At 41.8% G+C, this 71,384-nt stretch overlaps 5 protein-coding genes across 7 annotated transcripts in view; 4 read left to right on the top strand and 1 right to left on the bottom strand.

Moving 5' to 3' along the window:
* Positions 1-7,086, top strand: part of LOC311119994 (signal transducer and activator of transcription 1-alpha/beta-like) — a 21,543-nt gene extending 14,457 nt beyond the window's left edge. The window contains exons 15-24 of one of the 2 annotated variants that reach the window (XM_084194628.1): positions 343-441; positions 634-769; positions 888-943; positions 1,059-1,150; positions 4,882-5,021; positions 5,112-5,300; positions 5,622-5,697; positions 5,847-5,967; positions 6,147-6,185; positions 6,574-7,086. In XM_084194628.1, the coding sequence (XP_084050754.1) occupies positions 343-441; positions 634-769; positions 888-943; positions 1,059-1,150; positions 4,882-5,021; positions 5,112-5,300; positions 5,622-5,697; positions 5,847-5,967; positions 6,147-6,185; positions 6,574-6,609 (984 nt within the window). In that variant the 3' untranslated portion in view covers positions 6,610-7,086. The remainder of the gene's footprint in view (positions 1-342; positions 442-633; positions 770-887; positions 944-1,058; positions 1,151-4,881; positions 5,022-5,111; positions 5,301-5,621; positions 5,698-5,846; positions 5,968-6,146; positions 6,186-6,573) is intronic. The other variant, XM_084194629.1, reaches the window with a different exon arrangement.
* Positions 7,087-16,602: 9,516 nt separating this feature from the next.
* LOC311119999 (formimidoyltransferase-cyclodeaminase-like) lies at positions 16,603-22,702 on the bottom strand. The gene is made up of 13 exons (XM_084194634.1): positions 22,515-22,702; positions 21,936-22,119; positions 21,613-21,741; positions 21,349-21,437; positions 20,370-20,549; positions 20,023-20,160; positions 19,660-19,853; positions 19,336-19,465; positions 19,030-19,191; positions 18,016-18,059; positions 17,359-17,497; positions 17,006-17,101; positions 16,603-16,812 (listed from the first exon to the last, which is right to left on the bottom strand). The coding sequence occupies exons 1-13, from the start codon at positions 22,566-22,568 to the stop codon at positions 16,729-16,731; spliced, it is 1,623 nt and encodes a 540-aa protein (XP_084050760.1). The 5' UTR covers positions 22,569-22,702; the 3' UTR covers positions 16,603-16,728.
* A 5,994-nt stretch (positions 22,703-28,696) lies between these two features.
* Positions 28,697-31,882, top strand: LOC311119997 (CCR4-NOT transcription complex subunit 9). 2 transcript variants are annotated; one of them, XM_084194633.1, is made up of 8 exons: positions 28,697-28,854; positions 29,323-29,502; positions 29,649-29,764; positions 29,865-29,974; positions 30,159-30,268; positions 30,429-30,527; positions 30,623-30,714; positions 30,956-31,882. In XM_084194633.1, the coding sequence occupies exons 1-8, from the start codon at positions 28,837-28,839 to the stop codon at positions 31,122-31,124; spliced, it is 894 nt and encodes a 297-aa protein (XP_084050759.1). In that variant the 5' UTR covers positions 28,697-28,836; the 3' UTR covers positions 31,125-31,882. The 2 variants fall into 2 exon arrangements, with proteins under 2 accessions (XP_084050759.1, XP_084050758.1); XM_084194632.1 differs by having other exon boundaries at positions 28,704-28,854; positions 29,293-29,502; positions 30,956-31,708.
* Positions 31,883-38,575: 6,693 nt separating this feature from the next.
* LOC311119996 (1-phosphatidylinositol 4,5-bisphosphate phosphodiesterase delta-4-like) lies at positions 38,576-49,555 on the top strand (the record flags this gene model as incomplete). The annotated part of the gene is made up of 15 exons (XM_084194631.1): positions 38,576-38,672; positions 40,432-40,590; positions 41,459-41,687; positions 41,937-42,066; positions 42,288-42,522; positions 42,765-42,966; positions 43,169-43,313; positions 44,041-44,193; positions 45,573-45,746; positions 47,882-48,038; positions 48,336-48,452; positions 48,603-48,781; positions 48,926-49,058; positions 49,197-49,346; positions 49,464-49,555. 15 exons carry the CDS (start codon positions 38,576-38,578, stop codon positions 49,553-49,555), a joined length of 2,352 nt encoding a protein of 783 aa, XP_084050757.1.
* Positions 49,556-51,040: 1,485 nt separating this feature from the next.
* Positions 51,041-70,929, top strand: LOC311119995 (ribosome biogenesis protein SLX9 homolog). The gene is made up of 6 exons (XM_084194630.1): positions 51,041-51,398; positions 51,682-51,802; positions 61,287-61,355; positions 64,963-65,131; positions 69,767-69,835; positions 70,216-70,929. The coding sequence occupies exons 1-6, from the start codon at positions 51,201-51,203 to the stop codon at positions 70,343-70,345; spliced, it is 756 nt and encodes a 251-aa protein (XP_084050756.1). The 5' UTR covers positions 51,041-51,200; the 3' UTR covers positions 70,346-70,929.
* Positions 70,930-71,384: the final 455 nt, after the last annotated feature.

The following is a 71,384-nucleotide window of genomic DNA, read 5'->3' as shown; positions in this document are numbered from 1 at the left end:
AGCAGCGACGTGGATTGATCCTCGCAGTCAATGACATCCCCTCAGCAGCCAGCATATTGAATGATGCGGGCAAGGTTCAAACACAGCTAGCGAGCATTTGCGAACAAAATTCATATCAGAAAACCGCAGCATAGCAAGAAACAGCTAGTTACAGCAGCAGTGTCAATACAGCAAAAGAAGCAAACTCATACTAGCAATCACAGCTGAGACGGGCACTCAGCTTCCCTATCTAAACTGGCTTCACTTTATACTAGGTCTACACTCCCATTTTCATGAGGTCCAACAGCACTCTGGCCTTATTTAATTTGACCTTGATTTTCTCCGGACTCTGGTCCTTCTTAGACCATCTCCCTGCCAATCGTGGTCATCTCCAACGTCAGCCAGCTGCCCAGTGGCTGGGCCTCCATCCTGTGGTACAACATGCTGACCAGCGAGCCAAAGGTAGAGTACAGTACATTCATTCAATTTAACCTTTATTTATACATGTTATTTGCATTGAAATCAAATCTCATTGCAAGAGAGACCTGTTCAGAAGGCCCATGCATTAGCCAGTCTAAATCAGATAAAAAATTGACAGTACACAAACGCACTGCTCTCTTTTTCTGTCTCGCTCGTTACCCTGGTCTGTCCCAGAACCTGAAGTTCTTCCTGAGCCCTCCTGCAGCATCCTGGGGTCAGCTTTCTGAGGTGATGAGCTGGCAGTTCTCCTCTGTCACCAAGAGGGGACTCAATGATGAGCAGCTAGGTATGCTGGCTGACAAACTACTGGGTGAGTCACGATGGGGGATTTGTCTTTTATGTTACCATACTTTTAATAACGTTGTTGGTTGATTTACAAACTCCCTATACTTGGATGATGAGGTGAACCTAGATACATTTTCTAACAGGCCAGAAAGCACAGAGGAATCCTGAGGGCCTTATCCCCTGGACCAAGTTCTGTAAGGTAGGTCATGACTACAATATACAGAATACAACATCTTTACAGTTCACAAACACAACAATATAGAAGGATACCTAGTAATCCATCTAGACATCTGAAGACACATTGTCTACTGTAGAGTATCAGTGAGAAGAGCTTTCCCTTCTGGCTGTGGATCGAAGCTATCCTGGACCTCATCAAGAGACATCTGCTGTCCCTGTGGAACGATGGGTGAGTTATTTCATTTTCAGTGGGTTGAACATTATCATTATCAGAGAGTTAGCAGTATGGTATCTATAGCTTGCCACAACAGACTTCATTCTGTTAGTTTCTCAGCACAAAAGCAAACAACTACACTGTTACGCTCTAATTAGCTGAGGAACGCTCAATTCAGTTCTCTTATATCGAGGCAGAGTTGAGTTTTGATAACTAGTCGAGGGATTTGATGGCAACAACATTGAGTCACCATCAGTCGATTCTTGTAAAAATTGAAAAATCGGTGTTTGTATTCGATAAAAGTTTGTGTTAAAAGTATGAATTTCAGCACCCCGCTGAAGGACCGTTGTTGTATAGGACAAACATAGGTACATGTAAGCTGATGAAGAATCGACTGATGGTGACACAATGTTGTTGCTAGCAAATCCCGAGACCAGTTATGAAAACTCAACTCCGCCTCGATATGAGAGAACGGAGTTGAGCGTTCCTCTTGCTAGTTCTAATGGACTACCAGGGACCACAGATGGCTGAATCAGCTACAGTGCATTCGGAAAGTATTCAGACCCCTTCCCTTTTTCCACATTTTGTTACGGTACAGCCTTATTCTAAAATGGATTAAATAAATACAAATCCTAATCAATCACAATACCCCATAATGACAAAGCGAAAACTTTGTTAAAAATGAAAAACAGAAATACCTTATTTACATAAACTACCAGTCAAAAGTTTGGACACACCTACTCATTCAAGGGTTTTTGTTTATTTTTACTATGTTTTACATTGTAGAATATTAGTGAAGACATCAAAACTATGAAATAATACATATGGAATCATGTAGTAAACAAAAAAGTCTTAAACAAATCAAAGTATATTTGAGAATCTTCAAATAGCCACCCTTTGCCTTGATGACAGCTTTGCACACTCTTGGCATTCTCTCACCCAGCTTCACTTGGAATGCTTTTCCAACAGTCTTGAAGGAGTTCCCACATATGCTGAGCACTTGTTGGCTGCTTTTCCTTCACTCTGCGGTCCAACTCATCCCAAACCATCTCAATTTGGTTGAGGTCGGGGGACTGTGGAGGCCAGGTTATCTGATGCAGCACTCCATCACTCTCCTTGGTAAAATAACCCTTACACAGCCTGGAGGTGGTTTGGGTCATTGTCCTGTTGAAAAACAAATGATAGTCCCACTAAGCCCAAACCAGATGGGATGGCGTATCGCTGTAGAATGCTGTGGTTGCCATGCTGGTTAAGTGAGACGCAATGTCACCAGCAAAGCACCCCCACACCATAACACCACCTCCTCCATGCTTTATGGTGGGAAATACACATGCGGAGATCATCCGTTCACCCACACTGCGTCTCACAAAGACACGGCGGTTGGAACCCAAAATCTCAAATTTGGAATCCAGACCAAACGACAAATTTCCACCGGTCTAATGTTCATTGCTCGTGTTTCTTGGCCCAAGCAGGTCTCTTCTTGTTATTGGTGTCCTTTAGTAGTGGTTTCTTTGCAGCAATTCGACCATGAAGGCCTGATTCACACAGTCCCCTCTGAACAGTTGATGTTGAGATGTGTCTGTTATTTGAACTCTGTGAAGCATTTATTTGGGCTGCAATTTCTGAGGCTGGTAACTCTTAACTTATCCTCTGCAGCAGAGTTAACTCTGGGTCTTCCATTCCTGTCGCGGTCCTCACGAGAGCCAGTTTCATCATAGCGCTTCATGGTTTTTGCGACTGCACATTAAGAAACTTTCAAATTTCTTGAAATGTTCCGTATTGACTGACCTTCATGTCTTAAAGTAATGATGGACTGTTGTTTCTCTTTGCTTATTTGAGCTGTTCTTGCCATAATATGGACTTAGCCCTATTTGGTAAAATACCATCTTCTGTATATCCCCTACCTTGTCACAACAGAACTGATTGGCTCATACGCATTAAGAAGGAAAGAAATTCCACAAATTAACTTTTAAGAAGGCACACCTGTTAATTGAAATGCATTCCAGGTGACTACCTCATGAAGCTGGTTGAGAGAATGCCAGGAGTGTGCAAAGCTGTCATCAAGGCAAAGGGTGGCTACTTTGAAGAATCTCAAATATAAAATATATATTGATTTGTTTAACACTTTTTTGGTTACTACATGATTCCATATGTGTTATTTCATAGTTTTGATGTCTTCATTATTATTCTACAATGTAGAAAATAGTTAAAAATAAAGGAAAAACCTGGAATGAGTAGGTGTGTCCAAATTTTTGACTGGTACTGTAAGTATTCAGACCCTTTGCTATGAGACTCGAAATTGAGCTCCGGTGTATCCTGTTTCCATTGATCATCCTTGAGATGTTTCTACAACTTGATTGGAGTCCACCTGTGGTAAATTCAATTGATTGGACATGATTTGGAAAGGCATACACTTGTCTATATAAGTTCCCACACTTGAAAGTGCATGTCAGAGCAAAACCAAGCCATGAGGTCGAAGGAATTGTCCGTAGAGCTCCGAGACAGGATTGTGTCGAAGCACAGATTTGGGGAACGGTACCCAAACATTTCTGCAGCATTGAAGGTCCCCAAGAACACAGTGGCTTCCATCATTCTTAAATGGAAGAAGTTTGGAACCACCAAGACTCTTCCTAGAGCTGGCCGTCCGGCTCGGGAGAGAAGGGCCTTGGTCAGGGAGGTGACCAAGAACCTGATGGTCACTCTGACAGAGCTCCAGAGTTGCTCTGTGGAAATGGGAGAACCTTCCAGAAGGACAACCATCTCTGCAGCTCTCCCCCAATCAGGCCTTTATGGTAGAGTGGCCAGACGGAAGCCACTCCTCAGTAAAAGGCACATGACAGCCCACTTGAAGTTTGCCAAAGGCACCTAAAGACACAGACCATGAGAAACAAGGTTCTCTGGTCTGATGAAACCAAGATTGAACTCTTTGGCCTGAATGCCAAGCGTGACATCTGGAGGAAACCTGGCACCATCCCTACGGTGAAGCATGGTGGTGGCAACATCATCCTGTGGGGATGTTTTTCAGCGGCAGGGACTGGGAGACTAGTCAGGATCGAGGGAAAGATGAACAGAGCAAGGTACAGAGAGATTATTGATGAAAACCTGCTCCAGAGCGCTCAGGACCTCAGACTGGGGCAAAGGTTCACCTTCCAACAGGACAATGACCCTAAGCACACAGCCAAGACAACGCAGGAGTGGCTTCGAGACAAGTCTCTGAATGACCTTGAGTGGCCCAGCCAGAGCCCGGACTTGAACCTGATCAAACATCCCCGGAGAGATCTGAAAATAGCTGTGCAGCGACGCTCCCCATCCAACCTGACAGAGCTTGAGAGGATCTGCAGAGAAGAATGGGAGAAACTCCCCAAGTACAGGTGTACCAAGCTTGTAGCGTCATACCCAAGAAGACTCGATGGTGTAATCGCTGCCAAAGGTGCTTCAACAAAGTACTGAGTAAACGGTCTGAATACTTATGTAAATGGGATATTTCAGTTTTTTATTTCTAATACATTTTGCAAAAATTTCAAAAAACTTGTTTTTGCTTTGTCATTATGGGGTATTGTGTGTAGATTGATGAGGGAAAAAACAATTTAATCCATTTTAGAATAAGGCTGTAACGTAACAAAATGTGGAAAAAGTTAAGGGGTCTGAATACTTTCCGAATGCACTGTACATTTACAGAATTGTTGAACAATGTGAATTTCCCCTGTCAAATATACATAATAAAGTAAAATGTTGTTTACATTTAGTTGCATTCTGGGCTTTGTGAGTAAGGAGAGGGAGAAGTCCATGCTGACTGGGAAGTGTCCAGGCACGTTCTTGCTGCGCTTCAGTGAGAGTAGCAGAGATGGAGCCATCACATTCACTTGGGTGGAACACGACCTATATGGTGAGTCTGTGAAAACACACACACCACACGCACACACAGCGGCCCTGTAGGCAATTACAATTAAAAGGTTGATGTGTGTGTGTTTCGCAGATAAGCCTGTATTCCATGCAGTGGAGCCCTACACCAAGAAGGAGCTGTCTGCTGTCTCTCTGCCTGACATCATCCGCACCTACAAGGTGATGGCAGCTGAGAACATCCCAGAGAACCCACTCCGCTTCCTCTACCCAGACATCCCCAAAGACAAGGCCTTCGGAAAGTACTACGCCAGGGCCACAGAGGGTAAGCAGCCAGCAACCTTTTTGTTTCAATCCTCTGTAAATATTATAATAAATAATATATGCCATTTAGCAGACGCTTTTATCCAATGCGACTTAGTCATACGTGTATACATTTTACGTATGGGGGGTCCCGGAATAAAGAAGCATTACTGAAATCTACTTCCATTGTCCCATCAATCATGCCCCTTGGTAGCAATTGTGTTCTTTTTGATTTACACAAAGCCCCTGTGAGGACCAGGATGTCTGTTTGGTAGACCTTTGGGGTTGTGGAGCAGTTGGGGCAGGTGGTCTTTATCTCTGGCCCACCATTTTAATTTTTCAGCATCGGAGCCCATGGATGTGGAGAGTCCCACCACAACAGGATACATGAAGACAGAACTCATATCAGTGTCAGAAGTGTAAGTCTAGAGTACACTTCATATTACTCAATATTCATTTATTTTGTAAAAGGTGAAGGTGCCATAAATACTGTATTTGTATTTGCAATAGTCTGGTTTGAGTATGATTGATGATCTGACTTAACTGTCATTTTCGCAATGTGTTTTAGTCACCCATCTAGACTGCAAGACAACATGATGCCCATGTCGCCAGACGTGTTCGGAGAGCTGAAGAGGAGTGTTGCACCAGTGCTCCAGTGTTGGAATAGTCCTAAGGATATTGATGCTGTGGTGAGTAAAACTTCCCCTCTGGTGCTCAAAAAAGTTTATTAAATTCCATTCAATTGCAGTCTGATGCCAAACACTATCTAAGAATTGATGAACAATGCAATCATTGGCGAATATGTAGCCGATATGTCATCATGACATTTCTCGTCCATTATTCTTCTTCATCATACTACTTGCCTCAGCCATCTGATCTCGGAGAGTTTTTACCTGAAGACTTTCAGGTATAGTTAATGGTGCCGTTTTCGCCGAATAAGCATGTCTTTGCTAGTAATAACAGGCTGTGGGTGACATTTCAATGACACAAAATAAACACTGGTGCTGTCAAACCGTACCTACTGTAGTAACTTATAGTAGTACGTGCAGTACAACTGTTTTGTGTTTTCAGCATGAGGCTCATGTATGCATGATTATCTGTAGTCTGCTACATTTCCTGACCAGTATGCAACATCCTCTAAAAATGCTTAAATCCCTTTAGATTGGAATGAATGTGCATGTTGCAAATTCAATGTCATCATGATGGCATTTATTTTGTCCCGCTAGTCTAACCTATGGTAGTTTTGCATCCATAAAGACATTTTGCTCATGTTGACTATTTATCATCCTCTGTAGATGTTTGAGAACATGCCTAACTTGGACAGCAACTGAGCCAACGGACATGTGGGACCTGATCATTTAGTCCAGAACATGTTTTATATTGAAGCCTATTTCATTTGTATCCTTTACTCTCCTTGAACTTCAGTAGTCATGTTGCAGAACATATAAACTTTTTTTGTACGGAGTCAGTTTGAAAGATATACAATTACAGTAGAAATATACATTATATATTACGCTCACTGGAAACAATTATATATTTTGGTGATAATGTGTATAAACATAAAACACTTAGCTAACTACTGTAACATTCATATAATGAATGAATAGGCGCTCCTAAGTCTTTCCATGTCCATATTCAACCATATACAGTCCTGTGTGGCTCACTTGCGACGCCACGGTTGTGGGTTCGATTCACAGTAAGGGAAAAAAAGGTCTGAAAATGTATGCACTCACTACTTGTAAGTCACTCTGGATAAGACCATCTGCTAAATGACCCCAAAAAAAGAATAAAATGAGATATTATCCATCTTTTGAAGTTATTTATTTATTGTTTGATCATTGAAATAAACATATCTCCATTGCCTGCAACACACAGCTGAAGCAGATATACTTGAATGAAAACAAACAAACTGATGACATCAGTATACACCTGTGGTACATTCAAAATAATTAGTTAATGTTGAAGTTGACCTGCAACTACACAGATGAACAATAAACACTCATACATACGAGGCTTCTTGTGCAACAGAGACTGGGGATACAAAGTCAAATCACTTGAGATGAGTTATTCAATAACAATATCATAGTCATTCATCAAATCACAAGTATGTTGCATGAGTACTTTTAGTACAATAGTGTAGGGCTTGAGATTTTGAATGCAATGCCCTCTGTCATTACCAGATTTGTAGTTGCTGTCCCTCCCATAGTCAATGACACAAACACAGACACACAAACAGACGAGTTCTCACCAAAACAACCTGACTTTTCAAGTATATGCTTATACGTTTATTTTACACTTTTTTTAAAGTGCTCCGTTAGTTATGTGTTGGATAGTCTTAGTGTTATGCTTTCATATAGGCCTATAATGACAACTATTTTATCTCTACCCAAAATAGACTTTTGGGTGAGTATGGCAAGATTTAAAGTCCATCATTGTGGAGTTGTTACGAACGAAAAACATTCATTAAAGTGTAATGCACTGTCTATAACTGTAGATAAAATCAGTGTAAAACCATATACATCCCCCTTGGCGTTTTTCCTATTTTGTTGCATTATAACCTGTAATTTAAATGGATTTTCATTTGGATTTCATATAATGGACATACACAAAATACTCAAAATTGGTGAAGTGAAATTAAAAATATAACTTGTTTAAAAAAATTCAAAAAAATAAATAAAGGATAAGTGGTGCGTGCATATGTATTCACCCCCTTTGCTATGAAGCCCCTAAATGAGATCTGGTGCAACCAATTACCTTCAGAAGTCACATAATTAGTTAAATAAAGTCCACCTGTGTGCAATCTAAGTGTTACATGATCTGTCACCTGTTCTGAAATGCCCCAGAGTCTGCAACACCACTAAGGAAGGGGAACCACCAAGCAAGCGGCACCATGAAGACCAAGGAGCTCTCCAAACAGGTCAGGGACAAAGTTGTGGAGAAGTACATATCAGGGTTGGGTTATAAAAAAATATCTGAAGCTTTGAACATCCCACAGAGCACCATTTAAATCCATTATTTTAAAAAATGGAAAGAATATGGCACCACAACAAATCTGCCAAGAGAGGGCCACCCACCAAAACTCACAGACCAGGCAAGGAGGGCCTTAATCAGAGAGGCAACAAAAAGACCAAAGATAACATTGTTATCAAAAAAAAACATTGTAAAGTGGTTATCCCACTGGCTATAAGGTGAATGCACCTATTTGTAAGTCGCTCTGGATAAGAGCGTCTGCTAAATGACGTAAATGTATAACCCTGAAGGAGCTGCAAAGCTCCACAGCGGAAATTGGAGTATCTGTCCACTTTAAGCCGTACACTCCACAGAGCTGGGCTTTACGGAAGAGTGGCCAGAAAAAAGCCATTGCTTAAAGAAAAAAATAAGCAAACATGTTTGTTGTTCGCCAAAAGCCATGTGGGAGACTCCCCAAACATATGGAAGAATGTACTCTGGTCAGATGAGACTAAACTTGACCTTTTTGGCCATCAAGGAAAATGCTATGTCTGGCGCAAAGAACACCATCCCCACAGTGAAGCATGGTGGTGGCAGCATCATGCTGTGGAGATGTTTTTCATCGGCAGGGACTGGGAAACTGGTCAGATTTGATGGAATGATGGATTGCGCTAAATACAGGGTAATTCTTGAGGGAACCCTGTTTCAGTCTTCCAGAGATTTGAGACTGGGACAGAGGTTCACCTTCCAGCAGGACAATGACCCTAAGCATACTGTTAAAGCAACACTCGAGTGGTTTAAGGGGAAACATTTAAATGTCTTGGAATGGCCTAGTCAAAGCCCAGACCTCAATCCAATTGTGAATCTGTGGTATGACTTAAAGATTGCTGTACACCAGCAGAAGCCATCCAACTTGAAGGAGCTGGAGCAGTTTTGCCTTGAAGAATGGGCAACAATCCCAGTGGCTAGATGTGCCAAGCTTATAGAGACATACCCCAAGAGACTTGCAGCTGTAATTGCTGCAAAAGGTGGCTCTACAAAGTATTGACTTTGGGGGAGTGAATAGTTATGCACGATCAAGTTTTCTTTTTTTTTGTCTTATTTGTTGTTTGTTTCACAATAAAAAGTATTTTGCATCTTCAAAGTGGTAGGCATGTTGTGCAAATCAAATTATACAAACCCCCGAAAAATCCATTTTAATTCCAGGTTGTAAGGCAACAAAATAGGAAAAACGCCAAGGGGGATGAATACATTTGCAAGGCACTGTAGCTGACATAAGTAAACTTGTGTGACAAGACATGATAGTAATGCCATTGACACTGCTGTATCCATGAAGTGATAAATCAATGTTTCGAATGTTTGTTTTGCCCTTGAACTTTGGTAGTCAGAATGCAGTTCATTCGGAAAGTATTCAGACCCCTTGACATTTTCCACATTTTGTTACGTTACAGCCTTATTCTAAAATTGATTTAAATTGTTTTTTTTCCCCCCTCATCAATCTATACACAATACCCCATAATGACAAAGCAAAAACAGGTTTTTAGAAATTTTTGTCAATGTATACAAAAAATGTAAATGAAATATCACATTTACATAAGTACTCAAACCCTTTACTTAGTAGTTTGTTAAAGCACCTTTGGCAGCGATTACAGCCTCGAGTCTTCTTCGGTATGACGCTACAAGCTTGGCACACCTGTATTTGGGGAGTTTTTCCCATTCTTCTCAAGCTCTGTCAGGTTGTATGGGAAGCGTCGCTACACAACTATTTTCAGATCTTTCCAGAGATGTTTGATCGGGTTCAAGTCCGGGCTCTGCCTGGGCCACTCAGGGACATTCAGAGACTTGTCCCAAAGCCATGTCTGCGTTGTCTTGGTTGTGTGCTTAGGGTCATTGTCCTGTTGGAAGGTGAACCTTCGCCCCAGTCTGAGGTCTTGAGCGCTCTGGAGCAGGTTTTCATCAAGGATCTCTCTGTACTTTGCTCCTTTAATCTTTCCCTCGATTCTGACTACTCTCCCAGTCCCTGCTGCTGAAAAACATCCCCACAGCATGATGCTGCCACCACCATGCTTCACTGTAGGGATGGTACCAGGTTTCCTCCAGACGTGACGCTTGGCATTCAGGCCAAAGAGTTCAATCTTGGTTTCATCAGAACAGAGAATCTTGTTTCTCATGGTCTGAGAGTCCTTTAGGTGCCTTTTGGCAAACTCCAAGTGGGCTGTCATGTGCTTTTACTGAGGAGTGACTTCCGTCTGGCCACTCTACCATAAAGGCAGGATTGGTGGAGTGCTGCATAGATAGTTGTCCTTCTGGAAGGCTCCCCCATCTCCACAGAGGAACTTTGGAGCACTGTCAGAGTGACCATCAGGATCTTGGTCCCTCCCTGACCAAGGCCCTTCTCCCCCTATTGCTCAGTTTGGCCGGGCGGTCAGCTCTAGGAAGGGTTCCAAACTTCTTCCATTTGAGAATGATGGAGGCCACTGTGTTCTTGGGGACCTTCAATGCTGCAGAAATGTTTTGGTACCCTTCCCCAGATCTGTGCCTCGACACAATCCTGTCTCGAAGCTCTACGGACAATTCCTTCGACCTCGTGGCTTGGTTTTTGCTCTGACATGCACTGTCAACTGTGGGACCTTATATAGATAGGTGTACCTTTTCAAAATCATGTCCAATCAATTGAATTTACCACAGGTGGACTCCAAGTTGTAGAAACATCTCAATTTCGGTCTGAATACTTGTGTAAATAATATTTTTTATTTTTTTATTTTTATTTTTTTGCAACAATTTCTAAAAACCTGTTTTCACCATGTCATTATGGGGTATTGTGTGTGGAGTGATGAGGGGAATAAATAATGTAATACATTTTAGAATAAGACTGTAACGTAACAAAATGTGGAAAAAGTCATGGGGTCTGAATACAGTGCATTCGGAAAGTTAACTTTTTTTTGTATAGAGTCAATTTGAAGCATACACAATTACTGTAGAAATATACATTATATAGTGCACTCACTTTACTGAACTGGAAACAATGAATAATTAGGTGATAATGTGTATAAACATTAAGCACTTAACTACATTGCCTTCAGAAAGTATTCACACCCCTTGACTTATATAAAATTGATTCAATTTAGATTTTGTGTCACTGGCTTACACACAATACCCCATAATGTGAAAGTGGAATTATGTTTTTAGAAATGTTTACAAATTAATAAAAAATGAAAAGCTTAAATATCTTGAGTCAATAAGCATTCAACCACTTTGTTTTGGCAAGCCTAAATAAGTTCAGGAGTAAACATTTGCATAACAAGTCGCATAATAAGTTGCATGGACTCACTCTGTGTGCAATAATAGTGTTTTACATTATTTTTTAATGACTACCTCATGTCTGTACCCCACACATACAATTATCTGTAAGGTCCCTCAGTCGAGTAGTGAATATCAAACACAGATTCAACCACAAAGACCAGGGAGGTTTTCCAATGCCTCGCAAAGAAGGGCAACCTATTGGTAGATGGGTTAAAAAAATTATGACATTGAATATACCTTTGAGCATGGTGAAGTTATTAATTACACTTTGAATGGCGTATAAATACACCCAGTCACTACAAAGATACAGACGTCCTTCCTAACTCAGTTGCCGGAGGGGAAGGAAACCGCTCAGGGATTTCATCATGAGGCCAATGGTGATTTTAAAACAGAGTTTAATGGCTGTGATAAGAGAACTGAGGATAGATCAACAGCATTGTAGTTACTCCACTATACTAATCTAAATGACAGTCAACAGAAGGAAGCCTGTACAGAATACAAATATTCTAAAACATGCAACCTGTTTGCAATAAAGTAAAACAGCAAAAAATATGGCAAATAAATTAACTTTATAACCTGAATACTAAGTGTTATGTTTGGAGCAAATCCAACACAACACATAACTGAGTACCACTCTTCATATTTTCAAGCTTGGTGGTGACTGCATCATGTTATGGGTATCCTTGTCATCGGCACAGGCAAAATCGTAGAGGAAAACCTGTTTGAGTTTGCTTTCCAACAGACACTGGGAGACAAATTCATCTTTCAGCAGGACAATAATCTAAAACACAAGGCCAAATATACAGTGGAGTTGCTTACCAAGACGGCATTGAATGTTCCTGAGTGGCCTAGTTACAGTTCAGACTTAAATTGGCTTGAAATAATTAGGTTGACCTGCACATACACAGATGAACAATATAAACACTCATACAGTGGGGGAACAAAGTATTTAGTCAGCCACCAATTGTGCAAGTTCTCCCACTTAAAAAGATGAGAGAGGCCTGTAATTTTCATCATAGGTACATGTCAACTATGACAGACAAATTGAGGAAAAAAAATCCAGAAAATCACATTGTAGGATTTTTTTATGAATTTATTTGCAAATTATGGCGGAAAATAAGTATTTGGTCACCTACAAACAAGCACTCTCACAGACCTGTAACTTCTTCTTTAAGAGGCTCCTCTGTCCTCCACTCGTTACCTGTATAAATGGCACCTGTTTGAACTTGTTATCAGTATAAAAGACACCTGTCCACAACCTCAAACAGTCACACTCCAAACTCCACTATGGCCAAGACCAAAGAGCTGTCAAAGGACACCAGAAACAAAATTGTAGACCTGCACCAGGCTGGGAAGACTGAATCTGCAATAGGTAAGCAGCTTGGTTTGAAGAAATCAACTGTGGGAGCAATTATTAGGAAATGGAAGACATACAAGACCACTGATAATCTCCCTCGATCTGGGGCTCCACGCAAGATCTCACCCCGTGGGGTCAAAATGATCACAAGATGGGTGAGCAAAAATCCCAGAACCACACGGGGGGACCTAGTGAATGACCTGCAGAGAGCTGGGACCAAAGTAACAAAGCCTACCATCAGTAACACACTACGCCGCCAGGGACTCAAATCCTGCAGTGCGAGACGTGTTCCCCTGCTTAAGCCAGTACATGTCCAGGCCCGTCTGAAGTTTGCTAGAGTGCATTTGGATGATCCAGAAGAGGATTGGGAGAATGTCAGATAAAACCAAAATATAACTTTTTGGTAAAAACTCAACTCGTTGTGTTTGGAGGACAAAGAATGCTGAGTTGTATCCAAAGAACACCATACCTACTGTGAAGCATGGGGGTGGAAACATCATGTTTTGGGGCTGTTTTTCTGCAAAGGGACCAGGACGACTGATCCGTGTAAAGGAAAGAATGAATGGGGCCATGTATCGTGAGATTTTGAGTGAAAACCTCCTTCCATCAGCAAGGGCATTGAAGATGAAACGTGCCTGGGTCTTTCAGCATGACAATGATCCCAAACACACCGCCCGGGCAACGAAGGAGTGGCTTCGTAAGAAGCATTTCAAGGTCCTGGAGTGGCCTAGCCAGTCTCCAGATCTCAACCCCATAGAAAAGCTTTGGAGGGAGTTGAAAGTCTGTGTTGCCCAGCGACAGCCCCAAAACATCACTGCTGTAGAGGAGATCTGCATGGAGGAATGGGCCAAAATACCAGCAACAGTGTGTGAAAACCTTGTGAAGACTTACAGAAAACGTTTGACCTGTGTCATTGCCAACAAAGGGTATATAACAAAGTATTGAGAAACTTTTGTTATTGACCAAATACTTATTTTCCACCATAATTTGCAAATAAATTCATTAAAAATCCTACAATGTGATTTTCTGGAATTATTTCCCTCATTTTGTCTGTCATAGTTGACGTGTACCTATAATGAAAATTACAGGCCTCTCTCATCTTTTTAAGAGGGAGAACTTGCACAATTGGTGGCTGACTAAATACTTTTTTTCCCCACTGTACATACGATGCTTCTTGTGCAACAGGGACTGGGGATACAAAGTCAGTCAAATCCAATGAAAGCAACACTAACACTTGAGATTAGTTATTCAATAGCAATATCATATTCATTAATCGAATCACAAGTAAGTTGCCTTTAATACTGGAAGCAAGAATGCCACTTGAGGGATGCACAGATCATGAGTGGTACCAATTGCTTATGCCCCTATACAACAAGCCAGAGCAGAGGTCACAATCCAAAGTGTCTGCCAATTTTGTAGTTTAAACCAAACACCATGCATCTGTATCAAACACATTTTTTGGGGGGAAATGGTTTAATTTCCTTTTTTCCTCAAACCAATAAACTCCTTCAAAATATGATTTCCTTTCATGTTTGGCCCCTAGGACAGATGCAGTTGGCGGCTTGCGACCTCACTGTTCTCTCATATCTTTGTCATTGACTGTGAGAGAATGTTTTGTCTTCTCGCCTGAATAACAGGATCACCTTGTCATTGTGGGTGTTTACCTGGGCATGAAACCTGGCCTTTGTGGCCATCAAAACAAGTCACTCAGTATTGTTTGGACTGTGGGTTATTTCAATGTTAGCTGCATGGCTACTGAGTAAATATGGGTAGCACACAATATTTTGACCATAAGATAAAGTTGTTTGTGTTGTTACCATCATTTTTGTAAATCTTCAAAGGAAAACTCAATTTGCCCAACAGTTTGCTTCAATGGATTAATATCAGTTTTACAGATTATTAAAATACAATTGGAAGCAAGTTTATACAATGGGTTTATGCACATTCCAATGTAAAAAACATGAATGATGTATAGTGTTATGGGGAAAAGGTAATTCAGAAAATCATGGCTGAATTTCACTTATAGAGAGTAAAGTGTAGTACTCTATTACTCTTCAGTGCCTCTTGTGGTGATGCCCATGGCCTCCTCCATGGCCGTGCCCATGACCATGACCACCATCGCTATCACTACCATGACGGTCTCTACGATCAGGGCTACCGTGTTTACCGCCATGATCTCCATGGCAACCGTGGTGACCACCAGGGCTGTGTCTGCCTCCGTGGTCAACACTGCCTGCCGTCTGGGGGGTAGCAACCCTCTGGAGGACCATTGTCTCGTCCCCCAGAGTGGTTGTCCTTATCCCCAGGAGGACAGCCCCCCGGTCCCCCTGGGCCACCATGGGGCTGTATCTGCTGATCTAAGTCGTACCTTGAGGGGTGACAACCCCCTAGAAGAGAGAATCAGAAATCAGTCAAAAGGAGAATTATCATTAAAACACTGCTAGGTAAAATATGTTCATAAAATGTTATACGTAGAGCAGACAAAATAATGAGGATTTTTACCTGCGCTGCTGCCAAACATTTTCAAGTTTCCAAAAATACCATTGTCAAAAATAAAACATGTTTTATTGTCACACACTGGGTAAGTGCAGTAACGTGTTGTTTTAAAGGGTCAGTCATAGTACTACAGCGCCTCTGGAGCAAATTAAGGTTAAGTGCCTTGCTCAAGGGCACATCGACTGATTTTTCACCTTGTCGGTTCGGGTATTCAAACCAGGGCCCTCTAGGCTACCTGTCGCCCTCAACAAAACACTTTAGGTTGGAGTCAGTGTACAGTACGTACATTATTAAGCCAGTTTATCTTGTTGATAGAATGCCTCAAAGAGAATTGTTGCCAATGCCAGTTAGAAGAGCACATTCATCAGAATTCACACAGAACGTCAGATTAAGTTTTATAATCACTGTTTTATCATATTAATATAAGGCTATAAAACAGATTGACCTGCCCAAAAGTTCCTTGTTCAAAATCTAAAGGTATTCCAATACATTACATGTTATCAAAAGAATAATGAATACTCATTTGAGATATGCAAATACTGAATATATGGCAGAAAACAAAAATAAATAATGCATATATTTGACAGTTTTAACATAGAATGCAGATTAAATGAAGAGTGTACACGCCTGTAACTGGTTGGTAAGCAGCTCTCGATTCTGCCCTTTGTCTTGTGTGAAGGATGTTCTCTTATTTATAGGAACTGGATAAACTACACCCTTTTATTCCCGTCATGTCATCCTGGCTATTGTACTACACAGTTGGAGCTGAGGTATGGATGGGGTTCATGTCCTGTAACCAACCTTGCATCACTTTGTCATTCGGAAGCAAATAATACTACTCTATCATCTTAACTTCATGTCGAAGTGGAAGAGAGAAGAAGAAACATTGTAGTACATTTTACATTTTAGTCATTTAGCAGACGCTCTTATCCAGAGCCACTTAGTACTATTCTATTTCATGTGATTCAGGGCGGCAGGTAGCCTAGCGGTTAAGAGGTTGGACCAGTAACCGAAAGGTTGCTGGTTTGAATCCCCGAGCTAAGTAGGTGAAAAATCTGCCGATGTGCCCTTGAGCAAGGCACTTAACCCTAATTGAGCCTGTAAGTCGCTCTGGATAAGAACACTGTGATTTCCTGGATTGGTGTAGGCTGCTGCTATACAGTACATTATGCAAGTATTTAGTGAATTCCTTACAAAGCAAAGGAGCGCCATTGAGAAGTAGTTGATAAAGTATTTATTTATGTGAACCCAGTTTATTTTGTAAAGTGTAATAGAATTGATGGTTGTGAAAGGCTGGTTTGAGGCCTAGGCAGGCAGCGGGTGATGCATTGGTAATGTGGTAACTTCACTCTTTTCTCTCTGGAGCATCCAGGACTGCATTAGCAGACTCCCTGGCCTCAGTAAGTAGAGCTGATGCTCTCTGTTGAGTCTGCAAAACACAAAACACTCATGTACAAGTGTAACTATGAAATAAGCGTATAACAATGTAATAAGTCACTGGCTCACCAAAATCTTGCCTTTTTTTGTTTTGATTCATTTTCCAGTATTGATAGATTACCTATGTTGTAACCTAGGCAGCAGGTTTGGAGTGAGAAAGACCTATAGGCTACATTGTAACTTACAGTCACTTTGAAGGACTCATCTGTGATATCCTTGAGGTTGATCACAACGTTGTAGTAGGCTCCAAACACTGCTGTTTCCAGGGCTTTAGCTGCTACCTGCAATGCCATGAAAAATAACCATATAAGGAAGATGTTTTGTAGGCTGTCTACAGTACAATACATGTCATAACTCTGGCACATCTGTCAGAAAACATTTTGCAACCATACTTAACAGTGTCCTGACGTTTTGGAATGCTGTTTTACATAATGCCAGTAGGATGGTATGTGTAGAGAAGTCCATAGACAGACAGGGACTCTGTTCATGGTTTCGGTCACTGTAAAACTGTCTCTCAGTTAGACCCCTCATACAGTACCTGGAGGTCAGACTTGCAGGCCACGTTTCCGTAGAGCACCATTTCCTGTAGACAAGGCCACAGCAGGTTGACTCGTTCAGCCAGAGACAGTGGGACCTCCACGGCCTGCTTTAGACCCTCCTGCATGGCAGCTTCCCTCCTGTGGCAGGAACAGGGGTAGGGGTAATGGTAAGGCAGGATTAGGTCGGGATAGGGGAAGAGGCAGGTTAGAAGCAAGACCAGGGTAGGGGCAGAGGCAGGATTAGGGGTGGGGATAGGTATAGGAAAGAGGAAGAGTAGAGAGATTTGGAGCATGACAAGACTACACCATGACTACAAGACTACACCTTACATACTGTAAGAACAGGTGGGCTGATGGTAAATGAACTACAGTAAACTAGTCTTTGGGAAAGCCTGCTTTACACGTGTACAGGGATAGGCCAGGTTGCTTTCCAGGTAAAATGAGGTGACGTGTGAGGACAGGTGAGGGCAGGATACAGGAGAATGTACAGTAATGAGTTTCCATAGATCTCAATCTGAAGTAAAGATTCCATAAATGGTTTGAAGCAGTTCCAACGTGCTGTGCTGTTTAGAGATGTGTGTGTGCGTAATTACACAACTACTTTAATGACATCTTGGATTTGACAGAACTGCCATATATTGTAGCATGGCAATCACCTTCTAACTTCATCTGTTGTGTTTCTTGGCATCTTCAATGCAGCCTGAAACAGAGAAAGTGAAACCATATAAAACAGGAGTAAATGATAAGACTGCATATAGTGTCAGCAAAGCCTATACAAGCCACATTTATTCTCACATCACAATTAAACACTTAATGTAATACCATCAACATTCAACAAAATTCAACAATGGTGAGAATGCAACAGCCGTTTGACAAGGGACCGGCTATAACTACTATGTTAGATGGAAGTGATTCATTGACAGGTTCATTGACAGAGTCAAAAAGATCTAGATAGTTGTACTAAACTCTTCTTTGTTCCCTGAAGGTTATATCAACTCTCCTTTTCCACTAAAAGATTACATTCTACTACATTTTCATAGCAAAGCCACAAGACAGCAAACATCAAGATCTTACCTTGGGTCGAACCTTCAACGTAAGCATTTACAAGGAACAAAAACAGCTTTTATCACTCATTCTTCACCTGAACTTTTATAATCAGAAGAAATATTCATCATATTTTGTATGACTCTCTGCTTAGCTAAAAGGCAGGGCAAGGTCGCATCAGGTAGGGTCGCATCGGGCGGCAGGTAGCCTAGCGGTTAGAGCATTGGGCCAGTATCCGAAAGGTTGCTGGTTCGAATGCACGAGCCGACAAGGTGAAAAATTAGTCTGTGCCCTTGAGCAAGGCACTTAACCCGAATTTGTTCCAGGGGCGCCGTACTACTATGGCTGACCCTGTAAAACAACACATTTCACTACACCTATGTGACAATAAAACATATTTCTTTCTTTCTTTTTTTTCCAAAGCATAAGTTTAGCTAAGTCTTTCTTTCTTAGCTTGGAATCCAATCTGAATATGCTCTGAAACGGAATAAAGTGAAACAATAGTGGAAAATATTATTTTAGGATTTCAGGCTAGTTCTTCCCTGTATAGTTCCTGCTTTCCCTAGCCCGGTTAAACCAGACTGAAGGCTTCGATCTGGTTTAACCATGCTATGTTTTCCTCTCACCATGTAGCGACTGAATGCCTTGGAGTCTGCGTCCACCATTACCAGCAGTTCATTCATGGCCTGATGGAAGGGAGGGATGAGTCTCCTCATGATACTGTCCAGGCTGTCAAACTGCCTCTTCCCATAGGTCATCTGACCCACCATGGCTCCCAGAGCAGCCCCCTGAAACGTGCACACACACAGACACACACACACACCTTTGACTCCTCCTTGTATTGTATCTACTTTATATTGGTTTATTCCTATGTGCTGGGCAATGTCATAAAGGGAATATAGTAATCTACATGATATTAAAGATGGTTGTACCATTGCAGCGACGGCAGCAGAGACTGACCCTCCTCCTGGAGCAGCGGTTCTGGCCCCCACGCTGCGGACAAACTGCTGCAGAGACAGAGACACCAGACGCTTGTCCTTGTCAGTCCTCTCCACCATGTACCTAGCGCCACAACCATAGAAATAGATTTGAATGACTAGAATGTAAAAGTCCCTTAGACCATGGAAATAGTGCACTCATTGGTACTCTCATATATATATTATATTTATATGGCCATAGCAGTCTGCTGCCTGGCTTTTAAAACCATGTCCAGCACATTCCAGAGATAGAAATAGATCCAATAGATCTGCACTCACTCTATGATTCTCTCTTTGGGGTCGAAAGGCCCAAGTGAATCAAGCCCAAGTTTACTGATGACCAGGCGGACCTTGTGCTCCTCCTCCACAATGAAGAGCCTGTCTCTCTGGATGTAGAAGTCAGCACAGTCCAACACGGCTCTCAGAGGCATGAGGCCTACAATCTGAGAGCCCACCACTGGCAGGTTCAGGTCCTGGGGAGAAGAGGAAGGAAGGAGAAGTGTCAAAGTGGCTCAACGTGTTGACATTATTCGTTGTCCTTATGTCACTGGTTCAAAACACCAGATCAGTGAGAGGGTTTAGTACAATAATGTTGTACTGTTTTCAGCTGTGGTTGTTGTTGTGGTTGTGGTAGCTCCTTGCCTTGGCAGCTCTGCAGATCTCTTCGTAAACAGTGTGGACGGGTGTCAGCTCAAAGTCCAGGATGTTGGTGGACACCTGGGTTATGTTCGCCTCTTCCAGGTACCAGCCCATTCCCTGCACGTTCTTCAGCAGACCCGGCTGCAATACAAATCAATCAAGTTACTCTCTTTGGAAGCAGACAAGGCATATGACTCAAAAGGAGGCCTTTATTAGTTCAGCATCAGTCATAAAGAAGAGGATAACAACAATGTCACACAAAGATGTGAAGGAATCTCTTCCAAAGTAGCTGTGTGTCAGTCATCTCTGACATTGAATGATCAAGATATACAGTAGCGAGCCTACCCTACCTGGTCTTTGCTTCTGCCCTGTTCCCGGATATCTAGTGCGATCCGGTGGGCTTGTTCCTTGGTGCTGAGAAGGTTTATGTTGTAGGCAACCAGGAATTTGCGAGCGCCTGTTACTGTAGCTCCCCAGGAGGGCACGAAGGTGGCAGGGCCATAGTCAGGAGCCCACTCTGTCCTCTTCAACTGAGGATAACAGACACAGCGGCATAATTTAGTGCTTCCGACCCCTCTTAAACATTGTGTGTTTGAGCTACAGACTTTGTTTTGTTTTACATTGGATTCGTCTATTTCTTCTGCATCCGCTGATGCCAACCATTAGCCTGGGGGTTAAGCTAGAGCAGTGTTTGTGAGACAAGGGCGGATCCAGAAAATGGTTATTCTCACAAAAACGTCTGTAAAGTCAGAACGGTTTGAGCTACGAACTATTATGACCCCACTATGAAAAGCTGAGACTCTCATGAACTTTGCTCTATGACGCTGACAAGCCACACAAGAGTCGTTATAAAGGTAAGAGATCTTCTACATACACAATTATTGCACATAATGTATAATACTGTAATAAGTTCACATAGTTGCTGTCACAAACACCAAACTCCACACAGTTGTCACTGACTAGATGGATATTCATTTCCCACTGAGCAAACAATCTGTACTTACAGCATTCTTATAAATAACATTTTTATCAGGTTTTTGCTTGGCGGACTTTATTTTTTATTGACATTTATTGACAGTAAAACTAATGAATGCAACTGTTTATGTCAACCTGTGTTTTGTTCCACTTGTAGCCCTGGTTGTCTTGAAAATAGAATGGTAAAACACTTCAATGTGAGGCTAGATATGAGGGCAGAGCAAGCAGATAACTGAAAGTAGTGAAAGTACTGCCTTTGATTTTTAGCTTATTTTTCGCAGATCTATGCTCTTTTACAATGATGGGAAATGTTGCCCATAGGGTATGAATACAATGAAGTTAGGTCAAACTCACTTTCTCAGACAAGGCCTCATACTCTCCTGCCCGGACAGAGGGAAGAGATCTCCTGTTCTCTTTCCTCGCTGCTTCTCCATAAAGATACACTGTGGAGAAACGACAACGTGTCTTATTCACCTTTATGTGGCTTTTTGAGAGCAATACCATATAGGAAAGAATCCACAGAATCAAGGGGCACTGCACTGAAACTGGCTTTGTCTACAGCTAAGTAAATGGCCAGTATGTAAACTATAGGTCAATAGATCAGAGAGGAAAACCTACCAGGTACATGCAGCACATCTGTTAACTGCTGGGCAAAAATGTTGGCACAGTTGACACAGTCCTCCATAGTGACATTCTGGACAGGGATGAAGGGGCACACGTCCATGGCGCCCATCCGTGGATGCTCCCCTACAACAAACAAACGACACTAAACAACTTATCAACAGTACTTAGCTACCCCTTATTTACACTTAAAGTGAGGTGGAGAGGAGTCGTGTGGTATCTTTGAACTATAGCCTTTGAACATAACTGTTTGACTAAGTCATATGAGACGGGTCAGCAGTTTCTGTCTCTCTTTTTAGCTCTCTCTCTCTATCTCCTACCTGAGTGTTTGGTCATATCAATGAGTGGGAAGGCAGTGCGTGCAGCGTTCAGTGCACCCTCCACCACAGCCTGTGGCGAGCCTACGAAGGTGTAGACTGTACGGTTGGTGGAGGATCCAGGGTCCACGTCGAGCAGACTGCATCCCTCCGTGCTGGAGATAGCCTCTGCTATGGCATCAATCACCTGGAATGGAAGCAAGTCACATTGACTCTTATAATAGGTTTCGTCCACATACAGTTGTTCAGAAAACATTTTGTTGGTATCTCGAGATCATATTCAGGATTGAGATTATACTGTAAAATTGTTTGTAATTGGTTTGTTTGTTTGCTTAGGTATTCACAGGCTCCATGAGCCCCCCTTGATTCCAGACACTGATCTCATAAAATATAGAAAAAAATGTCAAATAAAAATAATGTTCTTGGTAATCAAGATCGATGATTCAGACAGAAAGTCTTCTTACATGACCAATATAAAGCTATCATGTGTATTGTGTTAATCACACCACAGACTACTACTAACAGCTTCCTTCTGCTGTGCCAACAGGTAATCCACTTTCTGTATCTCACATGCCCACTCACCTTTTTGTTCCGGCCCTCTGAGAAGTTGGGCACACACTCCACCAGCTTAGCCATGATGCGTAATAATCACAGAGTCGGGTCGTCCGAGACAAGGAATCAGACCAATTTAAGGCAGAAGTGTATTCCCCCTTTCTCTCTGTACACACCAACCCATCCAGTCTCTCTCTGCATCCCCAAACGGGACATTTAAGCAGCGGTCTGTCCCTCTGTAACACTGGTTGAATCATTAACTTGCTCCAATGTCCTCTTATCTAGGTCAGCTGTCAGTGATTCCCAGGCTGCTCTAGTCTAATATTTACCAGGACCTGGCGCGGAAGGCGCCAGCCTCACATGCAAGCTTCACAGACACTAATCCCTGATTCCCCATAGGTTACATTTAAATACTGGAGCGCCTGATGCGAAGGGTGAAGGAATAAATTCAGTATGATCAAAGGAGGTATCCAGGCTGACAGACAGATAGCTGGTGAACTCTCCACTCTAGCTGTTACCGCTGCTTTCTCACCACAGCCATACTAAACACTTGGCTAAGTCATATTGGATGATATCTCAGGGTCAAAAAGAAGAATGATAAGTCCAATAATTATGATTGAAATGTGGAGTAGTGCACAGATCTAGACCCACTGTTGCATTATCATATTGCATTCATTGTGTATTCATCTCTTGTATTTGTGGTTTGCAGACTTTCTGAACATTTTGGTACCAGTAACACCATTTCCTAAATAGGACACATAATATGCACCATCACCAATAGGATTTCTTACATCTGAATCAAAGGGCTTCATGTTGGGTATTATTAGCTATGGCAGTAGTGGCTCCTATTATAGCCTCTGTGACCTTTGTCCCAAAGGATTAAGCAGTCTCGAACGGTCAAACATCCTCAGCAGTCAGCATTGATCTAGGTGATCAAAGCATTACTCAGCTAAGTAGCAGTCAAGCAGGAATATTCTTATTATCCATATTGACAGGTTGACTAGTTTGTTTTTATGCAAGATGTAGCCTACTACTTTGGTCTTGATCCACTGAAGATGCAACTTGATCCAGGCTTCTCAAACGTTTTCTGTGCTAGGGACTGTGTTCTAGCCAACTGTTGAAGGATTAACTGACATCAATCAATGAACACCCGTCTATGGTTGCATCACATCATCCCCCCAAAACAAACAAATACAGTCGGCTGAACTGGTTAATGAGTAATGCTACAGAGGGGATCTGGATGGACTGAGCTGCTTTTTTCGAACTGGCCAAATCTTTGAGCGCCTATTGGTGCAGTGGAATACTCCTCCTACTACCTGATCCTATTGACATACATTGGTACATGGCATTGAATTCAATGCCTATGAATAAAAACAGATAATCGTTGAAATAGAATGAAAGTCTAATTCCTTGTTTCACTCTGTGGTCAACTCAATCTTTAGTTGCTGAATGTGTAGGATGCAGATCATCAGAAAAGTTCATGTACACACATCACAATTGCGAGTATAATGAAATTGAATATTATCAAAGATTACCACTCTGATAATATCAATGTAGCAAGGTTTCTATTTAGGCATGTAGTAATGGGATTTTTTTATGGACCTCAAGCTCAAAACACACAAAAACGACAACGCAATCAAATGCCTTCATGAAATACACCAGTATAAGTAAATGAATCCACAAATACCTATATAATTATATACAGTGGGGAAAAAAAGTATTTAGTCAGCCACCAATTGTGCAAGTTCTCCCACTTAAAAAGATGAGAGAGGCCTGTAATTTTCATCATAGGTACACGTCAACTATGACAGACAAATTGAGAAAAAAAATCCAGAAAATCACATTGTAGGATTTTTTATGAATTTATTTGCGAATTATGGTGGAAAATAAGTATTTGGTCACCTACAAACAAGCAAGATTTCTGGCTCTCACAGACCTGTAACTTCTTCTTTAAGAGGCTCCTCTGTCCTCCACTTGTTACCTGTATTAATGGCACCTGTTTGAACTTGTTATCAGTATAAAAGACACCTGTTCACAACCTCAAACAGTCACACTCCAAACTCCACTATGGCGAAGACCAAAGAGCTGTCAAAGGACACCAGAAACAAAATTGTAGACCTGCACCAGGCTGGGAAGACTGAATCTGCAATAGGTAAGCAGCTTGGTTTGAAGAAATCAACTGTGGGAGCAATTATTAGGAAATGGAAGACATACAAGACCACTGATAATCTCCCTCGATCTGGGGCTCCACTCAAGATCTCACCCCGTGGGGGTCAAAATGACCACAAGAACGGTGAGCAAAAATCCCAGAACCACACGGGGGGACCTAGTGAATGACCTGCAGAGAGCTGGGACCAAAGTAACAAAGCCTACCATCAGTAACACACTACGCCGCCAGGGACTCAAATCCTGCAGTGCAAGACGTGTCCCCCTGCTTAAGCCAGTACATGTCCAGGCCCGTCTGAAGTTTGCTAGAGTGCATTTGGATGATCCAGAAGAGGTTTGGGAGAATGTCATATGAAACCAAAATAAAACTTTTTGGTAAAAACTCAACTCGTCGTGTTTGGAGGCCAAAGAATGCTGAGTTGCATCCAAAGAACACCATACCTACTGTGAAGCATGGGGGTGGAAACATCATGCTTTGGGGCTGTTTTTCTGCAAAGGGACCAGGACGACTGATCCGTGTAAAGGAAAGAATGAATGGGGCCATGTATCGTGAGATTTTGAGTGAAAACCTCCTTCCGTCAGCAAGGGCATTGAAGATGAAACGTGGCTGGGTCTTTCAGCATGACAATGATCCCAAACACACCGCCCGGGCAACGAAGGAGTGGCTTCGTACGAAGCATTTCAAGGTCCTGGAGTGGCCTAGCCAGTCTCCAGATCTCAACCCCATAGAAAATCTTTGGAGGGAGTTGAAAGTCTGTGTTTCCCAGCGACAGCCCCAAAACATCACTGCTCTAGAGGAGATCTGCATGGAGGAATGGGCCAAAATACCAGCAACAGTGTGTGACAACCTTGTGAAGACTTACAGAAAACGTTTGACCTGTGTCATTGCCAACAAAGGGTATATAACAAAGTATTGAGAAACTTTTGTTATTGACCAAATACTTATTTTCCACCATAATTTGCAAATAAATTCATTAAAAATCCTACAATGTGATTTTCTGTATTTTTTTTCCTCATTTTGTCTGTCCTAGTTGACTTGTACCTATGATGAAAATTACAGGCCTCTCTCATCTTTTTAAGTGGGAGAACTTGCACAATTGGTGGCTGACTAAATACTTTTTTTCCCCACTGTATATATACACTACCAGTCAAAAGTATAGACACACCTACTCATTCAAGGGTTTTTCTTTATTTTTACATTGTAGAATAATAGTGATGACATCAAGACTTTGAATTAACACATATGCAAATCAAAATAAATGTTATATTTGAGATTCTTCAAATAGCCACCCTTTGCCTTGATCACAGCTTTGCACACTCTTGGCATTCTCTCAACCAGCTTCATGAGGTAATCACCTGGAACACATTTCAATTAACAGGTGTGCCTTCTTAAAAGTTAATTTGTGGAATTTCTTTCCTTCTTAATGCGTTTGAGCCAATCAGTGTTATGACAAGGTAGCGGGGGTATACAGAATATAGCCCTATTTGGTAAAAGACCAAGTCCATATTATGGCAAGAACAGCTCAAATAAGCAAAAAGAAACGACAGTCCATCATTACTTTAAGACATGAAGGTCAGTCAATACGGAACATTTCAAGAACTTTGAAAGTTTCTTCAAGTGCAGTCGCAAAAACCATCAAGCGCTATGATGAAACTGGCTCTCATGAGGACCGCCACAGGAATGGAAGACCCGGAGTTACCTCTGCTGCAGAGGATAAGTTCATTAGAGTTACCAGCCTCAGAAATTGTAGCCCAAATAAACACTTCATAGAGTTCAAGTAACAGACACTACTAAAAGAACACCAATGATAAGAAGAGGCCTGCTTGAGCCAAGAAACATGAGCAATAGACATTAGATCGGTGGAAATGTGTCCATTGGTCTGGAGTCCAAATTGGAAATTTTAGGTTAAAACCGCCATGTCTTTGTGAGACACGGTGTGGGTGAACGGATGATCTCTGCATGTGTAGTTCCCACCGTAAAGCATAGAGGAGGAGGTGTTATGGTGTGGGGGTGCTTTGCTGGTGACACTGTCTGTGATTTATTTAGAATTCAAGGCACACTTAACCAGCATGGCTACCACAGCATTCTGCAGTGATACGCCATCCCATCTGGTTTGGGCTTAGTGGGACTATCATTTGTTTTTCAACAGGACAATGACCCAACACACCTCCAGGCTGTGTAAGGGCTATTTTACCAAGAAGGAGAGTGATGTAGTGCTGCATCAGATGACCTGGCTTCCACAATTCCCCGACCTCAACCCAATTGAGATGGTTTGGGATGAGACAGACGGCAGAGTGAAGGAAAAGCAGCCAACAAGTGCTCAGCATATGTGGGAACTCCTTCAAGACTGTTGGAAAAGCATTCTGGGTGAAGCTGGTTGAGAGAATGCCAAGAGTGTGCAAAGCTGTCATCAAGGGTGGCTATTTGAAGAATCTCAAATATAAAATATATTTTCATTTGTTGAACACTTTTTTGGTTACTACATGATTTCCGCCCTCCAAGACACATACAGCACCCGATGTCACAGGAAGGCCAAAAAGATCATCAAGGACATCAACCACCCGAGCCACTGCCTGTTCACCCCGCTATCATCCAGAAGGCGAGGTCAGTACAGGTGCATCAAAGCTGGGACAGAGAGAATGAAAAACAGCTTCTATCTCAAGGCCATCAGACTGTTAAATAGCCATCACTAGCACATTAGAGGCTGCTGCTGCCTATTGAAATCACTGGCCACTTTAAGAAATGGAACACTAGTCACTTTAATAATGTTTACAGTCACTTTTATAATGTTTACATATCTTGCACTACTCATCTCATATGTATATACTGCATTCTATTCTATAATATTCTACTGTATCTTAGTCCATGCCGCTCTGTCATTGCTTGTCCATGTATGTATATTTTCTTAAATTCCATTCCTTACTAGTTTTGTGTGTATTAGGTATACGTTGTGAAATTGTTAGATATTACTTGTTAGATATTACTGCGCTGTCGGAGATAGAAGCACAAGCATTTCACTACACCCGCTATAAAATCTGCTAAACACGTGTATGTGACAAATAACATTTGATTTGATTTGATTTCATAGTTTTGATGTCTTCACTATTATTCTACAATAAAAAATAAAAAAGTTAAAATAAAGAAAAACCGTAGGTGTGTCCAAACTTTTGACTGGTATGAGACAAAGGAATGTGTAGCATTCGGGAAAGTAGTGGTATGTGCTAATTGTAGGGTGCCCATGGGGCTGGGGATCAGGCAGGCGAGAGAGGCAGGTTGAGGTTTCCAGGGTAAGAGTAGTGAAGAAGTTGTCGTATGCTGAGGCAGTGAAGAAAGTAGAGGAAGAGGGGTCAAGGGGGAGGAGTGGTGAGAGTAGTAGGTATGTACCATTACAGAGGGATAGGCCAACAAGTGATATATGTTTCAGTAAGATTGGTTATTAATTGTACTGCAGGGATGGAACGTAAGTCGAAGAAAATTGAGGTTGTGGTGGCAGCTGCAGAGAGGTATTTGGGTTAGCGAGACTTAACATCAGAAGAGTTACAGGGTGTGTTAAGTGGTGATGTCCCATCCTTTGTGGTGGCAGCTGCAGAGAGGTATTTGGGTGTGCGAGACTTAACATCAGAAGAGTTACAGGGTGTGTTAAGTGGTGATGTCCCATCCTTTGTGGTGGCAGCTGCAGAGAGGTATTTGGGTGTGCGAGACTTAACATCAGAAGAGTTATAGGGTGTGTTAAGTGGTGATGTCTCATCCTTTCAGGTTGAGGGCATGAGGTAGGAATAAATTGATGTAAATAGTGGAGTAGAGTGGTGTTAATTTGTTTTTTGTTTATTGAATTATTTTTTTTTTTTTACATTTGTGAGTGTAGTGTTAGATGGTAGGGTATTTCTTTATTTTATTTTTCAAGCAAAATATGAGGGAGTTGTACTCCAGTCTAGTAGGTGGCGGAAATGCAACATATTGGATGCCAACCGCCGTTAAACCTCATCGAAGAAGAAGAAGAAGACGAAGAAGGGCAAAATTAGTTACGTCACTTTCCCAGCGTATCACGTGAGGAGGCACGTCTGAGTTGAAAGGTTAAACGCAGTTGCGCTCTCGCGAGCTCGTTCTCTGTTTTCACAACATAACATATTTTAATATTTTACGAAACGTTGTAAAATTGTCTAAAATATCCAAGTGCTGCAGAGAATGCTGGCTACAGGAGCAGTAAGTACATTAAACATGTTTCTAGCTTGCAAGCGTTAGCTAGCTAGTTTAACAATAGCTAGCATAAGGCTTTTTTTTGCTGGCATAAGGCCCTGACTTTGGCCAGTACTGTTGCTAGCTAGCTAATGCTAAACTTGTTACAGAGGTGTTTTGAACCCCTCTTGTGGCAAACTGTTTGGATAATACTTGCATTTGAATGAGCCAGCTACTAGCTATGGTAGCTAATTATTATTTGTGGGAAAGTTACTGTATCCATGAAAGTAACGTTAATTTACATATTGTTGACTTTTGTTAGCTACCGTTCGGTAGCCAGCTCACTAGCTAGCTACCTAGCTAACTCATTCATTCATAAAGGTGGCAAGAAACACATTGTTAACCCTGTTGTAACTTGCCCCCAATGGCAGTAAACGGCATAATTCAAACACAATTTCAATTTAGTTCACGATGTCCACCTCTCCTGTAAAACAGGCTGTAACCACGGCTCTGGCCCAAGTGGATAGGGAAAAGATATACCAGTGGATCAACGAGCTGTCCAGCCCTGAGACCCGCGAGAATGCCCTGCTCGAGCTCAGTAAAAAACGGGAGTCCGTGCCAGATTTGGCTCCAATGCTATGGCACTCCTGTGGCACAATAGCTGCTCTCCTGCAGGTAAGATTGTGGACATCATTCACTGGCTAGTCTCTAGCAGGATGTAGCATGGTTTTCCTCTCTGTGAGTGTGCCGCTAAACTTGATGATGGTGGGGATGATGGTGGGGATGATGATGACCCTCGTCTTACTCTCTTTCATAAATAGGAAATTGTCAACATCTACCCCTCAATAAACCCCCCAACCCTCACCGCTCACCAGTCCAACAGAGTTTGCAATGCATTAGCACTTCTGCAGTGTGTGGCCTCTCATCCAGAGACAAGGTGGGTCCCTTGATTTTCTATCAACATGATTGAATTGTACAGTGCACTTAACAAAAACAAACAGAAATGTTTAACTTATGTACTGTGTTGTCTTTTACAGATCAGCGTTTCTGGCAGCACACATTCCTCTATTCCTGTACCCCTTCTTACACACTGTCAGCAAAACACGACCCTTTGAGTACCTCCGACTCACCAGCCTAGGAGTCATAGGTAAATATAATGTATATCATTTTTGTGGTTCTATTGCTATGATGCGTTCTCTCTGTCTTTTCTTCACTCTCTCTATCTCACTCTCTGATGTTGTCATTGCCTAAGTAATGAAATGATCCAATTACTTTGATAATACAGTATGTCATGTATGTTTCTCTATAACTTGTCCCTATTTGATTGGCAGGTGCCTTGGTCAAAACAGATGAGCAGGAAGTGATCAACTTCCTGTTGACGACAGAAATCATTCCCCTGTGCCTTCGCATAATGGAGTCTGGCAGTGAGCTTTCCAAAACGGTACATATCTCCTATTCTCCATGTATCTCTATCTCTCTCTCTGTAGCTCTCTTTCTCTCTGTATCGCTCGCTCTCTGTATCGCTCTCTCTATCTCTGTGTCCTCTCTCTCTCTGCCTCTCAAAGATAAATGTATTTCAACCTTCTTTTTTTGTCCGACAGGTAGCAACTTTTATACTACAGAAAATACTCCTTGATGACACAGGGCTGGCATACATTTGCCAAACATATGAACGCTTCTCCCATGTGGCCATGATACTTGTAAGTTCAAGGTTAACCAATATTCAAAATATTATACTTTTTTAGACATTGGTTGCCTCCAAAATGATTGTTTTACACAACTGTCTCTTTTTCAGGGCAAAATGGTTCTTCAGCTGTCCAAAGAGCCCTCCGCTCGTCTTTTGAAACATGTTGTCCGCTGTTACCTACGCCTGTCAGACAACTCCAGGTATTGAAATCAACTCTTCGACCCGCTGTTGCTTGTCTCATTTAGCCTGCGTTCAATCATTCAGTGTTTTGAAGCGATTTTCCAGGAATTACTAAAAAACAATATTGGGGAAATGATGTTGGGAACTCTGAAAACAGTCGATGTGGTCATGGTCTTATCTTGATAAGATCCTGCTGATAGTGGCTTACTCACTATCATAACTAACATGACTTTGTTTTTCTCACCTCTGCCCCCACACCAGAGCCCGAGAGGCCCTCCGTCAGTGTCTACCAGACCAGCTTAAAGACACCACGTTTTCCCAGGTCCTGAAGGATGACACCACCACCAAACGCTGGCTGGCACAGCTGGTGAAGAACCTACAGGAAGGCCAAGTCACAGACCCCAGGGGCATCCCTCTGCCCACACAGTAGCTCCCCTCACCTCTCCAGCAGGGTTGCACAATTATGGTAACTTTCCCATGATTCCCAGGTTTACCAAGACTTTGCTGGATTCAGTATGGAATAATCAGAAAATCTGGGAATTTTCCAAATGGGATTTATGTAAAACCTGGGAATTTTGACAAAGTTACTGGAATTTTGCAACCTTACTTACCATGCAGCTGCACCAAGTGACACCCACCAGCAAGTACCCAGCTTCCAGAAACAGGAAAAAGCAACCAGTTTGAATGACAGACGCACTCATAAAGGGACACTTATTTTGTGAAGAAAGACTATTGAATGAAAGCCCTCTACTCAGCTGTTTTCTTACAGTATCTTTCATTCAGATCAATCTGCCTGCCCTATCTCCAGAAGTGTATGGATGCATTTTCACTTGGTCTCAAACTATTAGTTATATAATTTTTCTCAAGGACATTTTGGAGTCTTCACTTCACTAAGTGTTCTGAAATTGAAGTAGACGGCACAATAAAATGTTACACCTTGACATATGCGATACTGTTTATGTGGCATGCTTGCTCTGATGTGCAATAATAAATTGTAATAACATGTTACAAAGTAACTGCTATGTAGTTACATGGATGTGTTATTGATATACACATCTCAAATAGGCTAGTGTATGAAAATGAACTGAAATCAAGCTGCTTCTGTATTGTGTACATTACAGAGGTTGCTGCAAGGTAAACGTGTTGGTGTGCTTCACAGTGTTGACAGATAAAGGGACCCCCCATTTGAGCCTTGGCCCTGTCTATCTATGTGAAACCTGAGCTGCTGCAGTGTATTATTGATGCTGTGGAACCTGAGTAGTAGGAAACAGTCAAGAGGGGAGACTCGGTCAGAAAAATACGTTAATATTCTCAGTGCTAAACTGTAGAGGTAACTCCAGCCTCAACACAACCTTGTTCTCTGTCAATGGCAAAGCATGTGAACCTTTCTTATTGAGTAGTGCCTCGTTGCTCTTTAAACTCTCCTCTGACCCATCTTCTAACACGGCAGCAGGGGAACTGGAGAGACACATGTTTCATGGCCAAGGGCTTAGTAACTTAAGAAGGGACTGTCTCTAAGAAGCAAGGCAGGTATGGTTGGTTCAGGCCAAGTGTACAGGGCCTCGGAGTTTGGCCAGGGGAGTAAAATGATCCATAGGTTGGTGTGGACTACTCAGTCATAATCATATGAGTGCCTATTGGGGAGGCTGGCCAAAAAAAAAAAAACTGTGACCTGATGTGCCAAGTGTGAGGGTACTGCATGTTTGATGAGTACGGTGTCTCCCTTTAGGTAATTGGCCCCTGTCTGTTGATAGCTTGAAGCTTCTTTGCGTGTGTTCACTTGGGCTCATTGCATCAGGTTTAGTTGTCTTGAACAAATCTCAAACCACTTCAGTGTGTTAACATGTTTATGTTCTGTTTTAAAAGTCCTTAAACTGTATACAAAATAAGCTCAATGATGTGTGGCATACTGTATATACAGTAGAGTAATGCTGGTAACATGAGGTTAGTCGTTTCTGGAAAAGTATGACCCCAGTTGTTCAGTTTGGGGCACCTACATAATCTTTCACCTCCTTTATGGATGAATAGTGCATTTTTATTTATCAAAGGAAGACCAAAAAATGTGTTGCTGAAGCTTAAAGTAATAACACACATTTTGAACTGGGCTGTTGGCTCAGTTACTTGATCTTTGTACAGCTCATTACATTTCAAACTGTGACCATTTAGCAGTAAAGTGGACCCTTTGAATGGAAAAAAACTAAACAAAGACGAGAAGGTTGGATGAATGGAGGGAGGGATAGAGTGGAGGAGGGAAAGGGTGTGTCAGTGTGTTGGCGACTGTGTTGACTCAGTAAGGATCAGCTATCCCTGCCTGCCTCTCTCGGCGCTCTACAGCGGCATGCAGAGCCAGAGCTGACCCAGACAGACAGGGCCAGCTCCCCTCCCTGTCTCTCAAGCTACACAACCACAACAGGCACAGCACCCACCTGGACCCAGCTGAGATGCCCCTCCATCGGGTGAGTCAGTAGCTACCCTCTCTCCACCTGCTGTCCCTTCATTCTATGTCTGTCAATACATTCATTCCGCCATGTTTGCTAGCCTACTGACTACAGTATGTAGAAAATAACTTGACTGTAAGATAAGCCTCAATTAGTAACATCATTTAAATGTGTTGCAGGGTTCTTGGTGAGGATGAATTAAATTATTTGGGAGACATGGTTTTGTTTGAGTTTTTCTGAACCCAGTGAAATGATGTGGTCAGGCTAAGGGCTGTATCCACGCACTCCGCGTTGCGTCGTGCATAAGAACAGTCCTTAGCCGTGGTATATTGGCCATGCCTTATTGCTTAAATATATACATACAAAAATAATATATATATATACACACACAGTATGTTATACTTGTGTATAACTGGTGTCAGTATGAGAATAGGACAGGCAGATTTAAAGAAGGTATTAACAACAGGTGACATGAATAATGAAACTCAATTGCTAAACATACAGCAAATAGAACAGCATAGCGTAAGTGATGCTTGAGTGTTGTGATGGCGGGGTGTGTTATGAAATACAATAACACAGTTTTACAATGAAGCATTCAAATGAGATTAATCAAATGGAATTGCTTTGCATTAACTTTTTATTGCTTTTTGCTCTGGAAGTTCAAAGGCTTGAGAGGTGTGTTAATATGCAAACCAACTATATACTGCACATTGTTTAACAAACGTTCCTCATTGAGGATGCTATCAGAAGTGTTTCCATTTGTTTTTGGGTGTGACGTTGTCAGAAGTCATGAACGTGGCCCAGTGTGAGATCATTTCCTCTTGTCCCACCAGACATTATTTTAGATGGGTTTGAGTTCCACTGCAAAGGTTGATAAGCGGATTATAAACTACTTTTATACATAGTTCAAAAATCTACCTAAATTGGTTTGCTATGATGTGTGAATGGAATGCCATTCCAAACCATGGCAGAGATGAAAAAAGATGAATGTCTGCTGCCCTCAGAATTCCACCTCACAAAACAAGGAGAAGAGTACAGTTTCATAGACTGACTACTCAGTGAAAACATGATGCAGCAAAACAGAGCCGGTGCTTTCCACCCGGCTGGTACAGGCTGAATGGAGGAAGTTAGGAGGATGAGGGTTGGACAAAGAGGCTGCTGATCCTGGGCTTAAAAAGTGCTGTGCTCAGCAGCATTGGGGTGATTCTCATGAAACAAGTTTTAAACATGTCTGTAGCAAATTGAGTTACAAAACCATGATGCATCTGCAAAAATAAACTATCATTCTGAAGACTAAGATGTCTAGTTTCTTCTTATTTTAAATAAATCTAAAAAAATTGCTGAATTTTGTACATTTTCACTCCAAAATCTCATTACCGAGATGCGTCCTAATTCAATTATCAGGTCATTTTATAACATTTTACTTTAGAAAAAAACGTATTTGAATAAAACACAATATGATGCTGTAGTTTGTCCATAAATCATAACAATTGTGTACTAGTTGAAGTTTACATTAAACTATATATCATATTTATTACTCAAAAACACAGTGTCTGTTGACATGTCTCATTACGTAAAACTTTTTCAAGTTACTGTAAAAACGACAATCAGTTTTTAAATAAAGTTTTATTCACCTATGATACATCATCTACAGGAGTAGTCCTTAGATAGCAAAAGTTAAGGTAAATTATTCGCTTACATGCCTTCAGAATGAGGTTTTATTCTGAAACACCCCCTTCTAATTTCCGAAAACGGCTAAAAAGCTCAATTTGGGAAAAAGTCTGAGAACCATTACCTTACCAACATGGATGCATGAATGGACTTTAGTGATGTGGTCAATTGTTTACTGTCACCTATTATTTGCAGATTGAGCTAAGGGGCTCTCATTACCGAAACACACATTTCCCATTACCACGTAATTTTTAGGTCTGTTTCGGTAAAGAGAACCTTAATTTCGGTATAGTCAATGGGTGTGCTGTGCTGGTAACTTCATTTATTTACTAGGACCACTTCTTAAACATATCCCAAGACCGTTTTTGGTTCATATCGCACATATTTAGACATTTTCTAGGCATATTGTGTTATACTGTTTGCCCATAGGATCCCATTAAATCCAGAAATGTATCTATAATACCTTGAACCACAAATATCCACATCCTAATACACGAATATTACCTGTAAAGACCTTGGCAAAAAAAATGTGGGGTTACTTTTGAAAATACATGCATGTAATTACAGTACTTACAGTGCCTTCAGGAAGTATTCACACCCCTTGACCTTTTCAAAATGTTGTTGTGTTACAAAGTGGGTTAAATGGATTTAATTGTAATTTTTTGTCAATGATCTACACAAAATACTCTGTAACGTCAAAGTAGAAGAATAAGTATTTAACCCCCTGAGTCAATACATGTTAGAATAACCTTTGGTTGTTGATCATTGCTAGACAACCATTCAGGTCTTGACATAGATTTTAAAGTAGATTTAAGTCAAAACTGTAAATTGGCCACTCAGGAACATTCACTGCCTTCTTGGTAAGAAACTCCAGTGTAGATTTGGCCTTGTGTTTGTTTTAGGTTATTGTCCTGCTAAAAGGTGAATTCATATTTTCCTCTAGGATTTTGCCTTTGCTTAGCTCCATTCTGTTAATTTTTTTATCCTGAAAAACTCCCCCATAACATGATGCAGCCACCACTATGCTTGAAAATATGAAGAGTGGTACTCAGTAATGTGTTGTATTGGATTTGCCCCAAACATAATATTTTGTATTCAGGACAAAAAGTGAATTACTTTGCCACATTTTATGCAGTATTACTTTAGTGCCTAGTTGCAAACAGGATACATGTTTTGGAATATTTTTTATTCTGTACAGGCTTCCTTCTTTTCCCTCTGTCAATTAGGTTAGTATTGTGGAGTAACTACAATGTTGTTTATCCATCCTCAGTTTTCTCCTGTTACAGCTATTAAATTCTCGAACTGTTTTAAAGTCACCATTGGCCTCTCCGGCAACTGAGTCAGGAAGGATGCCTGTATCTTTGTAGTGACTGGGCGTATTGATACACCATCCAAAGTGGAATTAATAACTTCACCATGCTCAAAGGGATATTCAATGTCTGGTGTTTTTATTTTTACCCTTCTACCAATAGGTGCCCTTCTTTGTGAGGCAATGGAAAACCTCCCTCGTCTTTGTTGTTGTTCAACTGAGGGACCTTACAGATACAGTGACTTGAAAAAGTATTCATCCCCCTTGGCGTTTTTCCAATTTTATTGCATTACAACCTGTAATTTAAATTGATTTTTATTTGGATTTCATGTAATGGACATACACAAAATAGTCCACATTGGTGACGTGAAATGAAATAAATAACTTATTTCATAAAATTCTCAAAAATAAATAACGGAAAAGTGGTGCGTGCATATGTATTCACCCCCTTTGCTATGAAGCCCCTAAATAAGATCTGGTGCAACCAATTACCTTCAGAAGTCACATAATTAATTAAATAAAGTCCACCTGTGTGCAATCTAAGTGTCACGTGATCTGTCACATGATCTCAGTATATATATACCGGTTCTGAAAGGCCCCAGAGTCTGCAACACCACTAAGCAAGGGGCACCACCAAGCAAGCGGCACCATGAAGACCAAGGAGCCCTCTAAACAGGTCAGGGACAAAGTTGTGGAGAAGTACAGATAAGGGTTGGGTTATAAAAAAATATCTGAAACTTTGAACATCCCACGGAGCACCATTAAATACATTATTAAAAAATGGAAAGAATATGGCACCACAACAAACCTGCGAGAGGGCCATCGACCAAAACTCACGGACCAGGCAAGGAGGGCATTAATCAGAGGCAACAAAGAGACCAAAGATAACCCTGAAGGAGCTGCAAAGCTCCACAGCGGAGATTGGAGTATCTGTCCATAGGACCACTTTAAGCCGTACACTCCACAGAGCTGGGCTTTACAGAAGAGTGGCCAGAAAAAAGCCATTGCTTAAAGAAAAAAATAAGCAAACACGTTTGGTGTTCACCAAAAGGCATGTGGGAGACTCCCCAAACATATGGTACTCTGGTCAGATGAGACTAAAATTGAGCTTTTTGGCCATCAAGGAAAACGCTATGTCTGGCGCAAACCCAACACCTCTCATCACCCCGAGAACACCATCCCCACAGTGAAGCATGGTGGGGGCAGCATCATGCTGTGGGGATGTTTTTCATCGGCAGGGACTGGGAAACTGGGACAGAGGTTCACCTCCCAGCAGGACAATGACCCTAACAATACTGCTAAAGCAATACTTGAGTGGTTTAAGGGGCAATATTTAAATGTCTTGGAATGGCTTAGTCAAAGCCCAGACCTCAATCCAATTGTGAATCTGTGGTATGACTTAAAGATTGCTGTACACCAGCGGAACCCAACCAACTTGAAGGAGCTGGAGCAGTTTTGCCTTGAAGAATGGGCAAAAATCCCAGTAGCTAGATGTGCCAAGCTTATAGAGACATACCCCAAGATACTTGCAGCTGTAATTGCTGCAAAAGGTGGCTCTACAAAGTATTGACTTTGGGGGTGGTGAATTACTTTGCCACATTTTTTTTGTCTTATTTCTTGTTTGTTTCACAATAAAAAATATTTTGCATCTTCAAAGTGGTAGACATGTTGTGTAAATCAAATGATACAAACCCCCCAAAAATCCATTTCAATTCCAGGTTGTAAGGCAACAAAATAGGAAAAATGCCAAGGGAGGTGAATACTTTCGCAAGCCACTGTAATTGTATTGTCATTCAAAAATTGTGTTGAACACTATTTATTCCACACAAAGTGAGTCCATGCAAAACTGTTGCGGTAATGAGAATTGTTACATTGGTAATTGTGGAAATTGTTATAAAATGCATAATATCTGAAAAAACAAACATAATAATTATGATGAAAGTAAAGATCCCAATCAAATCACATTTTATTTGTCACATGCGCCGAATGCAACAGGTGTAGACCTTACCGTGACATTTTTACTTACAAACCCTTAACCAACAATGCAGTTTTAAGAAAATCTCAGTGATCCAAAATCCAAGAGAATCTCAATGATCTCAGGAATCCAAGAGAAAATTGTGTGAAAAATGACACTTGAGAATTTGTGGGTCAAATGTCAGTTTCGTGAGAATGACCCATAGAATTGGGGTAATTTCCATTTAAATTCAGTAAATTCAAGAGATGTAATTGAACCCAACAGGGCACACATCACATGCTGAGAGTCTAATCCAAAAACTGCTCTGGCAAAGTCAGGGAGTGATACAAAATATGTATTATTTATTTATATCAAGTCTGCTGTAGTTTGAATATGACATTCTAAGTATTGACTTCACAGCACTGTGAACTATCATTTGGTTGTAAAATATTACAACTTTGCTTTCATCCTGTCTCATCCTAGCACCTATCCTCTCTTCACACATTCTGATGACTTACCATACAATGTATTGTCAACCTTTTTGCTGGGCAGAAGATGGAAAAAGCTTAAAACAACCATCAATGGCTTCTACGGGAAGTGGCCTGCGTAAGTTTATTCTTGAGACTTAAAGTTGGATACCAAAAATATAAAATATATGCATATTGATCAAAATCAATAAATGTATCAAAACAATACCCACTGGGCCCCCACTGGTTGAATCAACGTTGTTTGAGCGTAATTTGTCAATGTATTGTGACGTGGAATCAACATGAAAATACATTTGATTTGAAAAAAGTCCTCAACCAGTACTGTTTTCATCTAATTTCAACCAGCTTTGTAAACATTGAAATTAGAGTAAACTTAAACTTAAATACATTGACTTAACCTGACTAACAGGTTGTTACATCAATCTAATTTCAACATAATCATCAGAACTGTGTATATGTTGAAATTGCGTTGAAAATTCCACATAGAAACGTAACAAATATTTTAAATTGTATATTCAATTGGGTGGTTGAAATTATGTTGAATTTTAGATTTGATTAGACATATTTTATTTGACCTTGTTTCAATGTTGTAGTAAAATAGTATGTTTGAATCATTGTCATGCTATCAACCTAAATAAAGAGGTATGTTGAAATAATATGTGAAGACAAAGTCCAACGATTCCTGCATGAACAGTGACTCCTACTGGTATATGAGGGGTAATGCATTTCAGTGATAACGAGTCTACCATCCAGATGCCTACCTCTATGTACCCTGTTTAGCTTTGGAAACAAGCTGTGTTTGTTTCAGCTGAGCTATCATATCAACACATTTTGACATTGATCAGCTTCCATATTCATTTGCGTTGACTACCTAAATAACATTAAATAGTTTAAAGTTACATTTACATCGTTTAGCACGTTTCCACTAATTTGTATTTTTACCAATCACATCAGCTCTTTTTCAGAGCTAATCTAATTGGTCAAAATACCAATTAGTGAAAACAATTATCAGAATTGGGCAGCCTGTGTAAATGCAGCCAAGTGTCCTTTGTTGGGCAAATCAGATGTCAATGTAGCCTACATGAACTCAACCTCACTCCGAATTGACTTTCACATACAGCTCGTGTTCGAAAAGTTAGAGGAGTTACTTTAAATTATTTAACGTTATTTAGGTAGTCAACGCAAATGAATATGGAAGCTGATCAATGTCAAAATGTGTTGATATGATAGCTCAGCTGAAACAAACACAACTTGTTTCCAAAGCTAAACAGGGTACATAGAGGTAGGCATCTGGATGGTAGACTCGTTATCACTGAAATGCATTACCCCTCATATACCAGTAGGAGTCACTGTTCATGCAGGAATCGTTGGACTGTGCCTTCACATTTTATTTCAATATACCTCGTTATTTAGGTTGATGGCATGACGTTGATTCAAACATACCATTTTACTATCAACATTGAAACAAGGTCAAATAAAATGTCTATCAAATATGAAATTCAACATAATTTCAACCACCCAATATATATTGAATATAGGATGAAAATGATTTTGAATGTTTCTACGTTTTCCACGTTGATTCCACGTCACAATACGTTGACAAATTACATTCAAACAACGTTGATTCAACCAGTGTGTGCCCAGTGGGTAGTGTGTATGAATCTATGGGTCTGTACGAGACTGAGATGGATGTCCTGTTCACTTAGACTGATCCCAGATCTGTACGAGTTGACAAGACCGCATAAGACAAGACAGCACAAACAGATCTGGGACCAGGCTACTGTTGACTGGTTGCCATTATGTATGTCAGGACAGGACAGTTATCTGGTCCTTGACTTTGGCCCCTGACACCGACTTTCCATAATGTGTCTGATCAGGTATCCAGGGGGATGACAACCTCCAGTCCATGATCGTTGGCACGGTGATGAGGAAGATTAAGTCTCGCACCTGGAAGAAGCAGCGCTACTTCAAGCTGCAGGAGGACTGCATGACCATCTGGTACAAGTCCAAGAAGGCTGGGAACGCCCACTCCACATGTGAGGACTGACATTTACGTGCTTAGACAACGTTTAGACAACATCACCTACTGACAGACACAAATTGTCACATTTGATACTTATTATATCACTGTCCACATCAAGACTATGTTCTGCAGCAGGCGATAAACTGAGTGTACAAAACATTAGGAACACCTTCCTAATATTGAGTTGCACCCCCTTTTCCCCTCAGAACAGCCTCAATTCGTCGGGGCATGGACTCTACAAGGTGTCGAAATCGTTCCACAGGGATGCTGGCCCATGTTGACTCCAATGCTTCCCACAGTTTTGTCAAGTTGTCTGGGTGTCCTTTGGGTGGTGGACCATTCTTGAAACACAAAGGAAACTGTTGAGTGTGAAAAACCCAGCAATGTTGCAGTTCTTGACACACTCAAACCGGTGCGCCTGGCACCTACTACCATACTCCGTTCAAAGGCTCTTAAATATTTTGTTTTGCTCATTCACCCTCTGAATGGCACACATATACAATCCATGTCTCAAGGCTTAAAAATCCTTCTTTAACCTGTCTCCTCCCCTTCATCTACACTGATTGAAGTGGATTTAACAAGTGATACCTGGTCAGTGACACCTGGACTCACCTGGTCAGTCTATGTCATGGAAAAAGCAGGTGTTCCTAATGTTTTGTACACTCATTTGAGTAATTTTGTTGTAGCAGGGGTCTAGTTTTATCATCACTGAAGTGAGTGATAATATTGGGCTATAGGGTTCACCATGTACCTAAAGACTTTACTTATTCCTTTTAGCCATGAGTGGAGCAAAGGGCCTAAAGAAAACCTAAGGAGATAGCTAAATACCTAAAGAGATACCTAAGTAGATAGTATTCAGCTTTTCTTCTACCTTTCAACAGTCTCTGTGAGTGACGTGGAGACGGTGCGTGAGGGCCACCAGTCAGAGGTTCTGCTAAGCATCGCAGACGAGTTTCCCCCGGACCGCTGCTTCACCCTGGTGTTCCGTGGTCGCCGTGGCAACCTGGACCTGGTGGCAGACTCGGCGGATGAGGCCCAGTCCTGGATCAAAGGCATGAGGAAGCTGATCGAGAACCTGGAGAACATGGGCGAGAGTGAAAAGCTTGACCAGTATCCTTTCTGACAAGCTAAACCAATCAACCAATCAATCAAAATGTATTTACAAAGCCCTGTTTATATCCACAGTTGTCACAAAATGCTTTACAGGAACCTGGCCAAATACGATACATAGTCCTAGCTAGTTTGCTTAATGAAGTTAAGAAGTGCACTTTACACATTTATAGCAGAGTAGCGTTTGGGTTATAGCTCCTATAGGTTTGCTGTAGCGTGATGACGTTTTCCCTTAAGCGACATTCCCAGGTGGATCTGTGAATGGTTTAAGAAGGCTGATAAGAACAACGACGGCAGAATGAACTTCCGGGAGATCAGGGTCCTGCTGAAGATGATGAACGTGGACATGAACGAACATCACGCTCACCGACTCTTCATGGTAAGAGCCCTGAGATCGTCTTAATAAGGCCGTATATCTTTGGTCCTTGTTCATTGCTGGTGTCTGTTGAGGCATGGTATTAAACAGGTTTTCTCTATCCCTCCCTATTGTTCCTTACTAAACCGCCACCTCTTTTGGAGTCCACTGACAAAAGATGGTGCTCTTTTTCAGTTGCCCAAACTGAAAGAGCCCCTGAAGACCTTTCTCCATTTGATCCACAGATGGCAGACAAGTCTCAGACGGGGACTCTGGAGGATGATGAGTTTGTCCTGTTCTACAAGATGCTGACCCAGAGAGAGGACGTTCTCAGGGTGTTCCAGGACTACTCTGGCGATGGACAGAAGCTGTCTCTGCGGGACCTGGAGGAGTTCCTGAGAGATGAACAACTAGAGGAGGTAGACGGGGTTCAGCAGCTGGCCATGGAGCTCATCGAGCGCTACGAACCCTCCGACACAGGTAGTACTGACCTCTGACCCTGGCATGATTTGTGGCTATAGCTGACCAATCACAGCCTACTAATAAATCAGGTCAATAACCGTATCATCAGCTCAACATCATGGCCAAGCAGTTCTTGTTATTTCAACCAAGAACCAATATATTTTAATGAATATCATGATGGTTGTAATGAAAAATATAAATATATAGTTTGAACTGATAGCAAGGTTTTCTTGTTTGTCTTTGTTTGTTGTGTTCCACAGCCAAGATGCTGAAGGCCATGTCTATCGATGGTTTCCTGATGTACCTGGCGTCGGCAGAGGGCTCCATCTTCCACCCCAAACAGCAGAGCCTGTACCAGGACATGACCCAGCCCCTCAACCACTACTTCATCTCCTCCTCACACAACACATACCTGATGGAGGACCAGCTTCGAGGACACAGCAGTGTCGAGGGATACATACGGTATGTACACTATGCCAGTAGAGGCTGATGGGAAGGCTTAGTAGGCCGTTCTTGAGAGAATTTGATCCTTTGTTTTGGAAAATGATCTTGATCTCTGTCTTGAGATGATTTATGACACAACTTTTAGAAGACAGAATCTGAGGGATTGATCATTGTCTCTGGGACAAAGTCCAAAAATGCAAACTTGTTTCTTCTTCGTTAGGGCTTTGAAGCGAGGCTGTCGGTGTGTAGAAGTAGACTGTTGGGACGGTCCCAATGGAGAGCCTATCGTCTACCACGGACACACTTTCACCTCCAAGATCCTCTTCAAAGATGTTGTGAACGCACTGGGAAACTATGCCTTCAAGGTATTTATTTATTCATTCAAAACTGTAATGACAAGATTAAACCTCTTTGTATGGTATGCTTTACAGGTATTCTCTGCAGTATCATGACAATAATGTTTACATTTCAGTACAGAATACAGGGGCGTTTTTAGCTATTCAGATCCAATCATTGTGAAGCATTTTCATGGTCCATTTACCAGTGCAGTACTTTGCACACAGGAATCCATGAACTTGCAGTATCAACACACTCCTCACTCAGCACCTCATTATATGTGTATGAGTCAGGAGGGGGATCATTCCATCATGATATCCCAAAGCCACAGCCCTTTCAGAAAGCCGAGCTCTCACACAGTAAACCAGCACATGACCTGCCTGTCAAAGACTTATCCTATTTTATGCCAAAACAGTCCTCCGTGCCGCCAGGTTCACGTTGTGTGCCAGGGTTTCAGGGCCCTGGTCAAAAGTAGTACACTGCATAGGGAATAAGGTGCCATTTGGGACGCAGCCACTGATACAGGTCAGCCCAGAATATAGTGGATGGACTACATAGAGGGTGCCATTTAGGATGCACTCTCTGTCTGTCTGCAACTGAATGGCGGCTTGGGCTGCTCCATGCGACCCCTGTCCTGTCTGCCTAAGTGGCTGCTGGTGTATAGAGACCGGTATAGCAGGTATAGCCTTTCTCCTCACACTGATAATGCTGCAGTCCAGTGTTGAATTATTCACTCCCCCCTTCCTCCCCTCCCAGGTGTCAGAGTACCCGGTCATCCTGTCCACCGAGAACCACTGCGGTGTTGAGCAGCAGCGAGTCATGGCCCAACACCTCAACACCATCCTTGGCAACAAGCTGCTGAAAAGCACCCTGGATGGAAAGATACCCGTCAGCTTTCCTTCTCCTGAGGTGAGGCCGGCACCAGGCGCAGTAGGCAGGTTATCTGCTCTGATCTGACTCTAATCACGTCATGGCAAGGGCAAACGCAGCGTGATGATGGTGGTGGTGGTGGTGGTGATAGGACAGAATTGTCCCACAGAAATACAATTACTAGAACGGACATTACTATTCCAATTCAAGTCAGCGTTCTGCAATGTGTGGACCAGTGGCCATATTGAGTGTACCCATGTCAAATTGCCATGGTCTGAGGGGCTATTTTCTATAGGTTTGTATTGCTGTGCTGCGCTCCACCAGGCAGCCAAATCCTGCTGTAGAGCAGGGCTTCCCAAACTCAGTCCTGTGGCCCTCCCTGGGTGCACGTTTGGTTTTTGGTTATTTGAATCAGCTGTGTAGTGCTAAGGCAAAAGCCAAAACCGAGTTTGGCCCAGGACTGAGTTTGGGAAACCCTGCTCTAGGCTACCTGTCGCCCTCAACAAAACACTTTAGGGTGGAGTCAGTGTACAGTACGTACATTATTAAACCAGTTTATCTTGTTGATAGAATGCCTCAAAGAGAATTGTTACCAATGCCAGTTAGAAGAGCACATTCATCAGAATTCACACAGAATGTCAGATTAAGTTTTATAATCACTGTTTTCTCATATTAATATAAAGCTATAAAACAGATTGACCTGCCCAAAAGTTCCTTGTTCAAAATCGAAATGTATTCCAATACATTACATGTAATCAAAATAATAATGAATACTCATTTGAGATATGCAAATACTGAATATGTGGCAGAAAGCAAAAATAAATAATGCATATATTTGACAGTTTTAACATAGAACCCAGATGAAGCTAAGAGCGGGGGGCCCCAGGACCGAGTTTGGGAAACCCTGCTGTAGAGTGAGTGACCTGTAGGTTCACCTTCACTCTCTGCCTTGCTAACTTTCTGTCAGTGCCTCCCAGGCCATATGATCTGTGCTGTAGCATGCAACACTGGCACCGTGAATTATTAAAAAGCCACAATATTGTTCCCTCCTGTCCATCCCTCAGCATTGAATAGAATATGATTGATTGTTCTCTCAGCCTAGTCTTTCAACATTGTATTGGGCCTGACCTGCAGGTCCATGTAAGACAATGAATGCAAAGACTCTACATGCCCTGCATCTCAATGCAAAGACTATGGTCTGTCTGTGCATGATGTATATTTTTTCTGCCTCAGTGATTGTAGTATACTGTGCCCACAATCATCAAGTATGCAGGTGACTCTAAATATCTATTATGTTACATTATCAATATGCAATAGAGAGATGAGTTGAGAGAGAGGTGCAGTCGAGAGGTTCTGAAACATGCCCTTGTACGATATCCATTCCCTGGTGATGAAACGACCATGGTTCTAACTGACAGGAGTTGAAGGGGAAGATTCTTCTAAAGGGAAAGAAGATTGGAGGTCTGGAGGAGAGTCTGAACGGGCTGGTGGAGCTGGAGGACTCCCTGACAGGAGAGGTGAGCGACGAGGACGAGGCGGCTGACATCGATGAGGACAACCTCCACAGCAACAGCCTCCGACGCACAGCCAAAGTAGGCTACTGGTGTCTGTGTGTGTGTCTGTGTGGGTAGGGGTGTGGATGTGTGTGGGCGGGGGGTGGGGGGTGGGGGGGCGTGTGCCTGTGTGCGTGATTGTGCATGGTTGTGACATTGACGAGGATAACCTCTGCAGTGACAGCCAAGGTGGGCTACTGATCCTCGGCCGGAGCTGTCCGACCTCTCTCCACTTCCTGTAACGTAGACGCAGGGAGTCAGGAAGCAAGTGCAGTTAGTGAGTTTAATGATGAAGAACACTGAACGATACAAAACAAGAAAAGCGTCTAAACATGGAAACATAAACAATATTACCTGGTGGGTGATAACAACAGAGTGCTATATAAAGGGGAAGTAATCGGGAGGTAATGAAGTCCAGGTGTGCCTAATGAGGCGCAGGTGTGCGTAAGGATGGGTTGCCAGGACCGGTGGTTAGTAGACGTCGAGCGCCGGAGAGGGGGAGCGGGAGTGGACGTGACACTTCCTCTAGAGTTCCACCTGCGAGACGTATATCTGTGTCTCTTGTCTAGGGTTGCAAAGATAGGGTATATTACTGGACACTTTCAAAGTTTACCAGTAAACTGCCAGAATTTTGGTATCTTTCAAGGATTTTATGTAATCAATCAAAAGAGATCCAGCGGCCCTTTTGGGATTATCACAGGTGTCTGTAATTATCTTTGGCCTTCTGTGTGGACTATCACATGTAAAATATAGGAAATAATTAATGCCATTGTTGAGTAGATGCTTTTTTCATTAATTACATTTTAAAAAATTATTCAAGTATAAATTACCAAAGTTACAATAGCTTGCCATAGATTTTCTGTTAATTACCAAAATTACTGAGGATTCCGGTAACTTTGGTAAATTACCGGTAGTTTTGCAACCCTAGTCCTGTCACTAAACTCTGGGCCTGCCTGGATGTAGTCGTATATGTTTCACTGTCACTCCTTCTCAACTCCATCTCCCGCTCTCATATCCACTTAGCATAAGACGTGTCACTCACTCCTCCATTGTCCCTCAATTCCATTAGGGCGAAAGTGTATAATCTTGATCTGCTGATGTGTTGACTTAACCAAGTTATAACACTGTTATAGGACTGATACTGTCCAAGGGTTGCATTCATCTCTGACATCGCTCATGAAAGACACATGGGGCTATAGCCAGGGACTAGACACACTGAGACTCCTAACGGCAGAGAGAGAGAGAGAGAGAGAGAGAGAGAGAGAGAGAGAGAGAGAGAGAGAGAGAGAGAGAGAGAGAGAGAGAGAGAGAGAGAGAGAGCCCAGAGAGAGAGAGAGCCCAGAGAGAGAGAGAGCCCAGAGAGAGAGCCCAGAGAGAGAGAGAGAGAGCCCAGAGAGAGAGAGCCCAGAGAGAGAGAGAGGGTGTGTTAGAGGTAGAGAGGCCTAGAAAGTGTGAGACAAGAAAGAGAGAGAGACCATTAACAGATGAGATGGAGTCCATGGGTCTAAGACATCCTGTAACATTGATTCTCTATGTTTAATGAAAAGCATAGATTAGAATGGCATACTATGGTTGACATGGTTTGATCAATATGGTAATCAGGGGTAAAGCCAGTAGTCTACAGGGCAGTGAGCTCTGCGATGCCCTTGGCCCTGGTGTAACTGACTGATGACAGACTGTAGCTCAGAGTCTCTGTTTGTGTTCGGCTCCGGATTAGCTTTCATATAGAGGCAGCCCAGGTGTACACTAGGACTGGGAGACCTGATTGCATTGCTAATTAGATTGGCCTTGTGCCCGCCTGCATACCTCAACCTTACGGTCATCGAAGCCTGATTGGCACTGGCAGACCTACTGTGGTTGGCTTCATAGTGAAGTATCACTTACCCCATATTGGGGTTGTCTCAGTCCACTTGCTGCTTTCACCCATGGCTAGCTACACTCCACTCCTCCTCTCGAACTTTACGAGTGCCACGATGCTCTTATCGCACAGCCTTGTCTATTGTCAAAATGAGGGTTTTACTGTAAATATCCAATCCTCCTAGTGCATTTTTGTCCAAGCCATTGCCTAATTTATATGTAGTTGAATTGAATGTAGCCTAGTATGGTCAACACTCCAATTTTCCCTCTGTGGATCAATAAAGTTTATTCAATTCAACTCTCCTTCTTTTCCTCAGAAATCGAAGCAGCGTCTGTCAAAGGAGCTGTCAGACTGCGTGGTTTACTGCAAGAGTGTCCACTTCAGCAGCTTCAAGCACTCCCGCATCCACTCCAAGTTCTACGAGATCTCCTCCTTCACAGAGTCCAAAGCCCGCAAACACTTGAGAGAGGCAGGTGGGCCCTGAATCCCTACAGTAACTCATGACATCATCAGTCAGGGTCAACCACTCACTTACTCACTCAGGACAGTTTGTGTTGTTCTGTTTGGACCTCAAAACAGAAGCCAAAAGTTGTTGATTTACTAAAAGGAAATGTTGTCTGATGAGTTAGATTTAGTCAGTTATTCATTCAGAGGCAAGTGCCGAAACAGAGGCAGAATGACTAAAAGACACAGTGCTTTGTCTGTCTACTGTTCAATTGCATGGTTCCTCAAGATCATCTCATGTATGGTTAACTGCCTGTCTCTTCCAGGGGAAGAGTTTGTGCATCACAATGCCAGGCAGCTGACCAGGGTTTATCCCAGTGGCCTCAGAACAGACTCCTCCAACTTCAACCCACAGGAGATGTGGAACACAGGGACTCAAATAGGTGAGGGGCATTTTAGGTTGTTCTAAGGCATGACACAATGGTTAAACAAAAGATCAATTTTCAATTTCCAAACATGACTTGTTAGTTAAGCTTATTCTTCTGTTCGTTCGGATCGGTTGGTTCATTTCTCTGTTTTCCTTGTTTCCTCAGTTGCGTTGAATTTCCAGACGGCAGGGGTTGAGATGGACCTCAACGATGGACTGTTCAGTCAAAATGGCCGCTGTGGCTACGTCCTCAAACCTGACTTCATGAGGATGTCAGAGATGAGGTTCGATCCTGAGGTTCCACAGAACCGGGACGGCTACCAACCACTCAGTCTCTGCATTCAGGTACAAATAACAAACTGAGACCTACCTAAGACACAACCTGAGCCACAACAGAAAAACTACAGAAACCAAGCGGAATGCTAACTTACCTATCTGACCTCAAGCTCTCTCATTGTGTGTGTGTATATATTTGTGTGTGTTTTCAAGGTGATCAGTGGACAGCAGCTTCCCAAAGTGAACATCAAGGAGAGCTCTGTTGTGGACCCGTTTGTGAGAGTGGAGATTCATGGAGTTCCTCTAGACCAGGCCAAGCAAGAGACCAGATACATAGACAACAATGGTACTATACACACCCATTAAATCCCAATCACATAAATGCTTATAATGTGACTTTTTACAGTAATGTTGATACAAAAAAGCAGTATATTACAGTATTCTATTCTATTATTTTATATATTAATGGATTGTGTTTGTTCAGGGTTCAATCCGGTATGGTATGACACTTTGCGGTTCAACATCCATGCGCCTGAACTGGCCCTGGTACGCTTTGTGGTGGAGGACTACGACAAGGCGTCAAGGAATGATTTTGTCGGACAGTATACCTTGCCTTTCTCATGTATTCAGCAAGGTAAGGCTCATCCATGTATTCTGCCTCTGTATTTAAGCATTCTCATTAAATAACCTCCTAATATGACAGTAATATGTAATAAGATGGGATCAATTACCTAATACCTCTCTTTTCCAGGATACCGTCACATCCACCTCCTGTCTAAGGATGGCACCAGTATTCCTCCCGCCTCCTTATTTGTACATGTTAGAATCACTAACCTTGTATGAGCTGAACATTAGAGATTCCAGTCGCTGCTTACCTCTCTGGCATTTACAAGACTTGTAGATGGAACAACTGGAAGGTGGAAGACACTGAAGGTGGAAGACGGGACTAAAAGAGAACAAACCATCACTCATAGTTTTACTAGACAGTTTTGACATTCAAGAGCTAGTTTCACAAACTATGCAATGAATACTTCCTGTAACTACTTCCTCAAAATAGTATGTAATGTTGTGCATATACTAAGCCAAATGTTTTTTGTAGGTATTAATGTACTTTTAGAAAGTATGATTATGATTTGTGTGCTTTTCACTTGTGATCTAGATTTCTATATTTATAGTGTGTATTCCCAATTGGATGTATTACTGAAGAACTGGCTCTGGGATGATTCTGCTTTTCCAACTCTTTCATCAAATGCTAGTCAACTACACAACTGTACTTGAGATTATTTTTTGTTTTGTTGCAATGATATGTAGTGGATAAATGTGCCACCACTGGTCAAGAGTAATAACACATTTCAACATAATTTCAGTCAGTCTTCTTATACCACACCACAGTATTTTATATGAACCAAGCTCCTCAAGAACGTAACATTGGTGAGGCTGTTTGGTTAGAGTTGCTTAGCCTGATGTAGCCTAGGCTTACTGTAGGACACATTTCCTCCCTAATTTGCCTATTGGCAAGTTTTGGTTTAAAATGGGTCATGATGCCAATAAAAACTAATATATTCCATTCCTCACCTCTCTCACTCATATTATCATTTCCATGAACAATATTCTGAACAATCCCTTTAGTATAAAAAGCAATTATAGAGGAACGCAAAAATGTCTCAACTTGTGTCATCTGTTTTGGATCATTTGATAGAAGATGTAAATATTTGCTGCTGGGTTAATAGTTGTATATTTTTGTTCACACACTGTGTGTGTTCGTGATGTATATTATGTATAGCAGGGGTCTACAACCCTGTTCCTGGAGAGCTACCCTACTGTAGATGTTTGCTCCAACCCCAGTTGTAACTAACAACCAGCTTTATGAACCAGCTAATTATTAGAATCAGGTGTGCTAGATTAGGGTTGGAGCGAAAACCTACATGACGGTAGCTCTCCAGGAACAGGGTTGGAGAGCCCTGATGTATAGCCTATTGTATTGTGTTATAGCATATCTATTAACTCTTTTTGTACTATTGTCCAGTTCAGACTTCATAGACCTGTATTATTTGTTTATGTATTTAGCTATTTATGCATGTACTACAGTAGTTAGTTATTTGCCATATCCATTTGCAAATAAAGATGATTTTCATTTATCTAAAGAGTTCAGCAACTGGTAAGATTATATCATGGATGTATATATACAAAGATAAAGTACATATGACATTTTATCATCTTAATAATTTAGATATACGGTCTAGCTTTACTGCACCCATTTTGTTTTATTGTAGGCATATTTTTTTTGCCCACTCCATCAGTCACTGCGGGACTTTGTGGGGAAGAGGCGGAACTATAGTTTGTAAAAAATTGTTTCCCCGGTCACATATCACAGAGACGCACATTTTCTTGTTGTCAAAAGATTTTCCACGTTGTTAGCTAGCTCGAGCATGAATGTGGCTTCGGAGACAGATTGTATCTTTATTTAACTCAGTAACTAAAAGGCAGTATGGTTGGAAAGATAAAGCGGGTCCGCGAAAAGCTTCATCAGGCTGCGGTTAAACTTGACAGTCTGCCGTCCGGTGGCGTAAGATCCACAGATTTAGAAAAGGCACCGATTCCTGTGATTCCAAGTGGTTCATTCATCTTCGATGTAAACAAGACAAACAATGCACAGCTGCACATAAAGAAGGATGAAAACGCGAAGGTATTTTATCAACACATAATTTAACGTTCGCTTGCCAAATGCGTCGATTTTAAAAATGCGTCTATTTTAAAATTATTTTAGATGGTTTAGCTAACGTTATAGCTAAAGCTATTGTTAGAACAGTTAGCTAGCTAACGGTTAGCTATTTCACTAGCTAGCTAGGATCATAATGTGTACATTTTCATGGGACCACCTAGCTGGCAATAGAGAAATTACTATTAGTATGACGTTTTTTTGCAGTATATTTATGTTGGGTGTCAATGTGGATGTTCTCTTCCAACAGACCCCACTGAGTTCCTTTCCAAGTGGAATCTTTGCTGGCACACAAATCAGCCCTGAAGCCCTCGTGCAAACTCTTAAGTTTGAAGAACCATCCAATGACACTGTTACACCTGCACAGAAAGGTAAAGACACTTTGATTGTCAACCAAATATTTAGCTAGTTAATCAGTTGAAATCTGCACGAGAGTATTTGTCTGTGTGTCTCAATAGCGAATCATATTCTACCTTCAAGTATATGCATTTCATTTTCGTGAAGTTTTAGCTCCTCAAAACGTCCTGGAGATATTGTTTATTTCCAGCAACGTCAACCAGGCACATAGTATTTTTCTGTACACATTCTGTTATTCTCTCCTACCACAAGAGGGCAGAGAATACAAAATAATCACTCGACAGCAAGTGACTTGTGATGTGATGATGGCAACAGCTGTCTATGCAGTATATTGCTTACCATTGATATAAAAGGTGTAATGAAGAAAAGTAACTGAATAATAATAATAATATGCCATTTAGCAGACGCTTTTATCCAAAGTGACTTACAGTCATGTGCGCATACATTTTTACGTATGGGTGGTCCCGTGGATGGCAACCTATAGATAAGAGACTAACCATCCAAATTATTGCTTATATGGAGGCTTATTGGAACTCTATTTCATTTACTTATTCAAGCTGACATGTTTTTAACAGTGTATATTGTTCCATTGATGTTTACATGCTACATGTACCCGCCTACCTCTTCCCTCTTGTGACCTAGGCTCTTTCGAATAAGCTGGAACCTAAAGTCAGTCAGTCAGAGCAGCTGCTGCAGTGGCAGAGCTGCAGCAAGAAGCCCATCTTCCTTGTTAGACAACAGAGGACTGGTTCTATTTATAGCCTCTCTGCAGCATAAATAGTTCAAATCAAGGTTCAGTTCAGCCGCCTAGCTCCCCTGCATCAGTGTTCCTCCCTGACTAGATGAGTCGTGGCACCACTGACGCACAGAGGAGGCTGGTGCTGCAGGGTGTAGTTCTCTTGGTAGGGTACCTCGCTGCAGACCCATGGGAAAGCATCAGATGGTCCTGTCCCTTGTGTATTGCAGTGTAACAGTGATGATGTTGATATACAGTGTGTAGTAGTCTGCCCAGGCTCTTTGTTAGAAAGACTGTTAGAGAGATTTGTGGTGAGTGGCACTTTTACTGTTTGGATTTCTCATCAAGGTTGTTCCAATGTCTTGTTGTCTCTTGCTTGTTTAAGCTTTTGTCTGTAATGCATGGTGGGAGGGGTGTTCAGGGGTGCCAGGTCCCTGGCTGGCTCAATCTCTGCAGATGGTGTCTGGCTGTTCCCTGTGGCTAGTGAGCAAGGATTTAAATAGCTCCAGTTTCTGCATTACCCCCCTGTTTCTTTCCTCTTGTTTCTCTCATACTCACGCGCTTGCAGACGCGCACACACACACACACACACACACTGCTAATGAGTACTCACTCAGCCTTTTCTTGCATCGTTGGATGTGTGTGATCTATTAACGATGGCTATATTTAGCTGTTTCTATTGATTAGGCTAGCCAATTAAAGCAAGTGCTTTCCTGGCTGCTGACGAATTTATGAGATTAAAAAAAGTCAGGGCAATGAGATGCAGTCTTCCATCTGTTGCCATGGTGAAATGTTTGTCGGTGTGCTCTTGTTTTGCCAAAACAGTGTCTGTAGACACAATTATATTACCTTCCTTGTGAAATGGTAGCTAGGTTTTCGAAGGCAAAGTATAATTTGACAGTACGTTAGTGGAAAAATAAAATTGAAGAGGTATAAGGAAAAGTTTAATAAGAATGCTCTTTTTAATTCCTGTCCATGGAAATGGTATGAATTGGATTTTACCATCTCATCAGAGCACCAGCAATGATAAACATGAGAGAGAAAGAAATAAGCAGACAGACATTGAGAGCTGTAGGCTCTTCTAGCTGTGAAAGCTGCTGTGATTAAAGCACTGCCTCCTTCTCCACATTCACAATGAGGGAACGGAAGGGAGCCGGCGTTATAGAGAGCAATTATTTTAGTCTACAGCTTATCATTTCAGCTAAACGCTGTCACGTTGTAGTATTAATAGGGGCATTTCACCGGAAGGATCCCAAATTCACTTTCACCGACTCTACTCCATTAATATTACATTTTGGCTCGTCTTCTTTTGGTTCGTCTTCGTGAGCACCCTATCCTCTGCGTTGTCTATCTGTCTGCCCACAGTGATTAAAGCCCTCTGGTTTCTGTTCAGGCATCTATCCAGCTAGCCACTCTACTTCGCTATGCTTTTAATTATAAAATACTCTGTTCTCTCTGCCTCTGTCAGAGCAGAAAGCAGCAAGCAAATGCTGTGTATGTCATATCCTTTCATCCGTTGCCTGTTGTAAGCCCCCCTGGGGGCTTGTATCCAAGCAGATATAAACTCTTATCGGCCACTTTTAATTCGATTGATTTAATTAATATTATTATGCACACTTACTGTTGGTGCTTGGCATATTCGTTGGCAGCAAATGCACACTTTGTATGTACATGTGGCTGCTTGCCTTTTTGGCTACATCATTTCCCATCCTCCTGACTGAATATCAGTCTGCAGTTTATTTTCTATTAGGCCTATTCAATTGCCTTAGTTCATAGTCTTCACCAGGGTTCTACGCTGATCTTTTTTACAAGGAGCAAGTGTGCGCCTAATTTAAACAATTTAAGAGCACAATTAAACTTATTTAAGGTAACAAGCTGTTTTGTTTGTAGTAATGGTGCAAGCATGAAGATCAGGAATCTGCACTCAGTGTATTCTCCATGGCTGCGGTAAAGTGAAGTAATCATTGCAACAATTATCATTTTTTATTATTCCAGGTCGCACAGCAAAATATTTAGGCGCATATGCGAGTAAAATGGTTGCACTGTAGATCCCTGTTCACTAGCATGTGTTCTGTTCTACGTGCGTCTTGAACAGAAAAGTCTACGTTTCAAAGAGCAGACCTCCTTGCTGCCATACCACGGCGTGATGTTAAAAGGGATGACTGCGGCAGTTGATCGTTCAGTGACCACCTCTGCTTTGACAAAGAGCACCCTCTGCACTTTAATAGGGGGTATCGGTATCTGAGCCGGGACCCTGCGAAACCACCTCTTCGTCTTGTTGTCAGCTCCCCGAAGGCACTACCCCTCCTCCTCACCATCCCTGTCCTCCACCTAACAGAGAGCTGCCTGTCAATTATACCAGAGAAAAGGGGAAAGCGGAGAGGTTTAGCGGGGGCAAAACCAAGCAGGAAAGGAAATATGGAATTCTCCCAACCACTCATAATAAAGCCTAATCAAGTTTCAAGTTTTTGTGATGTGCACTAGTACAGTGAAATGCCTTTCTTGCTATCTAATCACTGCTATCTATTTCACTGTGTGCTGAGAACCCAATACTCTCTGGGGGTACAGGGAGGACCAGGGAGGTGGTAAGTAAGGCTCTCTCCCCACCACAAACAACCCCAGGTCGGGTTGGGTTTCACCCATCAGCAGTCCAGGACCGGGGCTGTCAGGGACGGGGATGCAGCAGGAGTAGAGATGCCTATCTGGCCCCTGTACCTCTGCTGCTACAGCAGGACCACACATTTGTTGTTGACACTGTGGTGGCAGATTAAAGATTGGACCAGGCAGGAAGGAGCTGCCCTGCGATGAAAGGTGGTGTGTGTGTTGCCGCTGGAAGAGCTGTATCTGAGCATGGGCTAAAGATGCACGGAGAAATGAAAAGAGATCGATGAAAATACTTTCGCTTGGTTGGATAGTTAATTTTATGCCACCACGTTTTGGGTTGAGGTAAACTCTGTGATATTGAAGCTGGTTTCGCTATAGGATTAGAGATGACACATTTTCTGCAAGGATTTATTAGTCGGCGTGATACATCCTGGGGGTAAAGAGTGACCCTGATTTGTGATGTGGGGGCGAGAGCCTGACCTGTCTATTGCCATGGCAGCAACAGCAGTGAGGGTGGCTGGGAATTGGTGCGGTCATCCTGTCAGTGAGAAGATAGTTGGCAACATCAGTAGATCTAAGTTGTGGTTCGGTGTGGCTCAGTTGGTAGAGCATGGCGTTTGCTATGCCGATGATCATGGGTTCGATTCCCGCTTGGGCCGCCCATATGGAAAATATATGCAAACATTACATTTACATTTTAGTCATTTAGCAGACACTCTTATCCAGCGCGACTTACAGTTAGTGAGTGCATACATTTTTCATACTTATGTGCTACAAATGCCAATATCGGTCAAATGACTTGAATGAGACTTGAATGTGACAACAGTGCAAAGGAAACCAAACCAAAGCATGTTGTTGTCATACATTGTCCATAGACTGGCTTACAGGGTAAGGAAACCAATGTCATAGTAATTTGGGTGAACTAACTGGTAAATTCATCAGCTTCTTTTCCTACATCAGTCAAAGCCAAAACGAACATTACAGTATTCAAAAATGCTTGCAGGATTGCATTATATCAAATAACCTTTTCAAAAATCATTAGAAAAAGTAAAATCGATAAGTCAATAATTAGAGTACATTATAATTATCAGTGATAAGAGTAACAGGGACTTCATAAGACTTTTCTAAAGCTCTGCTCTCCTGTCCAGATGAGAAAACATGGTGTTTATCACATAGTCACATAATGAAAGGTGTCAGGCCCAACATATTGGGAGGTCCTCCTCAACTGAGAATCAGTTCATACTTGTTTAGGGCCTAAATTTAAATATGGACTGCAATATTATGACTGTAAGTCATGGGATAAAAGCATCTGCTAAATGGCATATATACAGTATATGAGGTTAGTTGGAGTCAGTGTCACACTTTGTCTACCGAAGTAGTAGTGATGGGGGGGGGGAATCGGTAAAGTTACATATCGCGTGTGTATTATTTTGGACGATATTCTATCGATACTTTGTCTCACAAGTATCGGTTTACGAAAACTATTTTGCTAGGTAGCGTTACCCACATGAGAAAATACTATAGTACACTATGGTATAAATACTGTAGGATTACTACATTTATATACTACAGTAATCACTGTAGTGTTTTTGTGGACTTTACTGTAGTATTTACTATAGTGTTTTTGTTGTATTATCTTTGACATAGCTACCACTTCTTTCTCCTTGAGGACACCAACTAGACAAATACTAAAATAGCACATTTTCCATAACCTATAAGTAGTTAGGACTGTGGTCTGAATGGATAGTTCAGAGCTTCTGCTCTTTTTTATAACCTGTAGGGAACACAACATATGGTCTATACTTGGCATGTAGGTTTCTCACTCATGGTGCCGATAATTGGGAAATGGGGGAGGGGAATAGGTGGGTTATATGCAAATGAAATACTGTAGTAGTATTACTATAGTTAAAGTGTTGTGTTTTTGCGGATAATACTGTAGTATTTACTATGGTATTCTACAGTATACTACACAATGGCACTTAACCCTAATTGCTCCTGTAAGTCGCTGTGGATAAGAGCTATAGTGTGAAATGGCTTAGGTATGCTTTTGTGTGCTTATCAATGCACAAGTCCCTTTTTCCACACTTCTGTCGATAAAGCAATTTTTATTAAGTCATACGAAAGTTTTACTACGCGTGAAGTTTCAAATTCATCCTGTCATTACTAAATGTGATATGTATTTGAAAATGAATATTTTATTTGATTAATAAAATATGTAATCAGTCGTCTTCTTATGAATGAAGGGATGATGATGCACTCTTTGCGAGAGGAAGGGAATCAAATTTGATTGGTCCTCAACTCCTGGCTCCAACACTTCATTCAGGGTAAGTGGAGTTAGCCTGCCTCAGAGCAGGTTAGTTCTGAAGGATTCGTTGCCATAGAAATGTACCTGGCTAAAAGGTGACCCACTTTCATGTCACCGGTTAGGCTATCCCGAGTTGAACTCGAGTTGACCAGAGTTAGCTCGCTAACTCCTCTATCTAGATTCGTAGTACACAACTCTGATCTCTTTGTGAACCAGTTGCTGCTGTTGTCTAAGGATGAGCTCTGGTCGGGATCCATCAATATTTGCTTCCCGGGTAAAGAAGTAATGAGAGTAGACTACAATTGTCACTGTACCGATCAATACCTTACATAACTGCTGCTCGCAAGGCCCAATGGTTTTATCCACATTACTCATCCACCGTGCTGTGGTCATTGAAATGACTGGTGTTCTAATTGTTGGCTGGCTGTTGTTTAACCTTTCAACCTTGTGGCTGGGACAGCAGGAGATCAATAAGGGACAGAGTAGAAAGCAGACCAATGCAGCAGCACACTCACCCACCATGAGCGCTTTTAACCATGTTAGCTAAAGCATTACTCAGAAATGGATGACATTACCTCAATTTAGATTATTTGTCAAAGTTAATCATTCCCCTGGCATAATTTCAAATTTAAATACTATTGTGAAAGGTATTATTGGACCAGTGTTGGGGTCCATTTCAATTCAGGAAGTACACTGAAACCCCAATTCTAATTATTTCCAATGCTTTTGATTTGAGGAAAATTTGGAATCGGAATTACTTTCTGAATTGAAATGAAATCGACCCCAACCCTGGTCCATACCATAATACGTTTGTTTGCATAAAGAGAGAAGCTGTAGGATGTTTTTAATAGCAGTGGATAGGCGAGGAGGTGGCAGGGGAATGAAAAACAAACACTATGAATTCCCTCATGTGACTGACTCCCACCGTCCCACACTGACAGTTTCATTGCCGCAGAATGAAATTAGCTACCACCACACAACCCGGACATCCCTGCCAGCTCTCCCTGCCAACCGCGCTGCCCACTCCTCTCCTCATTTCATTTTTTTCCTTCCTGCTATCATTAGTGGAGAGTCATTTCCCAAAAAATGTAGGCTGAAGAATTGATTTGCCTTTACAGTGTGGGCACTGTATTGTATAATCATAACTTGATTGGAAATGGTTCTTTCCTGCCTTTCCTCCTCACTTTTCTTGATAAGTCATATCCATTTCTAACACATTACAGTACCTATTCAAATACATTCTACAAGGCAGCTAGATTCAGAGATGGGCAGGCACAGTACAGATGATCAATAATATTTAGGTGGGATCTTATATTTGTCCTATTTCACACATGTAAAAGTGTGTATTATACGGTTGTGTGAATTGGACATTTAGTTTTTTTGTATATCCGAACTCCCCCTGAGACCCTCTGAGAGTGGGGTCACAGCCAGTAACGTAGTAGCTACACTCAACCCAGTACAGTGATTAGGACCCCAAGGCCAATTCCAGCACACGCACATGTGTTTTTAATATCTGTCTGTTGTACCAAATGTCTGTTTTCAAAATGCAACATGAGGACAGTGTTTTCAAAGCTTACATTTCAACTGGAAGTACCTTAAAGCTAGAATCCTTAATTGCTACTTCCATTTTTGGACTTAATATAATTAATGATATACCCATTTGAAGAATATAACTTATGTATGCCTCATCAGAACCCAAAATATAAGCTTGTTTACTCCAATGTTTGTAAATAATGTAAATGTCAACAAACACTGGATTGTAAAAAAAACTAATATATATGATAATGGATGGTCAATCCTTGCATCCATGGCTCTGTCTATGAATTTGAGTGTGGTTACATTTCTCCAGGCCCATCCCTCAGCGTTTTACCAAAACAGAGGCGGGGTGTTCCTTTGTTATTTTTTAAATTAATGATTCTAGGTTTAACACAATACTCTGCTGATGCAACCCATGTCACTGCCTCGTACCGTCTGTCAGTAGGCCTCCATGTAGGCTATATCCAACATCAGTGTTCTATCCTGCCGCCTGCTCAACCTCATCTGCGTCTTTAAATGAGATGCTATTGATTGGGGAGGAGAAGGGAGTGGTGCCCATTAAACAACATCTCTAGGCTCTGTTTCTGCACTGGACAATGCTGTAACCTCAAGCTGCCATTTAATTATTGGAAGTTTCTAATTTAACACTAATGATAGATGCTACATCTAGAATGTCATGGTAATGATGATGGTGTAATGTATTTTATCTTTCAAAGCCTGGATGAATAGGTCTAGTTATTGATCCATCATCAGGGTTAATGTCATTTGCAGACCAAAAAAACATCTATCAAACTAAACCGATCCCCTTGTTCAGTTTGACAGGAATAACATTATCACTGAATAGGCAACCACAAAAGGTGCTGTAAGATCCTCTGAAAATTAGGTCCCAGGTTACAATGTAGCCTGTTCAGAGAAAATCAATTGTGGCACTGTGTGTTGACATAAGGAAGATGAGAGGAAGAGAAGTCCCTACTAGAGATGCTGTGGCGTGTAGCGTTTGGGTCCCATTGAGTTCCACTTTACCCTTCTCTCAGACATGCCAGTCAAGGACTGCTTGCATTGCTAATTACAAAGCCAATTCCATCAGTAGACTCTACTAGCTGTATATAAGGCCAGGCTGCAACACGGACACTTCAAGTCATGGAGCAGCCCGTCGATCCTGTTTCTCTCGACATCGTCAACAGAGGGTGAAATCACGGTGATGGCTTTTTTAAAAACACACCACAAAATACTGTCACATGTTTTGTGTAAAAAAATAAAATAAAAAAAAAAAAAAAATTTTGCTTTTCTTTACCAACTCCATCTCATTTTCTCTCTCTAAATGTGTACGTTTTCCACGAGACACTCCAGTGATATGGTAGACCGTGACAATAAGCACACTGTCCAGCATCTGTCATTGTGCTACAGGAAGCAACTGTCTGTGTGATAACCTCTGCTCTTATCGCCCAGTGTCAGTGATAACTCTTTCTTTGTCAGGAAGGGCAGAGATGGGAACAAATGCTCACACACACACATCACAAACACACACCCCTAGGGCTACCCTATACACAGGGGGCCTCAACGCAGTTGTCCCAATTACTGAAAACATTCCATCCCAGGACAGGATGTTTTTCTAAAGAGGGGAAAATAGCTAGATATATTAGGTAGTGTTTTCTGTTCTCAACCCCCTCCCTCTGTATCTCTCCTCTGTCTCCATGCCTTTGAACCAGGAAAGACAAGCCACATGTCCTGATCTAGCCATATCTTCTTCTGAGGCGCTCACAACACTACTGTGATTACTTTCTCCCTTTTGGGCTTACATTTTTTCAGCCATGGTTTGTTTTAAAGATGACATGTTACAGGCTTTTATTTTTCCTGTCAAGTCAAGCTCTCGCTGGGAGATTTCCATTTCTATACCCCAAACTCAAATCTGTTATTATGATTCTATTCAACTGTGAATTCTTTGTTTTGCAAAGGGAAAATGTAACTGGTTCCAATTATCTTGTGGATAAAATTTGGGCACATTTCAATTTCCAAAGCATTATAAAAAGTCGTCACTCTTCCTTTATCGTTGATTTAATTGCTTTGAATGTTGATTAATTGAATTGCTTTGAATGGTGATGAATTGAATTGCTTTGAATGGTGATGAATTGATTTTAATGTTGATGAACTGAAATGCTTTTAATGTTGATGAACTGAATTGCTTTGAATGTTATGTTCTATTGTTGATGACCTCTTTACATGAATTGTAGCTTCTCCTCTTGGGTATGTTTTCTCTACTGAATGTGAAGTACCATGTAACATTGGATGCACTGTCTGTCTGTCTGTCTGTTCACAGCCCCTGAGGCGAAGAAACAGCAGACGAAGAAAGAGAAGATGAAGGAGAGGAGAGACCGGTGGCTTAACAGTGAGTATTGTCATAACTTAACATCGATCCGACTCATACTGTTTCTATGAGGGAGACCCTCCTATTTGGCTGGTCTGTGACGCACTGACACCTTTCCCTGTCAGGAATAAGGCACCCTCACAGAGAGTTACACATAATCGGGAACTTTATTGGCAGGAACATATGTGATGAATGTGGTTCTGTACAAAGAGAGATGATGAATGAATATACTGTACATAATAAACATATCATGATAATGAATGGCTAAGCAGATACAAGAGCAATAATAATATGGACTATATAGGGATATTGGCACTTTAGTGATAATGGCACTCACTTCTGCCCACACCATCACACATGTCCACTTAGAGAGAGACTGAGGAGGCTCTGAGCAGGCAAGAGGACTGTGTTTCTGGCTCCCTAGCAACCACCAGACCCTAGCAACCGATCAGTGGCCTGGTCACTGAGGTCAATAGGAGATTGAGGAGCCAGTTTATGACCCCCTAATCTCTCTGGCACTGTTGGGGTATGGGTGGAGTGACCTTCATTAAGTGTTAAGACTCACAGGCAGGGGACTCCGTAACAAATCACCATTTTATTTGTCACATGCTTCGAAAACAACAGGTGTAGACTAACAGTGAAATGCCTACTTATGGGCCCTTCCCAGCAATGCAAAAAGTAATAATAATTTGAAATCGTATAAAAAATTGAAATAAAAAAAAATAACACAAGGAATAAATACACAATGAGTAACGATAACTTGGCTATATACACGGGGTAGCAGTACCGAGTCGATGTGCAGGGGTACGGGGTAATTGAGGTAGATATGTACATATAGGCAGGGATAAAGTGACTAGGCAACAGGATAGATAATAAACAGTAACAGCAGCTTATGTGATGAGTCAAAATAGTGCAAAAAGGGTCAATGCAGATATTCCGGGTAGCAATTGGTTAACTATTTAACTATTTAGCAGTCATAGCTTGGGGGTAGAAACTGTTCAGGATCCTGTTGGTTCCAGACTTGGTGCACTAGTACTGCTTGCCGTGCGGTAGCAGTGAGAATAGTCTATGACTTGGGTAACTGGAGTCTTAATCTTCACGTTTCTACCTTTCGGCACTCCCTAACCATGACATTGGTGTTCTCTCCCAAAAGCGTTTGAATTTATCATGTTTAGGATTTAGCCTTTTGTGTTCAAAAATCATATGTTTGAAAGGCAATATATAGATGCCTTTAGGACATAACAGCATTAGCTTGGTGCAATGAGGAGCCCCATCCCCACTGATCTCTACTGAGAAGCTGAGGTTTCTGCGCTGCGACAGCCCAGCCCGGGACAGAGCTAGCTGTGTCTATGTAATTACAACCCCTTTTAAAGCTACAGTCTGGCATTTGTTATCCAGCAAAACAGCAACCCTCTGAAATGACCATTGAAAAAGATTCCCAGATCCAAGATTGCGCCTTTAACACCACCACCTATTCTTCTATAATTGTGATCACTGAGTAACCCAATCTGCTGATCCAATCAATTCTCTGTGTAACACAAGATGTCTCCTCTATGCATATCATTAGGAGCTAATGGTCCTTTTGACTCCATCTGAAATTAGAGACAGGCTATGAGCCTCAGACCTCTGCAGTTTTCAGAAATGAACAAGGAGTCAGAAGAAAGAAAAAATCTGATAATTGCTTTTCTGTCATAGACCAACTGTATTCCAGGAAGAGGCAGGGCTGTCTGTATCTGCAGTGTGGCGTCCTCTGGATCTCTACTGATGAGGATGTGCAAAATATGTGTTAACTAATAAGGATTATTATTAAGACTGTATTTTCCACAGAGGTGATTTAATGCCCGATGTGTTTCTTAATTTAGATTAAATAAGAGACGGGACAATTCAATCAAAGCCGCATTGCATGAGTATCTATCTACAGTTCTGCACAATCTGGACACAGCCTAAGGATTAGCCGAAATGACTTGAACGGTGAATAATTTTTCAGCAGACATTTTTATAACTTCAACACATCCTGTCTATGATCTGATCGTATCCACTAAAGTTAGAATTATTTACGCTTGAGCCATAAAGTTTAATGCACCTCAATTTTCACCTGTTCACGAACTGGACGTCTGTACTGATGACATCTGGTTTGAATATTCCTCCCTGGCTCTGATCACCGTATTTATTAAAGTCTGTGGTGATGTAGGATTTAGTGTTTTGCCGCTGATATGGTCACAGTCAATTACATGGACAACTCTGCACATAACAAACCATATGGCTCATAGTCATCATAACTCATGGCTGAAATAGATGGGATCAACAGCACTCTATGATGGAGACCAAGAGGCCCAAACCACCATGCTTTTAACCATTTTTGAATGAAGGACATATTTTTTAAATCTGAAGAACGAGAGATTCTCTTCATACACTATATACTATACAATAGTATGTGGACACCCCTTCAAATTAGTGGATTTGGCTATTTCAGCCACACCCGTTGCTGACAGGTGTATAAAATCGAGCACACAGCCATACAATCTCTATAGATACATTTCTGCCCTGCTAGAGCTGCCCCGGTCAACTGTAAATGCTGTTATATGAAGTGGAAATGTCTGGGAGCAACAACAGCACAGCCATGAAGTGGTAGGCCACACAAGCTCACAGAACGGGACCGCCGAGTGCTTTAGAGCGTAAAAATCAACTGTCCTCTGTTGCAACAGTCACTACCGAGTTCTAAACTGCCTCTGGAAGCAACGCCAGCACAAGAACTGTTCGTCAGGAGCTTCATGAAATGGGTTTCCATCCGAGCAGCCCCACACAAGCCTAAGATCACCATGCACAATGCTAAACGTCGGCTGGAGTGGTGTAAAGCTTGCCGCCATTGGACTCTGGAGCAGTGGAAACGCGTTCTCTGGAGTGATGAATCACGCTTCACCATCTGGCAGTCCGACGGACGAATCTGGGTTTGGCGGATGCCAGGAGAACGCTACCTGCCCAAATGCATAGTGCCAACTAAAGTTTGGTGGAGGAGGAATAATGGTCTGGTGAAGGAAAATCTTTATCTACAGCATACAATTACATTCTAGACAATTCTGTGCATCCAACTTTGGCAACAGTTTGGGGAAGTCCCTTTCCTGTTTCAGCATGACAATGCCCCCGTGCACAAAGCAAGGTCCATACAGAAATGGTTTGTCGAGATCAGTGTGGAAGAACTTAACTGGCCTGCACAGAGCCCTGACCTCAACTTCATTGAACACCTTTGGGATGAATTGGAACGCCGACTGCGAGCCAGGCCTAATTGCCCAACCTCAGTGCCCGACCTCACTAATTCCCTTGTGATAAATGGAAGCAAGTCCCCACAGCAATGTTCCAACATCTAGTGGAAATCCTTCCCAGAAGAGTGGAGGCTGTTATAGCAGCAAAGGGGGGACCAACTCCATATTAATACCCATGATTTTGGAATGAGATGTCAGGTCCTTTTGTAGAGTGGTATTGATACTCTACATGACCAAAGGGTTATAGGTAATCTTGGTAAGGCTACTTATTGTTGTGGATGCACATCTTTGACATACAGTAAGTCTCTGCTGCTTGTGCCATGGGGGAAACATAGTAACCTCCCTTTATTTTTCTGTGTGATGTTTAGAGATCAGCTCCATAAAGCTGGCCAAGGAGCAACAAGTGGCCCAGGCTAAGAGGGCGGCCATGCCCGTTGTGGGTGACATGAGGCCGCTGGCAGACGCCCTGCCAGAACTCTGCCAGCTCATCCCCTCCACCACCAAGACCTCCAGAAAGGCCTCCAGAAAGAACAAGGTGTAAGTACACATCCCTGGGGAACGCCCCAACAATGCTATGATGTCACACCGTGCTCTTTTTCCTCACACCCACTAACTGTTCTTACAGCTGTTTTCCTAATGATAATGAACTGTGTTTGTCCAGCAGGCCTTGTTTCATCCATAAATGGGTAATACTTTTTTTTACCATGTCATAGTTGACGTTTTTGGTGCTCTGTCATCTCCTCACACTGTCTGACCCTTTGTCTGTTTCTCCTCAGCTGAGCCAAGTTGAGTTTATCCAAGTGAATTTCAACCCTCTGTTTTAGGTCATTCTTAGCATTTTTGTCACAGGAATACATGAGCTCATAATGTCCCAGTGTTTGGTTGGTCTCAGGGACCCCTCATATCATTCCCTGGTAGCAGGGGCCAGCACAGCAACAGTGCTTCAGGACGCTGTCACTGGGATTTGTGAGCCATGTTACATGACAAACCTGGATGGACATTCCCATATATTTTCCACATAGTACATTATGACAGAATCAGAGTGCCACAGCACACCGACAAGCCAATACTACCCTACCTCTACAGTATGGCCTTCAGCACAGAATTAGTCAGACGTTAGTGAGGTGTAGAGGACAGATTTGGCTTCTGTGACAGGGTTGCAGATAATAAGGGAGCAATTGACTTCCGTTCAAACCAGAGGAAGAAGGAGGGGAACTGGGGTGTATTCATTAGTCGGATTCCATTGCAAAATATTTGGTCTTTTGCAAAACGTTTTGCAACGGGAACCGTTTACTCCAAACGGAAAACATTTTGCAACAAAACCTAGAGTTTCTATTCAACAAATGAAGGTAGGTCCCTTCCCGTTTCATTCCATTTGGTTCCTAGAGTAAACGGTAAACACACCAAACGTTTTGCAATGGAATTCGAAAAATGAGAGGAAGAAATCTCCTCCAATGTCAATCCTGCATGTAAATCAAGTCTGGTCTAGTTCTGAGAATTTCAATTGTGCATTATAACATTCCTCTTTTGGTTTCTGGATGCTTCCAGGGTTATTTAATGAAGTCAAATTCAGCTCGGGAAAGCCTCAGTGGAGCTTGTTTATTGTAATGGGCAGTTTTTCACTCGGTCATAAATGTCTGTATGACTTAATGCCTTGGAGCCAATGCCTTGCTTTTGTATTTTAATGTGCTGCTGCAGCTCTCTCTCTCGCTCTCTGTCTGTTTCTATCTGTTTCTATCTGTATCTCTCTTCAGCTTAAAGGTAAAGTAAACCAAGATGGCGAGCTCAGCTGAGCACACATAGGCCTACCTCCTAATGGTAACTGTCAGACTCAAAAAAGCAATTCACCATATAGGTCGTATGAAAGGGCCCTTTAGACTGTTCCAGTACAGGTAATTAGCCTTTTGGTTCTTACAAAGCCTTCCATCAGAGTCAATGGAGACATGGTTGCTGGCAGTGGTAAGGTTAGCTCACTTCTCACATTCTTCCAGGAGTCCAAAATAGCAGGCACTATAGAGATGGTCAAGAAAAGTTTATTTGTTGATGAAAGGCAGTCTTTTGATGAAGATCAGGAGATGGATGTAGAGTATTGCTTTTGTACCAGTTTGATATGCCTGTTGTATATTCATACAAGTAAGTAATGTAAGGCCTAATACTGGTCTGTCAGGTTGACATATGGAGGTATTTGAAGTCTGAAACAGGGATCCTAACATAAGCCAAGGCCAGAGATGTCAGTATAAGTGTGTGTGAAGTGTGAAGTGTAAACAAGACAGGCTTATGACCAACAGCTGTGTGACACTGGAATTCCTCCCTGACCGATGATTTGTTTGACTTAATGTTCGATTAATGTTCCTTCAATTCCACCTTTATCAAAATCCTAAAACGTCTTCATTATCTTTTTGATGTTCTTTTATGGAATAAGGGGAACTGTACCTGCACTGTCACCCCCAGATGAAGGTTGTTCTTCTTGACACTGACAGACACCTCTAGAAGAAGATGGGGGTTGTGTGGTTCATTATACAACTCAACCAGTGTAAGAGTGCAGACAGCGCCTGTACATGATGGCCTACCCATGACAACTTAGTCTCTCTTGCCGTCTATGTAATAGATAGAATGTTTGTTAGGAAAAAGGTGTGTATGTACAGTGGGGTCTGAAATTATTGACACCATTAATAAAGATGAGCAACAATGACTGTATAAAGTAAATCATTAAATGTATTTATTCTTTATTTTATACTAATACAATTGCTCAGAAAGAGATTTTGTTTAACAAGTAATCATTTTTTTCCTTAAGGTAGGGGTCAAAATTATTGACACCCCTGTTTTCAATACCTTTCAATACTTCACCTTGCGAGGATAATGGCATTGAGCCTTTTTCTTCAATGTTTTATGAGGGAGAACACATTGGGAGGGATCTTAGACCATTCCTCAATACAGAATCTTTCCAGATCATTGATGTCCTTTGTCTGCTCTTATGGACTGCCCTCTTCAATTCAAACCACAGGATTTCAATGGTTGTCAAGTCTGGAGACTGAGATGGTCTTTGCAAAATGTTGATTTTGTGGTCAATTCATAATTTTTTTGTGGATTTTAATGTGTGCTTTGGGTTATTGTCTTGCTGGAAGATCCACTTGCGGCCAAGTTTCAGCTTCCTGGCAGAGGCAACCAGGTTTTTGGCTAAAATGTCCTGGTACTGCATAAAGGGCGTGATGCCGTTGACCTTAACAAGGGCCCCAGGACCAGTGGAACCAAAATAGTCCCATAACATCAAAGATCCACCACCATATTTAACAGTAGGTATGGGGATCTTTTCTGCTCATGCATTCTCATTTTGAAGCCAAACCTACCACCGGTGTGCGTGGCCAATGAGCTATATTTTCATGTCATCCAACAAATGTAAACACCTGGAGTTTGCTAAACGGCATTGGCACTTGGATTGGAACCGGTGATTTGGTCAGATGACATGACAATGAAGCTCTTTGGCCACGCACACCAGTGGTGGGTTTGGCGTTGAAATGAGAATGCATATGCAGAAAAGAACCCCATACCTACTGTAAAATATGGTGGTGGTGAATCTTTGATGAAATCAAATCACATTTTATTGGCCACATGCACCGAATACAACAGGTGCAGACATTACAGTGAAATGCTTACTTACAGCCCTTAACCATCAGTGCATTTATTTTTTAATAAAAAAAGTAAAATAAAACAACAAAAAAGTGTTGAGAAATAACAGTAGGGAGGCTATATATACAGGGGGGTACCGGTGCAGAGTCAATGTGCGGGGGCACCGGCTAGTTAAGGTAGTTTAAGTAATATGTACATGTGGGTAGAGTTGGGGCTAGTTTGCTTCCGCTGGTCCCAGGGCGTTACTTGTTAAACAAAATATAATTCTCTGAGCAATTGTATTAGTATAAAATATATATATTTTTTGCATACAATATAGGTCAGTATATGAATTGTATACCTCACCTTGCGAGCAAAACATTTTAGCGGCCTCCCTCGTGACAGCGAATATATTTATTTTTTAGATTTAATTTCATTTCCTGCAATTCTACACATTTTGACATGGGGCGGAGATAAGATTATGCAAATGTTGGATGCAAATGTTTGCAGTTTTTAAAATGATAACTGATGATCAATTGGTCCCATCCCCGGTCGGTAATTCGACCATGCTTACTACAAGTTTAGATAGCTGGCCGCTAGACTAATTTACAAATCAATTAGATTTTTGCTGACATGGGCTAATTGAGTGACTGCTAATGCACAACCACATTTTGAAATTACACCTTGTGTATTCTATTATTCTAACTATCAACAGTAAGTTGAGACCCCGGTGCGGTCTGCCAGTTGCCCATCCCTGTTATAAACCAAAACCTTCAGGCATAATTGACTAACTAGCTATTCAGCCAACACATTCTCTCTTCAGTTGCCAAAGATATCAAGTTCTCAGTTGTGTTCCATCTGTGTTATTATGGGCAGAGTTGATATTTATGATGATAATATTTGATTAATTCCCCAGTTGAACTCTTGTAGCCGTCCTGTCCTGGATGGACCTTTTAGACTAGACTGTGTGTTTACTGTAACTCCACAAGGCTGTTTTCACCTTTGACCTTTGGCTTCCCCACTGCCTCCAAGCTAGCTGCAGTTCCCATGACCCCTCTGTTGAAAAACACGAATTTATTTGTATTGAAATAGTTTTAATTCGCAAGCAAGTCCGTGTCTACCCTTTTCACTCTTGTCTGTCAAACTTGTCACAACTCGCAAGAGCCTGTGTTTTGTCCCGTCATGCCCTTATGTCTTTGCTGATGTTTGATAAACTCAACATCCATTTTGCCATAGCAAACAAGGTTTTTCTGGACCTCACAACTTGGCATGGTTAATTGATGGACAAGGCCAGAATGGATCATTGGTGGATCAGTTCAGTTGGCCGGCCTCCATCTCTGTCTGTTATTAATACATGAAGCACTCGTCTGTCTGGCCCCAGTCCTAAAGAACTAAACACATACAAGACAGTCCTAACTATGGCACTGCCTGGAATGATCGCACATGGATAGCACATTGTGTTCCTGACTGCCATTTTTTAACCTGTATCTTGTTTTTAACCGTAATCATTCCATATGAAATCAGTCACTTCTTGACCATCTTTCTCATTTTGTCTCCCCCTCTCAGGCCAGTGAAGAAGAAGCCAGAACCAACAGACTTTAGCCTGATGAAGCCAGCACAGAAACGCAAACTCCTGTAAGACCTTCTCACATTAACCTGTACCTGACCATGGCCAAATCACCACTGATGATCTCCTGTAGCTCAGTTGGTAGAGCATGGCGCTTGCAACACCAGGGTTGTGGGTTCGATTCCCACAGGGGGCCAGTATGAAAAATGTATGCACTGTAAGTCGCTCTGGATAAGAGCGTCTGCTAAATGACTAAAATGTAAATGTCTGACTTATTATTCTCCATGAGAAAATGACATGAAGCTAAAATGAAAATGTTATCCTGCTGATTATCAGAGCAACCAAGATAATAAACTGCCCATCTGCTATTTACATTTACTGTTATTATTACTCTTTAAAAAAAATATATGTATTACCATACAACCTACATTTTTTGTTTTGATCTCAGGGAGAGTGAGACCAGCCGGTTTAGTGAAGCTGTGAAGAACCTGGCACACAGCAAGACTAACCCTCTGGCAGCTATTGGTGAGCATCTGAGGAAGAGACTGAAGCAGGAAGAGGAGCAGGGGCCTAGCTAACCTGTTAGACTGGAGACGCCATTTTGGATCTGCAGTTGAGCAGTCCCCCACCCACCCAGAGACATGGATCATGTTTGAGATCGACTACATTGCAGTCGGCAACTGCAGACTGACTGACTGATCTAGAAATAACCTTGCATCCTAAATAACTACTTATAATTATTTGTAGATCAGTCAGAAATTGATGCTTTCGAACACGGCCATGACACAAGAGAGCCCCTGCCTTTATTTAAGGGAAACCTTGATGCCTGCATCCCTGTACCTTGTCCACAATCTACCAAACCTGCCAAAATCAATGAGAACTTTTGGTTGAAGTGGTTTTGGTCATTGTGCACTATACCAGTAAAACATCAGTGGACGTACAGGTTGTCAGAGTAACGGCAACATTTACAACACCTAATTGGATAATGCCCCCAGTTCTGGAGAAGTTGGAAATGAATAGTTACTTTTGTGGATGAGGAAAAAGAAACTGATGTTGTAAATGTTGAGAATAGAACTGTCATCCAATGTCTCCTTTCAATTTTTGTACAGTATCTCTTCCACATTTCTTTTAGGCAATATTAAAAATGCAATACAGTACATTCCATTTTGTCCTTCCATTTTGTATAACACTATGTATGTTTCACATCTTTGTGATATTGATTAATATGAATTTAGATCAGATTTTGATGGATATGGAACATGAAAGATTCCATTGTGGAAGTCATGTTCTGAATTCATTATATGCAGACTGCGATCTGTAATCCCAAGGCCTGAGGCAGCAGCAGCATATCCATGGAAACCAACCGGTCATATCAATGAGCATAAGTAGCAACGGCGGTGTGCTACGCAGGTCCAGAAATAGAAAGGAAACATCTTCTGCCTAGAACTGATGATAAACATGGATGTAGATGGACACTTCAGACTGTTAGAGCGACAGATGCTGTGTCCCAAATGGCCATCTATTCTCTATTGCTCTACTTTGGGCCCAGGTCAAGAATAGTGCATAATAGCGAATAGGATGCCAGTTGGGACTCAGCCAGAGGGTACAGGAAGATTA

Source organism: Coregonus lavaretus (assembly GCF_964263955.1).
Source record: "Coregonus lavaretus genome assembly, contig: HAP1_SCAFFOLD_2101, whole genome shotgun sequence".
Classification (NCBI taxonomy): domain Eukaryota; kingdom Metazoa; phylum Chordata; class Actinopteri; order Salmoniformes; family Salmonidae; genus Coregonus; species Coregonus lavaretus.
This window is presented reverse-complemented; position numbering and strand designations above follow the sequence as displayed.

Excerpts from the sequence above, each read along its gene's own strand:
- LOC311119995 (XM_084194630.1), top strand. The coding sequence starts at position 51,201 with ATGGTTGGAAAGATAAAGCGGGTCCGCGAAAAGCTTCATCAGGCTGCG. Across the intron at positions 61,356-64,962 it reads GAGAGACCGGTGGCTTAACA|AGATCAGCTCCATAAAGCTG; the intron begins GTGAGTATTGTC and ends TGTGATGTTTAG. Across the intron at positions 65,132-69,766 it reads GCCTCCAGAAAGAACAAGGT|GCCAGTGAAGAAGAAGCCAG; the intron begins GTAAGTACACAT and ends TCCCCCTCTCAG.
- LOC311119999 (XM_084194634.1), bottom strand. The coding sequence starts at position 22,568 with ATGGCTAAGCTGGTGGAGTGTGTGCCCAACTTCTCAGAGGGCCGGAAC. Across the intron at positions 21,742-21,935 it reads TGATATGACCAAACACTCAG|GGGAGCATCCACGGATGGGC; the intron begins GTAGGAGATAGA and ends TGTTTGTTGTAG. Across the intron at positions 19,192-19,335 it reads CTGCTGCCGTCGCTGCAATG|GGGGCTGCTCTGGGAGCCAT; the intron begins GTACAACCATCT and ends TGCACGTTTCAG.
- LOC311119997 (XM_084194632.1), top strand. Across the intron at positions 29,975-30,158 it reads CACCAGCCTAGGAGTCATAG|GTGCCTTGGTCAAAACAGAT; the intron begins GTAAATATAATG and ends TTTGATTGGCAG. Across the intron at positions 30,269-30,428 it reads GCAGTGAGCTTTCCAAAACG|GTAGCAACTTTTATACTACA; the intron begins GTACATATCTCC and ends TTTGTCCGACAG.